Source organism: Sorex araneus, chromosome 3 (genome assembly GCF_027595985.1).
Source record: "Sorex araneus isolate mSorAra2 chromosome 3, mSorAra2.pri, whole genome shotgun sequence".
Lineage (NCBI taxonomy): Eukaryota > Metazoa > Chordata > Mammalia > Eulipotyphla > Soricidae > Sorex > Sorex araneus.
In genome coordinates, this window is record NC_073304.1 from 202668470 (window position 1) to 202737628 (window position 69159).

General features: G+C 52.6%; 3 protein-coding genes across 8 annotated transcripts; 1 reads left to right on the forward strand and 2 right to left on the reverse strand.

Moving 5' to 3' along the window:
- Positions 1-5749: 5749 nt before the first annotated feature.
- Positions 5750-8936, reverse strand: PIGW (phosphatidylinositol glycan anchor biosynthesis class W). 5 transcript variants are annotated; one of them, XM_055133186.1, is made up of 2 exons: positions 8886-8936; positions 5750-7669 (listed from the first exon to the last, which is right to left on the reverse strand). In XM_055133186.1, the coding sequence occupies exon 2, from the start codon at positions 7658-7660 to the stop codon at positions 6152-6154; it is 1509 nt and encodes a 502-aa protein (XP_054989161.1). In that variant the 5' UTR covers positions 7661-7669; positions 8886-8936; the 3' UTR covers positions 5750-6151. The 5 variants fall into 5 exon arrangements, with proteins under 5 accessions (XP_054989161.1, XP_054989159.1, XP_004608656.2 ...); XM_055133184.1 differs by having other exon boundaries at positions 8830-8911; XM_004608599.2 differs by lacking the exon at positions 8886-8936 and adding an exon at positions 8417-8559.
- Positions 8937-9056: 120 nt separating this feature from the next.
- MYO19 (myosin XIX) lies at positions 9057-37919 on the forward strand. 2 transcript variants are annotated; one of them, XM_004608863.2, is made up of 26 exons: positions 9057-9177; positions 9819-9964; positions 11421-11652; positions 15240-15378; positions 15711-15859; positions 17749-17862; positions 19774-19906; positions 20646-20715; positions 21152-21254; positions 21791-21887; positions 22034-22110; positions 23627-23717; positions 24030-24201; positions 26288-26361; positions 26990-27111; positions 27238-27351; positions 27910-28086; positions 28417-28569; positions 29244-29351; positions 30330-30400; positions 30696-30793; positions 32844-32992; positions 33092-33221; positions 34486-34571; positions 36256-36558; positions 37315-37919. In XM_004608863.2, the coding sequence occupies exons 3-26, from the start codon at positions 11641-11643 to the stop codon at positions 37441-37443; spliced, it is 2871 nt and encodes a 956-aa protein (XP_004608920.2). In that variant the 5' UTR covers positions 9057-9177; positions 9819-9964; positions 11421-11640; the 3' UTR covers positions 37444-37919. The 2 variants fall into 2 exon arrangements, with proteins under 2 accessions (XP_004608920.2, XP_054989157.1); XM_055133182.1 differs by lacking the exons at positions 34486-34571; positions 36256-36558; positions 37315-37919 and adding an exon at positions 32315-32418.
- A 146-nt stretch (positions 37920-38065) lies between these two features.
- On the reverse strand, positions 38066-43850 carry ZNHIT3 (zinc finger HIT-type containing 3). The gene is made up of 5 exons (XM_004608864.2): positions 43698-43850; positions 43573-43604; positions 42130-42216; positions 40977-41066; positions 38066-38568 (listed from the first exon to the last, which is right to left on the reverse strand). The coding sequence occupies exons 1-5, from the start codon at positions 43781-43783 to the stop codon at positions 38387-38389; spliced, it is 477 nt and encodes a 158-aa protein (XP_004608921.2). The 5' UTR covers positions 43784-43850; the 3' UTR covers positions 38066-38386.
- Between the last annotated feature and the right edge of the window lie 25309 nt (positions 43851-69159).

Below are 69159 nucleotides of genomic sequence, written 5' to 3' on the forward strand. Positions count from 1 at the left end.
GAAATGCCTATGGAGCAAAGGATGTGTTTGTGTGATTTACAAATTTATTGCACATATCAATGTGTTTATTAAAATCAAAGGTGGGGAGTCAGAGTACAGTGGTAAGTATCTTGTCTTGCACAAGCTGACCCACATTCAATCCCTAGCACCAGATTTGGTCTCCTAAATCTATCAGGGCCAGGAATGATTCCCTAAGCACACAGTCAGGGATAACCCCTGAGCACCACAGATGTGATCCAAAAAACAAAAGTGATTGCTAGTCACTATTTTCCCTGAGGAGGTTCACGTGGCCGATTAGTCTGCATAGCCTGAGATGCTCTGGCAGTGGTGCTCCAGAGTGTTTGCCTTGCACATTTGAGACCCTGGAGTTCACCCCCAACACTGCCAAAAAGTAAATAGATAATGAACACAGAGTTACCGATACATGTAATAGACCTGGTTTATAACTGCGTAAATTTATTAAAATTATGAGTCAAAACATCAAGGTCAAGATAAAAGATCCAGACCATATCATACTCTTCCCTCTTTCCTCCTCCTCTTTCTGCCCTCAAACTGATATGTGTGGACAAGAGACAGCGCAGTAGCCTGAGCATGTGTTTCGTGGCAGGATGTCTGGTTCCTTCCCTGGCACTGCATATGTTTCCAGAGCACCACCAGGAGTAACCCCTGAGTGTGGTAAGGCATGGCTCAAAAAACAAAAAAAATTATCACTGAGAGTCTGAGTTGATAGTACAGGGCTATCCCTTTCACTTGACTCAAGTTCAATCCTAGGCATCCCAAGCCCACAAGGAATGATCTCTAAATGTAAGTCAGGAGAGAAATGCCAGGTATAGCACCCCCAAAAAAGGAAAATTGATCACTGAAAAGAAAACTAATTAGAATACCTGCTTCACTGTAATGTTTTATGAGGTAATAAAGTCTGTAGCAGGATATTGCTAAGATTAGCACTGGAGTGGTGGAGAGATTGCTTAGGGGTCTGAGCTCATACTTTACATGCAGAAGGCCTGGGTTTGATCTCTGGCACCGCATTATCCCCCCACCATCCTTGGGTATGACCCAAAAAACAAAACAAAATTACCATGTTTTTCCAAGTCCCTACCTGCTGTGCTACCACTCTGGCCCTCTTAGTTATTTTTAAATCTATTTAAATGACACAATTTGTGAGAGCAATCTGGCTGCCACATCTGTCGCCCCATTGACTGCTAGAGCTGATTCAGCTAATCTGGCTGACTCAGCAGTGTCCCCTTCTTCCCAGTGTCTTCAAGGGACTGCTTGCTCCTTGAAGAGAACTGCCTTCCTCCAAACAAAAGAGACATTTTCCTCCCACTTAGGTTGCTTCGGAAGGGCCAGACCCAGCAGTGCTAAGGAACTACTCCACGCCCTCTGCTGGGAGATCGTGACACAGGGGACCATGCAGTGCACAAGCTCAAAGCCAAGGCCCCCACATGCAAAGCATACAGTCTAGCCCTCTGAGAGCTCTCTCCAGTCCTGAATTTAGATTTTTTTTTTTTTTGTTTTTGGGTCACACCTGGCGATGCACAGGGGCTACTCCTGGCTTTTGCACTCAGGAATTACCCTGGCGGTGCTCAGGGGACATGTGGGATGCTAGGAATTGAACCCAGGTCGGCCGAGTGCAAGGCAAATGCCCTACCCGCTGTGCTATTGCTCCAGCCCCAGAATTTAGATTTTAAATAAAACTATATTATGGAATACCTAGCCACCTCATTGGCCACCCTCCAGAACTCTTCTCCCAGAAATGAGGCCCCCATAACCATGCCAGGGTTGCCCCGGGGTGGGAGGGATGGGTGAGAGCCCTCCCTGCCCCAAGAGACCCAACCCTTACTTACCCACCTGAGTAAGGAGAGGCTGCTAAAATCTCAGGGCTGGGGTGAACAGAGACGTTATTGGTGCCCACTTGAGTAAATCGATGAACAACAGGATGACAGTGATACAGTGATACCTAACCACCATGAAATGTTTTATAACAATGCTGAGGCCAGCCAGATTGATAGTACAGCAGGTAAGGCATTTGCCTTGCATGTGGCCAACCTGGGTTCAATCCTCAGCATCCCATATGGTCCCACAAGCACCGAGTAATGGAATGCAGAGCCAGGAGTAACCCTGAGCATGGCTGGGTGTGACCCCCCCCCAAAAAAATAAAAGCTGAGACCAGAGAGAGAGAAGGTATAGCAGGTAAGGCACTTGCCTCACAGCTGACCCAGGTTCAATCTCCAGCACCACTCTGAGCAGAGCCAGGTATAGCCCAACCCTCTCCCACCCCCAAGAAGCAACCCCCAAAACTAATGCTAACAACATAAAATAATCACTAACAATATATTTTTTAAATTTTTGTAGGTCTTTTCAAAAATCTGTCACTGTTGGAGCTGGAGCAATAGCACAGCATTTGCCTTGCATGTGGCCAACCTAGGTTCGCTTCCCAGCATCCAAATGGTCCCCTAAGCACCACCAGGAATAATACCTGAGTGCAGAGCCAGGAGTAACCTCTGTGCATTGCTCTTTTTGGGTGTGACCCAAAAAGAAAAAAAAATCTGTCACTATTAATATTCAGGGTTTTTTTAGATGATATTTATTTTTTTTAAAGTTTTTATAACATATATTTATTTGGCAAAAGTTCACCTCACATTAGAAATTAACTGGGAAACATCTTTAAAATTCTTATTTCTTATTTCTAAGAAAAACAGATATAAAATATAACTCTAGAAACTCATGTTTTAAACTAAACCATTACTCTTTGAACCTGTTTTATGTACCTCAATTATTTCAACTCACAAGATTTTCTAGGTCAGATATTCTAATAATCCAATGCAGATACAAACAAATATGTACATTGGAATACCAGCATAAGAAAACCTTTGAACCATTAATTTTTTTAGAGCTAATTTTTTTTTAATTTTTATTTTTTTAAAAATTTTATCACCATGTGGAAAGTTACAGAGTTCTCAGGTTTATTTCTCAGTTATACTGTATTCAAACACCATCCCTTCACCAGTGCCCATATTCCACCACCAAAATCCCCGGTATACCCCCCGCCCCCCACCCCAACTGTATAACTGATGAATTTCACTTTATTTTCTCTTCACCTTGATTACGTTCCATATTTCAACACAAAACTCACTATTGTTGTGGGAGTTATATCCCCACACAAGATAACCCTAATAAGGAGGCATTTGATAATTAGTTTTCCATTAAAATATGGTATGTTTTCAGATTTTAGAAAAGGTCGCGCGGCCGCGTTAGCGGCCACTCGGCTCGGATGTGTCCCAGTCCCGAATCCTGGAGCCGTGTTAGTTGCTGCTCAGTGTCGCCAGGGTTCCATCTGGAGAAGGTGTAATATTCAGTTTTTAAATTTTTTAATTCTGGACCAAAGAGATGGTATTTGGGTTTAGGTGCTTGTCTTGCATCCTGTCAACCATGGTTTAAATCTCTGGTACTACTTATGATCCCCAAATAACACCAGAGGTCACTCCTGATCACTGAGCCAGAAGTAGGTCCTGAGCACCACTGGGTGTGACCCAAAATTCACAAACATTTCTTTGGGGGATATTTTCTTTGGGGGAGGTGGGGCCCATACCCAGCAGTGCTCAGGGCTGATTCCTGGCTCTGCGCTCAGGAATCACTCTTGACAATGTTCAGGGGATCCTATGTGCCCGGGATAGAAGCTGGGTCGGCCACAAGCAAGGCATGCACCCTACCCCCTGTACTATAGCTCCATCGCCTCGAGTAGTATTGTAATTTTGTTGAAAGTTAACATGAAGAGGGCCGTAGTGATAACACAGCAGGCAGGGTTCTTAACTCCCATGCAGCTAACCTGGGTTCGACCCTCATCTGATCTCCCATGCCTGCCAGGAGCTATCCCTGAGCACCACTATGTGTTTAGCCCCTCAAAACACACACACACACACACACACACACACACACACACACACACAACCTAAGGACAGAAAAGACTCGATAAACCAGAGTACATGCTTTCCATGCAAGTTCAATATACTGGCTTGGTCCTTCAAGAGCATGGTGTGGGAGGCCAGAGGGATAGTACAGCAGGTAGGGCATTTGCTTTGCATGCGGCTGACCTGGGTTCAATCCCTGACATCTCATATGGTCCCCTGAACACTGCCAGGAGTAATTTCTGAATTCCTGAGTGCAGAGCCCATAGTAGCCCCTGAGCATTAATGGATGTGACCCCCCCCCCAAAAAAAAAAAGCAGGTAGCCCAGAAAGAAAAGAAATACAAGTTTGAAAAAGCAGAATTTTTGGGGCTGGAGCGATAGCACAGCGGGTAGGGTGTTTGCCTTGCATGCGGCCGACCTGGGTTCGATTCCCAGCATCTCATATGGTCCCCTGAGCACCGCCAGGAGTAATTCCTGAGTGAAAAGCCAGGAGTAACCCCTGTGCATCGCCAGGCGTGACCCAAATAGCAAAAAGAAAAAGCAGATGATGAAACAAAAAAATATAACTATTGCATATTCTCATATAACCATAATCATAAGAGTACATGCATTTAATTGAAAGCTATCTGGGTTGTTTGGAAAGGTTATTCCCAACACTTTCATCCTATTAGCTATGTCATCATGTTTTCTCTCAGATTATAGAAAACTTTGAGCCAGGGAAATATATGGGGGTAAGACCCTTGCTTCCCATGCAGCTGACCCCAGTTTAAGCCCCAGTACCACATATGCTCCTCCTGCACCACCAGTAGTCCCTGAGTACAGCCAAGTGTGCTCAAAACTGCTCTCCCAGCAGCATCAGGTGTATGGGGGGAGAGGGGCAGGAGGAGGGGATATAGGTGCCAGGGATCAAAGCTCTCTGCACGCAAAGAATGTGCTCCATCTCATTGAACTCTCTCTGGCACCTTAGTGTAATGCTGTTTGGTGGTTATTTAATGTGTTTCCCAACTAAATTGCAAAATGCAAGAGTTCAGGAAACTTTGTGAAGTTTTTTTCCCTACCCTGTCTCTAGAACAGGGTAGGGAAAAATATCTATTCCCAGGATAGAGGAGCTAGCTCAAGGGACTGGAGCACTTGCTTTGAAAGCAGGAATTCAGGTTCAATCCCTGCTACCAGGTAGTGCCCCAACCATCACCAGGTATGATTCTCAAGCAGACAACACTGGATGTGGTCCAAACACTAAATTTAACTATTAAATTATGTCTGCTGCCAGGGACCTAGCTCAGTAGTAAAGCACTTGCCTTGCATATATGAGGCCCCGAGGCCCTGGGTTCAATCCCTGGAGCTGCAAGGGAGGGAGTGGAAAATCAAGCCTAAGTAAACCTAGTGTCTATCACTCGGATAGATAAAAACAATGGCATATAAATCAGGCCTATGCACTGATTGGAACATTCAATTTTTCTACCATTTTTAGGGATGTGACTCCAGTGCTAAAGCACATGCTGGGTTCAATTTCAGCACTATCTAGTTCATGAGTAGTGCTGAGTATATCACAACAAAGTTTACAGCAGATTTAGCAGTAAAGAAGTGCTGATGGGGTGGGGTGGGGGGGGGAGAAGTTAGGGAAATGACTCACTAGGACATGGGGGAAGGCAAAGTGCCTAACAGGCAGGCTGGAGGTGGGTGGGAGGGAAACAGGGTATCAGTGGAGGCGCTGGTGAAGGGATTGGTGTTAGAACAATATATGCCTGAAACTCAATCGTAAATATCTTTGTAATTTTGTTATTCACAGTGATTCAATATAAAAGAAAAGTGCTGACAATTGCATAATTACAACCAAGATATTTAATACAAACTTTATTATAAAAGTAAAAGAATAAAAAAGATACAGGTAAGTAATATAATTTAAAAATCCTCTTTCCCAACCTTTGGTTAAGTTTCAAGTCTCAAGCATCAAGCTGGGAGAATCCCTTTGTACCACTGGGTATAGGCCAAATTACTCGGCCCCAAATAAAAACTGAAATTCACAAATATTCTAGTAGGTTTTGTTTCTTTTCTTTTGATTTGATAGTATAGTGAAAGACATTCAAATCTCAAGCACAATGCTGTTACAAAAGGCCTAGGGCATAAATACTTAACTTTTATAATTCAATATAGTTAACACTGGTTTGCGAGACATACTTTCTTCACATTCATTCTTCCTCATTAAAACACTCTTCACAGATAACATTCTACTCATATTGATCACCAAAATTTGATAGTCTTATCTTGCAAGTGTAGCATATATATAATAAAGCAGTTTATAAACATATAGAGATTGAGCACAAACAAGGCACATAAAGTACTGCTGTGTAATGTATCTAGAGACAGGTTGATCAGGCCAGTTGTTACATTTGACAGCAAGAAAAAAACTAACTGGTTTCTGTTCAGGGCTGTGATTAAACAAAGACTGGGTTCTTTTCTTTCAGTCTTAGACTCCAGAGATTCTATATTGTTTTTATGGGCTGCAGGCAACTGGGTAAGTTTCCAAGAACAGGGAACCAGAGCTTCTTTAACTAGAAACTTGGCAAAACTCAAAATTATATCGCAGAATAGCAAAGTGCTAAGAATGATCAAGCAAGAAGCAACTATCCAAATACAAAAGGCTAGGTTAGCCATCCTTCGAGATACTGCTTCTACATTTACCTGGACTATGGAAAGAGATATGAAGAGGCCAATAGCTACTAACAGAATACAACATGCCACTTGTATCCAGTCTTTGACTTGTGCTCTTTTTCTAAATATATATGAACCGGTTTGCACGCCAGCCATGTGAATCGCCACATACCCCACAGAAGATATTATTCCTTCTCTGTTGGCATTTAGTAAACCGACCCTTGTACCACTGCCATCAGTGCCATGCAAAATTAACATTTTCAGTGGGGTAAAGTCAAGAGCTAGCTGGTAAAATATAGTAATGCCAATGGCCACAATCCAGGATTTATTTACAGGGAAAATAACCAAAAGCAGTGATGTTATCAATTTCACAGCTATTAAAGTAAAGAAAAAATTCCAGTGAACTCCATATTCAGTTACATGTTCCTGATAGTCTATAGATTTTATAACGGCTAATCGTCCTATACCAAGGAAAATTAATGGCCAAATAGAGTATAATAACCTTATAAGATAATTAAATCTAAACCCTTTTGTATATTTTTTCCTAATCTCTGGAGAAACAATTGCAGCTCCAAAAACAAAACCTCCTACTCCAAAATCCATTGCTCCTATCCCATAGAGCTCTGCCTTAGCAAATCTTCTGGGAAAAATTGGGAAATCCACAGCCAAAATGGCAATAGCAGTGAATACACTGTTAATTACACGGAAACAGGTAATGGCTGGAATATATTCTGATTCTAGACTGATTTTTAAGAATTTTTCCAGGACTTTTTTAAAAGGCAATCTGTCAAAGCAAGTCCTTCTGCTGTATATGTGATAGAACAGCCCTGCCCCAAAGAGAATTAAAAGGAGGTTCTCCAGGAGGACAAAGGAAGCCAAAATAGTCAAAATGGTCACCATGGGAACAATTAGGACAACAAAGTCCATCAAGAATCGAGTTCTCCAGCTATGCGAAGAACACAAGTGCTGGGAGAGAATAAGCAGGAGTCCTCTGAGCAGGATACACAGGACTGGCAAGCACAAGCCCTCGGTGACTTCCAGCACACTGGTTCCATTGAGGTTACTGACAAAAGCTTCCTTCATCTGTTTTTGAGACATTTTTCTTACCTGTAAAACAAGAGCAAAGGAAGGCATTTGTGGAAATCAACATTGTCATGAAGCAAACTTGATTTTACTCTTGGTTCTGTTGCGTTTGTTTGGGGGCCATACTCAGCGGTGCTCAAGGATTACTCCTGGCTGTGAGCTCAGGGATCACACCTGGTGGATTCAGGGGACCATATAGGATGCTAAAGAGCGGGCTAGCTGCCTGCAAGACAAGAAAGAGCCCTACCTGCTCTACCCACTCTGGCCCGATTTTGCGGATTCCTAGGTTTCAGGACATTAGATCCCAGTGATTTCCAACCAGAGCAGAACCTACGTCTTGTGCTCCCCTTGCAAGGGCAGTATGTATCGGTATTGGTTTCCCTTCTGATACCAATACAGTAAGAGAAATTTTTCATTGGTTTAGGGACCTGGGAGATTTTTTTGGATAAGGTTCTTGTTTGGCTAATGAAGGCTTTGCAAACACCACATGTGAGCCCTCAGGGAGTGACCCTTAGCAAGAGGCTGGGGTGTGGTCCCAAAACTAAAGATAAAATGCCAGTCCTTCAGTGATCGGCTGAGCCCCAGGCTGCTCCTTAATCTATTTACAGGCAGGTGCATTTTTCAGGTTAAGGTGTCGGTTTAGATGTTAGGGTGAGAGCGGGAAGGCCACGGGAAGACACACATTTGTTGGTCAATCAAAAAACCCTACGGGGAGGGGGATAAAATGCACGCATGCACGCACGATGGCCTGCCGGGGCTCAGCAACAATACCTCAATCTAATCCAAATTGGCTACCGTTTAAAATAAGAGTCCTTTTCCCGATAGAGACGCGCTCACACGCTCCGGCGGGGTCCAGGCGGCCTCTCTCCCACCAGATGCCCAGTTACACCGCCCGGCGCGAGCCACTTCCGCCTCCCAGTCGCGCTTCCGGCGCCGCAGCGTCTGCGCGTCCCTCGCCCGGGCCGGCCGCTGCCTCCGCGCCCTGCAGCTCGCCACGCCCGCCCGCAAGGGTGGACTCCTCCCTAGCCCAGGTCTTCGCAGGCCGCTCGGCCTCCTGGCAGCCGAAACGGCCCTAAGCGTAACAGCTGCACCCCACGTTTACCCCCCAACGCGAGATCCTGCCCGGGTGGTGGGGTCCGAGCTCGCGGTGCAAGATTAGGGCTCGGCCTCCCCTACGGACGTACCTCCCTCCCGGGTCCCCCGAGGCCGCCTTTTGAACCCCTCTCTGCCACGCTCTCACCGTGCCAGTCGCGGAGCCTCCGGCTCCCAAGCGCCCGGCAGGCCACGTGCGCCCCGGCCCGCGTGTGCACGCCCCGCCCCGGGGGAGGAGCCGCGGGGCTCCGAGCCACTTAGCCGAGCGGCTGCCCGCTGCACCGAGCCCGCGGTCCCCGCCGCGCTCGCCTCTTTGGATCGCTCCCGCCCCATCCTCTTCCCTCCCTCCCCGTCTCCTTCCTGCCGCCTCACCCGGCCCGCCCGTCCGCCTTTCCCGTCTGGGGCCGCACGCTGGGCGGCTCGGGCCGGCCGTGGGACCGGTGAGTGCCATCCCCCCTAGCCCGGACCCCGAAAGGACGGGGGACGCCGATCTGTCCCAGAGCGCCGAGAAAGGGGCCGTCTCTTCTCCTCTGCCCCCAAAGCGCCTTTCCCTGTTTTTTTCGGACGCTCCTGTGTTCCAAGAAGGGTTATCCCGTCTCGTGGCCCTTGCCCTGGTCATGCTCCATCTCTCTACCTTGCCGGCAGGGGGCGATCCAGGGGGGAGGGTAAAGTCCCGACCGAGGCTGGGTCCGGCCCCAGTATGCCCGCCCTAGGAGACGGGAAGGGGGCAGTCGGTCCCTGGAGGCGCATGGGCCCATGCCCTTGGTTACGGTCACGTCCACCTTCCCGAGAAGGACACACTTTCCCCGTGCCAGGTGCTTCCGGAGCGGCACTCAGCCCTGGGCGGGCACCTTGTCGGGCAGGGAGTCCCCGGTTCCCGCAGGGAGCGTGGGGGCGGGGCTGACTCCCTCCCCCCCTCCCCACCACCCACCACCACCCACCACCACCGATCCTTGCTCTCTGCTCTGTAGTCCCTGCCGAGAAAGAATCCGAGTCTAGGAAGGAGAGAGTTGTTGATCAGGTTCCCACTTGCCTTGCCTCGGTGTTTCTTCTATTCATTACGTCTCACTCCTACCCACAGTGATCACACCCTTTCCAGAAATTCTTGGCTGGTAACCGGGAAGCAAGAGCTGGGAGAACTGGAGAAAACCGCTTGAATCTGACTTGACGCTGGCTGGAAGCTGACGCTGCGTGGTAATAGCCAACTTTGGCAAAGCGCCTTCAGAGGTACTAGCCCGTCTGGTCCTAAATCAGAATTGTTAGGTGTGCATATTACTCCCTTTCTTTGCAAATGCGGAAACACAGAAAGGCTCTTGTGATATATGGCCTTTGGATTCTAAACCCACACTGGAGTGTGCCCGACCCCCCTCCCCTAACTTTGTTTTGTTTTGCGGAGGGCTTTATTGGGTAACACCTGGCTATGCTCAGGGGTTACTCCCGGCTCTGCACTTAGGAATTACTCCTGGAGGTGCTCGGGGGATCATATGGGATGCCAGGGATCGAACCTGGGTCAGCCGCATGCAAGGCAAACACTCTCGCTGCTGTACTATCGCTCAGGCCCCCACCTCCCCTAACTTAAAAATGAGGCTCCAGGTGAGGAACTTTTACTTCAGAGTCAGTTGGCTGCTTCTCGTCCAGGAGGAGCAGCTGCCGGGCAGCACCAGGCCCACTGTCCAGTTACTGTGGATGATCCCCTAAGTTTTTTCAAAGGTCCGACAGATTCAGAACCTCAGGAAAGTCTCCACCAGGATATCTCTGTGACAGACACCCTCGTCCTTAATCCTTGCTCCTGGTGCCATTGAGACCTGGGAAATTCCAACATCTTAGAGTCATTTTTTCCCCCAGAGCCACCTAAGCACAGCCTCACAACCTCTCCCTGTCATATTCCGCCCCTCCCACCCCCTGCCTCAACACCTCCCATTGGGTTTTTGAGTTTTGGGGGCCACATCTAGAGATGCTCAGGGCTTACTTTCGATTCTGTATACTCAGGCATCACACCTGGTACTCCTCGGGGTCGGGGTGGGGGTCCAAATATGGTGCTGGGTGTCACAGGGTCAGACATGTGCAAAGGGAGCTCCTTAATCTCTGTGCTACCTCTTTGCTGCCTCCCTGCCCCTTTTCTTTTAATGTTCACACAGGAGTGTCCCTCTTACGGGGTCCTGCCCATCCTTCAGAGCAGGACTCACCACATTGTCCCCTCTGCCCAAGTTCTCAGGCTTGCCCTTTGTTCTGCCAGGACCTCACTGACCTTCACAGCCACTCATGTGAGGTAGGTTTTTTTTTTTCCTGGTTTTTTTTTTTTACTATCAGCATTTTCAAGGTGAGGCAATCAAGGTGGGCCACGATGGTGACGTGACTACGGGGCAAATGACTGAGCTGTGATTTCCCTCCCACACTCCAGCTTGTCTGAATCTGCGGGTGGGCGTTGTCTTTGCCCTCCCCGCCCACCAGTTGCTGGCAATAGGGAAGTAAGATCACCCTTTCCACAGGAGAAGGTAGGACACGCAGCTCCTGTCTGCAAGTGTCCTGGTCTTCATGGCACACTGACCCAAAAGATTTGCAGCTTCCCCCCATCCTGGTAGTAAAACTGATCCTGAGGAACCTCTGCGCTGCAGGCCCTTGTAAAAGTTTCCCCTCTTCCCTAATTGGCTGGGGCCACGACTGACTCTCCCTCTCTGCTCAGGCTCGTCCAGCTTCTCGTTTGTGGGAGTCACTGGAGTGAGTCACCTGAAGACGCCATCCTCGTGTCATCCCGCTCATGCCTTAGGCTCTGGAGACACCGGTTCTAGATTCTACCAGAATTAAGGCTTTTCTTGGACCCATGCTCCAGCCTGGACCCCCATGAGTGGGTGGAAAGCACTCATGCCTACAACCCAGCGCCCAGCTGGCCACACTGACGCAGGATGCTCCAACAGGTAAGGCCTCGCCCTTCCTGAACGTGGGTCTCCCAGCGCTGAGGAAACTGCCCATCTTTGCTTGCTTGAATGAAATTCTGGCTGCTTTGCTCTTGAGATAGTTAGGCCAGAGCTTCTCCTTCATTATTAACAAGCTCTTCCCAATACCTAATTACAATCTTCCCCGTTGGATTTTACTCAGATGGGTAATGGTGCAGGTGATTCATGTGTTGATGAGGGAAATGGGGAGTGAGGGACATGATAGCCTCAGGAGATAGAGAGTTCGACCCACCTCCCTCTCCCTGGGAAATGTGTGTAGCTGGGGTTTGGTCAGGTCAGCCACGAGCACCTGACCGGCTTGAATGTCACATCCCACCAGTCCCACTGGGTAGCCATCAAGCTGCACTTGAAGTCCACCTGATCTCCAAGCACGATTACTGGTCCCAGCACCTGAGTTTTCAGGCAGCTGTGACCTGAAGACAAAAAAAAAAACAAACAAAAAACTACTCTTTGCAGGAAAAGGGAGGCTAGACCTAATATCTGCCCAGGTCCCCAAGTCCTTCATGTGTCCTCCTAGAATAGACTGTCAGGAGACAGCAGCAAAGTGAAATGGTTTTATTTAGGGAAATGTGAGGGGAGAGAGACAGACCAGGAGAAATTCCTTAGTGCAGAGCCAGGAGTCACCCATGAGCATTGCCAGGTGTGGCCCAAAAAAACAAAGTTGTTCTGTTACGAACACACCTTATGTTCTATTATGAAATCATAGAGTCTTAATAAATATTTTTGAAAAGGGAAAAAAGTATAATTAGGCCATGTCATAAGGGGAAGCACCTTGCATTGCTGGTGGTCCTCTCCTGTTCTTCTTGCAGCCAGTTTCTTTCCCTTAGAAATTCTCCTTTCTCTAGGGATCCACCTTCTGCAAGTGGTGCCTCAGTTTCTACATGTAGAAAGGGGTGCAGCCTTCATGCCTTGGGGCTACTTCAGGGTATGACAGTTTCTCTAGTTCTTCCTGAGAAAACTCATCGCTAGGGGCCAGTTTATTTGCCTTTGTGCTTCCGGTAAAATGGAGTGGATCAGGGAATCCTGAGGGCACTTTGGTGACCTCCCAAGCCTGAACCAGTGAGGGCACTCTCCGAGATTGAGAGCCAGCCCAAATTACTAAGGCACAGTGAAATCCTCCTGGACCTTCCAAAGGGAGATATTCATCAAACGAGTAGGAATGAGCTAAGTAGAGACAATCAGCAGGCAGGCAAAGAGATCAGCCTGGGCAAAAATGTGTGAGGTGACCTAAGTAAACACATAGGATTCTTATTTGTTGGTTTTGGGTTTTTCTGGCCACACCCAGTGGTGCTTGGGTTCTACCCAGCCCTGCGATGGTTCTTGATGAATGAATACTGAAGTGCTTGTGGACCAAGGGATCCTGAGGGGACTTAATTGCTCCTATAGAGTGGAGAGATCGTATAGCAGGGAAGGTGCTGACCTGGGTCTGATCCCTGAGCCCTGCGAGGAGTGATCCCTGAGCACAGGACCAAGAGTGAGCCCTGAGCACCACTGGGTGTAGCCTAAAAACAAATAACCAAATAAACAAAAACCTGCTCTCACTACTGGTCTCTACTTCTGAAAGGGCTACCGTGGTCCCTCCTTCGTAGGATTCCAACCACTCTTTTTTGGGCCACACCCAGTGGTATGGGGGGGAAGGGGGGCAGGGATTGCTACTCAGTGTTCAGGGGTCCCCAGCATTGTGGGGAGCCATGTCCACTCCTTGTGCTCATGGAATTGTGCGATGCTGCCATGGATTCAGCCTTAAATCACAGGCTCCTGCATCAAAGCATTGGCTCCAGCCCTTTGAGCCATCTCCCTGGCTTTCCAAAACACTTTACTGACAAACCTCCCTTCATACTCATTAAATTGGATCGATACTCCTGGGCTAGGGAATGCTAGTAGGTATTGGCTGAATTTTTAATTTTTAAGTTTTTGGGTGTTTTACTTTTTCTTTTTTGGGTCCCACCCAGTGATGCTCAGGGGTTACTCCTGGCTCTGCACTCTTGGTAGTGCTAGGGGAATCATGGGATACTAGGGATTGAATCCAGGCCAGCTGCATGAAGGCAAACACCCGACCGTTGTACTACGCTTTGGCCCCTGTTTCTGTTTTTTTCTTAGGGCTTATTCCTGGCTTTGCATTCAGGAGATCACTTTTTTTTTTTTTTTTTTGCTTTTTGGGTTATACCTGGCTATGCACAGGGGTTACTCCTGGCTCTGCACTCAGGAATTACCCCTGGTGGTGCTCAGGGGATGATATGGGATGTTGGGAATCAAACCCGGGTTGGCCCCCCCCCCGTGCAAGGCAAACGCTCTACCCGCTGTGCTATTGCTCTAGCCCCAGGAGATTACTCTTGGTGGGACTCGAGTCCCACCTGTATGGGACTTACCCCCTCACCCCCCCCACCACACACACACCCTCCCTGGAATCAAACCCATGTTGGTTTCATACAAGGCAAGTACCCTTTCCATTGTACTACTGCTCTGACCCTGGAATTTTAATTTTCTAAATGTTGATAGTCTAGTTAGCTGAGACAGATGTTTGGTACCGTGTCTGCTTCTAAAGAAGTGGCCAGAGAGATAATATAGCAGGTAGGGAGCATATGAGACAACACTCTCGGTGATACTCAGCTCAGCAGTGCTGCTCAGGGCTTATTCCTGGCCCTGTGCTCAGGGATTACTTCTAGCGGGGCTCAGGGGCACATAAGAAGTGCTAGGGATCAAACCTGGGTCAGCTGCACACAAGGCCAGTTCTCTATCCAGCTGTACTATCTCTCTAGCCCCTATTTTTCTTTGTTTACACATAAGGAAGTTTCCCCCAGAGAAGTAAGCTGATAGGACTAGGAAGTGACGGAACTGATATTTGAACCAACCAGACTTATACTAGAGCAGAGGTTTCCAGACTCAGTTGGTATTCCACTCCCTTTTCAAAAACAAACAAACAAACAAAACCACTCAGGCTTCCCCTGAAAATCTGCCTTCTCTAAGCAAGCACTTCCCCAGTTGGGGCTGGAGAGATAGATAGTACAACAGTTAGGGAACGTGCTTTGCACACAGCCGCAGCACCACATATGGTCCTCTGAGCATTGCCAGGAATGATCCCTGAGCATACTGATGTGCCACCCACCCAGCCCCCCCAAAAAAAATCAAGAAAAAGAAAGCACTTCACCAGTTACTCTCAAAGCTACTAATGCCTCCTGCGATTGTTTTAGCACCCTGGGAGGTGGGGGGCGGTATCACCCACTTTTGTTGGGTGTTTTTTGTTTTGTTTTGGGGCCACACCTAGTGGTGTTCAGAGCTTACTCCTGGCTCTGTGCATAGGGATCACTCCTGGCGGGGCCTAGGTGTCCATATGGGATGCCGGGGATCAACCCAGGTCCGCCGTGTACAAGGCAGGTACCTCACCCACTGTGTTATCTCTTTGGCCCCAGTATCACCCACTTTGGAAGCACTGTAAGAGGGGCCTGTTCTCTTTCTGCAGGAGAGCCCCCCTCCCCTGCCAGCTGGTCAGATGTCCAGCTTCAGGGCCCTACTCTTCCCTCTGTTCTTAACCTCCTTACTATTTCCAGGATTATTGCCACAGTTCAGGCTCTGCTGCCCGAGGCGGGGAGTCCCTCCGGGAAGACCTGCAGGAGTTCCTGGGTGGGGAGGCCCCACTGCACCAGCTCGATGACCTCACCAAGGTGAATCCTGTGACACTGGAGACAGGTACGGGCCTCCCTCTCCTGGAGTGTGCCATGTCCATGAGGCAGCAGGTGATGCGGGCATTCAGCTCAGCTTTGGCCAAACCAAAGCAGGCAGGACTCCTGGCCTAGGGCAGCCGCTGGGCTGCCCCAGACCTCTGCCTGCAGCTATAGTCAGACTCCCTGGCACAGGTTTTGCCCCAGATTTGGGGCTCATCTTAATTAGATCTTGTAACTATTCATCAGGGAGCTGCTGGCACTTGGCTAATTGCATAGGGAGCCCTATTAGGCAGATGCGTGTCTGTGTGCACTTGCGTCTGCATTTGAGCCAGTTTGCTAAAGGCCTCTCTGCCTCAGTCCTGAGGTGTCTGCAGGCCCGGTACACAGCTGACACATTCTACACCAATGCTGGCTGCACCCTGGTGGCTCTGAACCCCTTCAAGCCGGTCCCTCAGCTCTACTCTCCGGAACTGATGAGAGAGTACCACGCTGCTCCTCAGCCCCAGGTAAGCCTCCGCCACGTCCTGTGACCTCATGGTATCCTGTCTCCCCATCTGTCTCCTACACCAGCCCGAAGTGCATCATTCTAAGCTGCCAGGGCTGAGGTCCTCCACAGCCAGCGGTCACTGAATTTTGGGTATGTGGCAGTAGGTGCAAAGTGAGAGATAAATGTTTATATAACCATGGGGTATTTTGGGGAAGGAGCTTGGGGTTTGGTTTTTGGGCCACACATGAAGCTCGGGGGTTACTCCTGGCTCTACATGCAGGCATCACTCCTGGCAGTGCTCACAGGACCAAATGGGATGCCAGCAATTGAACTCGGGCCAGCTACATGCAAGGCAAATACCCTACCCACTGCCCTATGTCGCTCTGGCCCCATTTAACTGCATTTTAAATCTAGTAGGTCAAAAGATATTTTCCTTGCTTATGAATTTATTGCTTGGGCAAGAACAGACCACTTTGGGGAGGGCAAAGTAAAATTATATGCAAGAAGGAAATGCTCAAGAAAGTAAGCATGTATTCCTCTCTGCTCAGGGGTTTCAGCAGCGCAGGCAGGGAACTGACTGGTTGATGTTAAAGTGCTTGAGGTCCTCAAGGAAGTCAAGCTTGTTGGCAGGAGGGGGACTGCTGGGAGACAGGTGGGTGAGTCACCGGAGGGAGGCCGACTACCAGGCCATCTCAAAGCCGACCTCTCCCTCCAGTAATCTCTGGTGAGCATTGCTTGATGAATAGTGCTAGGCTGGTCAGGTATTCTACAGTGCCTCCTCAGAAGCACAGTTCATGCCATGGTCCCTTCTAGTTTCTCAGTTCCCAGAACACCCTGGACAATTCATGTTTATTGACAGAAAAGAGAACACGCCCAATGTCCTTGAAATTTTAGTCACGTGCAGCACTTTCCTGCTGAGTTGCCTTAGGAAGGTGATTTAACTTCTCTGAACCTCAGATTTCTCACGTATAATGTTGCTATCTAAAGAATGCATAGAAGGGGCTGGAGCGATAGCACAGCGGATAGGGTGTTTGCCTTGCATGCAGCCGATCTGGGTTTGATTCCCAGCATCCCATATGGTCCCCTGAACACCGCCAGGAGGAATTCCTGAGTGCAGAGCCAGGAGTAACCCCTGTGCATTGCCAGGTGTGACCCAAGAAGCCAAAAAGTAAAATAAAATAAAGAATGCACAGAGAGGGCTGGAGCAATAGCACAGCGGGTAGGGCGTTTGCCTTACACGCGGCTGACCCGGGTTTGATTCCCAGCACCCCATATGGCCCCCTGAGCACCACCAGGAGTGATTCCTGAGTGTAGAGCCAGGAGTAACCCCTGAACATCGGCCAGGTGTGACCCAAAAAGCAAAAAAAAAAGAATGCACAGAGAGTGTGGTAATGGATAAGGAAGTTCTTTGCAAAACACAATAATATGAAAGAGTAAACAGCAGAGTAAGGAGCTGGAGAGATAGTACAGTGGGTAGGGTACTTACCTTGCATGCAGTGAACCTGGAACTTACCTTCCCCGGATCCCATATGGTCCCCAGGAGCACCACCAGGTGTAATTCCTAAATGCAAAGCCTGGAGTAACCTCTGAGCATTACTGGGTATGGCCCCAAAATAACAACAACGAAAAGCAAAAACCCACACCCCCCAGCAGAATAAGATGGAGGGAAGATGGGAAGGTACAGTGTTATAGAAGGGATGGGTCAACACTGCTGCAGACTTAGTGGAGACTGAGAGGGTAACGCTGCCATGGGCCGTGTCCTAGTTGGCCTAATACTCTATCTAGGAATCTTTCCAGACAGAGCATCCTTCCACTGCAGTTGACAGCTCCCTCACTCAGCCAGCCCTGGACCAGCCATTCCTTGAAAACCAGCATTTCCTACTTGTTCTTCTGTCCTTTGTGTTTCAGAAACTGAAGCCTCACATCTTCACTGTGGGCGAACAGACCTACCGGAACGTGAAGAGCCTGATCGAGCCGGTCAACCAGTCTATCATCGTTAGTGGGGAGAGCGGTGCTGGAAAGGTGGGGAGGCCTCTCTCCCACTGCGTCCATCTCATCCCTGGCTGGGTGGGCAGAAAGGCAGAAGGGCATTCCTTAGGGAGTCATTGGCTGCCTTGTAATTTCCAGACAGGCTGGCCGAAACAGGGAGTCTGTATGTGGTGGTGGGCAGGCAGTTAAGAGGCAAGATTCTATGGGTCGGAGAGGTAGTAAAGGGCGCTTTCCTTGCATGCAGCTGACTTAGGTTTGATCCCCGGCACCCCATGTGGTCGCCAAAGCACCAGCAGGAGTGATTCCCAAGTGCAAAGCCAGGAGTAAGATCTGAGCATCACTGGGTGTTCCCTGCCCTCTCCTGCCAAAAAAAAGGGAGGAAAGACTCTAGTCGAAGTTCTTCCATCACCTCTGATATAACACTGAACCTTCATTTTTCTCATGGGAGACTATTGGGAACAAATTATCAGCTATTAGGGATTCCAGGATAGTTGTAAAGAGCTCATCAGAGGGTCTGGAGCTATAGGACAGTGGGTAAGGTGTTTGCCTTGCACACTCATATGGTTCCCTTAAGCCAGTCAGAAATAGTTCCTGAATGCAGAGCACAGAGCCAGAAGTAACCCCTGAGCACTGCTGGGAATGACCCAAAAACCTAAAAAAAAAAAAAAAAAAAAAAAGGGGGAAGCATATTGAAGAGATATTAAGCTAGTTCTTTCTTTTGTTTGGTGCGGCGGGGGGGGGGGGGGCGTTCATCCCTGGCTTGGCACCGCAGATGGTCTCCCAAGCCACACCAGGAGTGATCCCTGAACACAGAGCCAGGAGTAAGCCCTGAGCACTGCTGGGTGTGGCCCAAAATCTGACCTGCACATTAAAAAAAAAAAAAAGATTAAAAGATGATATGTTTCAGACCAGAGACTTTGACCAGCTGAGTATGCTCTGCGTGCTGGAGGCCCAGGTTCTAAATTTATCATGAAGTGAATTCTAGGGCTGGAGAGTACAAGACTTAAGACACTGTCTCTTATGTGGCTGTAGCAGCCACAGCCTCAAGGCAAATTCGCTGCACCACATATGGTCTCCTGATCACTAGTAGGGGTCAGTCCCGAGCCAAAAAACAACCCACAACCAAAACAAAACATATGATCGTGGCTAACACAAAGCCCAGGGCAATCTCAGCACTGCCCAGTGTTACCCCCAAACGCAAACCTAAAACCAGTCAGTGCTAATTCAAGTCTTGATAATAAACAATTTGAAGTTGAAATGAAGATGTACCTCACGTCAGCAAATTAAAAACAAGACAAAAATGAATTTCATAATTAGATTGTCGAGCTACATAAAAATTGGAGTCCTGTCATTTACTAGATCACTGATTATCAACAAAACATTGTATTTTCCTGTGCCTTGGTTTCATTGTTTTGAAAACAGGTACATAGTTTTCCTTGCAATTTGAAGGTAGTTTGAAAATTCATAGAGCTCTGTGCCTGAAACAGATAGCGGGTCTGTCAGCTATGAGACCACAAATCTTGAGTAGCCTGCCCTGGTCAGAGTGAATTAGCCCTTTTCTTCCTCATCCCCCTCATTTCTTTGCATTTTTTTTTTTTTTGGTGGGGGGCATACCTGGAGATACTCAGGGGTTATTTCTGGCAGTGCTCAGGGACCATTGCGGATGCCGGGAATTGAACTTGAGTCAGCTGCATGCAAAGCGAACACCCTACCCTCTGTACTATCACTCTGGGCTCCCACTTATTTCTTAAATGTAGCCGCTGGACCTCCCAGAAGCAGAGATGGGCACCACCCCTGAGTCCTGGGGGCCACTGTTGAATTTGACTTTCACAGTTTGGGTCAGCAAGGGCTGCACAGAGGGTTCCCGGGGGTCCCCATCTGCAGGCGGGCTCTGAGGCAAGCAGTAGCGTGTCCGCCGCTCCCATGGGGCCGTCTCTGTTGCAGACATGGACGTCCCGCTGCCTGATGAAGTTCTACACAGTGGTGGCCACCTCACCCACATCTCAGGAGAGCCACAGGATTGCCGAGAGGATCGAGCAGCGCATCCTGAACTCCAACCCTGTCATGGAAGCCTTTGGTAAGCTCAGTGCGTGGCACCTCGGTCCTAGGCCCCCAGGTCTGCGAGCTGTAGGGGACAGGAGCAGTGAGACCCTCTCTCTCTCGGGAGGATGGGGAGGAGTGGAAGAATAAACATGTTATTCACTCCCTTGAACCTCTAACTCCCCAGAAAGGGGTGATGTTATCTGGGTGCCCCCTCCCTCCAGCTCGGGCGCAGGTAAGCGTGGTGCTCGAGAGGACCTTCATGGCCTCATTCAGTTTCCTGACGTGTCTCAGAGGGGCTTGTTGAGGGGTGCACAGTAGTTGGTACTTATGCTGGGACTCCAGCCCAAGTGATCATTAACTGTCTGCAGCCTTCAGAAGCCATCCCTGACCCCCTGCTCCTTCAAATTAATTGCTGAGAAGTTCTAACTCCCCTGAATTGTACCTGCTAAACCCCAGGTGTCCCTTTCTTAGTAACACGGAAACCAGCGAAGGGGCCTTTTGGGTGATGTGAGGCTAGAAAGGGCCCCTGTTAAGGGGCTGGAGATAGTTCAGCGGGGAGGGCGTTTGCCTAGTACATGGCCAGCCCGGGTTTGATATCAGCTTCCTACCTGGTGACCCCAACACCACCAGGAGTAATTCCTGAGCACAAAGGCAGGAGCAAGTCCTGAGCATTGCTGGGTGTGGCCCCAAAACAAAAGAAAGCAAAAGGGTGTTTGTCGACTTGCTGTCGCCCAAGAACGCGCTAAGGATATCAATTGTACCGGTGTGTGCAGGGAACGCGTGCACCCTGAGGAATAACAACAGCAGCCGCTTTGGGAAGTTCATCCAGCTCCAGCTGAACAGGTATACTCTCTGCTGCCACCCTGGTAAAGGAACGCTGAAGGGGGGCATCGGTAAGCAGGACCACTCCTCTGGACAACACCCCCCTCCCGCTGCTGCATGGGTATGGGATTCTTGAAGACCAGACAGGGGGCTGGAGAGATAGGACAGTGGGTAAGGTGCTTGCCTTGCATGCACCCAATCTGGATTCGATCCCCAGCATCCCTTGCAGTCCCTCAAGCACCTCCAGGTATGAATCCTGAGTGCAGAGCCAGGAGTAACCGCTGAGCATTGCTGGGTGTGATCCCAAAACAGAACAAAACCAAAAAACTTAAAAGGATCAGGCAGGCCTGTGGGTGATCACAAGCTAAGTGGAGAGCTTGTGGGGGGCTGCCAGGTTGTGGTCTGGCACAGAATGCCTGACGAAAGGCTGAGCACTGAACGGGCACCCCACGCCCAGGGCCCACCAGATGACCGGAGCGGCCGTCCAGACCTACCTCCTAGAGAAAACCCGAGTGGCCTGCCAGGCCTCTAGCGAGAGAAACTTCCACATCTTCTACCAGGTCAGTGCCCAGGGTGGGGTGGGGGCAGCCCTACCGCTGTCTGGATGGATGCTTGGTGGGGGTGGGGGAAGGGGCGGCGTCTGCCCTGCATTCACCCGCAGACCCTGGCCACTCTCTGCCCTGCAGAGGGCCGTGCTCCCAGGGGCTGTGGCAAGCGTCTGACTTGCCTTTCTGTCACACCAGCTGGTCACTGGACCAGAAACTGTCCCCCTTAGCCAACATGGCTCTCCTTGCGAGAGTGGCACCATCTCCTCCAGGGGGGTGAGGAGCTGGCTCTCCTCCTGGGGCATCCCGCGGTCACGGGGCAGGCTCTCCCCACCACCCGGCCCGCTGGCCTCCCGGGCCCTCTGGGGCTTTCTGAGGCCTTTTCCCTCCTGAGAGTGGAGACACCTAGACATGCACAATGGTGGTTTTACAACAGCCGAGCTGCTCTTGCCACCGGCTCCACCGGGGCTCCGCAGAGGGCCGCCTACCCTGTCATGTTGCTGCCGTGCCTCACGCCTCTCAGGCCTGCACAGACCTGCCTCCCCCCACAGATGTGCAAAGGAGCCAGCGCCAGGGAGAGGCTCCAGTGGCACCTCCCCGAGGGAGCGGCCTTCTCGTGGCTGCCCAACTCTGAGTGGAACCTGGAAGGTAGGGGGGCCCCTGGCCCAGTTCCCCCCACCCCTGCCCCCCGGCAGTTCCCACTTCCCCCCGTGGCCAGGGCCTGTGTCCCCTGCCCTGCCTCAGGCCTGACCGCTGGCCTCACTGACCTGGGCCTGACTGGAATTCCTTTTCAGAGGACTCCTTCGAGGTGACAAGAGAGGCCATGCTTCATCTGGGCATTGATGTCCCCACCCAGGAAAACATCTTTAAGGTCAGAGGAACAAGCCCCCACCCCACCCCCTGCCTCCACCTGCCAGTGCTGGGGGCTGCCCCGTTCCTCGGCCCCTTCGCCAGACCCGAGAGTCCGTTTCTAGAGCATCTAGGATCTTAGGCCCCACCTGGCGGCATCGCAGAGTTAGGCCACCACTTTGTGCTCTGAGCCTGGCCTCGGGACATCAGGGTTGGGGCACAGAGGGCCGTGAGGGGCACGTCCTGCTGCAGGCCCAGATGCCCAGGGGGGTGTTACAGGGGTTGGAAGAGAGAAAGGCGCCACAGCGCACTTATGTGGCCCCTTAAAACTGAAGTCATGGGCCAGAGAGTACAGTGGGTGAGGCGCTTGCCTTGCACCAGCCTGACCAGGGTTCGATCCCCAGCACCACATATGGTCCCCTGAATGCAGAGCCAGGAGTGAGCTCTGTGACCACCACCAGGTGTGGCCCCCCAAAAAAACAAACCAAAAAATAAAGTGGGCGGGAGGGAAGGAAGAGAGGATGGGGTGGGACAGAGGAGATGGGTCAAGGGAGATGTGTCCGCGGGCTAGAGCACATGCTTTGTATGTGGGAGCCCTGGGTTCCATCCCCAGCACCACATGATCCTCCAAGCACCTCCAGGAGTGGCCCTGAGCACCACTGGGTCTGGGCCTAAAAGGAAAAGATACGAAATACGTAAGAGGCCACTAAGTGATGAGGATAGAGTTCGCAGCAGACACCTGCTTCTGCATGACGGACAGACAGGCCTCGGGGGACAGCAGGGTGCCTCCGAGGGGGATGGGGTGCATATAGAGCTCTCTCCCTCCAAGATGGGGAGGGCAGCAGGAAGGGGATTGTAGCCAGCTTTGAGCACCAGCAGACAGGAACTTGGCCAGAGAGCCCGCCCATGGGCCTAGTGAGTGGGCCACACCAGGAGCCTCTCCCCACAACCCAGCCCCACCCTGCCCCACTGCTCCTGGAACTCAGCTGAGTGCAGATACCCCTGCCCAGAAGCAGGAAGGGGCTACGGGTGGCTCTCCTATTGCAAGCCCCAGAGTTTCCCAGGGGCTGGGCTGAGGACCTGGACCCCTGGGGGCTCATCCACGTGCAACCTCTATGAGACAGCAAGGTGATCGCTCCTTTCCAGGGCGGCGCCCTCCATAGCTGATGGAGATGAGAAGCCAGACCTCAGCCCCCTCAGACACAGGGAACGCACAGGGGCCAGGAGTGGTGTTCCCAGCTACACCGCTCCTCCTGCAGCCAAAGGCAGGAAGTACCCGTGCTCAGATAGGAGGCCCCCTGCCCTCGCCCTCAACAGCCGTGTGTTCGTAGGCCTGGGATTTTCTCAGGCAGAATAACACATCTGTCCTAGATCAGTGCTTTCCAGCCTTCTCCCACCTGCAGACAGACGGGCACCGTCCAAGCTGGCGGAAAGGAGGAAGCAAAGCATTGTACCCAAGGGGCTTGCACGATGCCGTCAGCCCGAACAGCCCTGTCCAGAAGACGCCACTCATGTCTGTTCCCGTCTGCTCTCCCCAGATCCTCGCTGGACTGCTGCACCTCGGCAACGTGCTCTTTGCTGACTCAGACGACGAAGCCCAGCCCTGCCCGCTGAGGCCCGATGCCCAGTGTAAGGGCCGAGATCTGCTCTCAGCCGGCCCATAGCAGAGCCAGCATGGGGGCGGGGGAGGGAAGGGGGCACCCAAGGTGAAAAGCTGGGAGCTGACGCTCTCAGGTACAGCACCAGCCGTGGGGGGCCCCAGTGGGGAGGTGGACAGGCCGTTTGCCAGGGAAAAGACTCGGGGTTTTGACAGCGATGGGTCCCACACATGGCGGTGCAGGCTGGTCACGGGTTCCAGGCCTGCCTGTGCCTCTGGCAAGCCCCTCCCGCTGCAGACCCCAGGGAGGACTGTTGGGATGGAGGCTGCTTTGTCCCTCTCAGGCTCCCTCGGCACCTCAGCCTCCCTGCTGCTGCTCCCGGAAGAGCCCCTGCTGGACACTCTGCGGATCCGACCCATTCGGGCCGGCCGGCAGCAGCAGGTGGTCCGGAAGCCCTGCTCCCAGGCCGAGTGTGACACCCGCAGGGACTGTCTGGCGAAGCTGGTCTACGCAAGGTGAGCAGTCACTCAGGGCCCACCCGCCCCCAGGGGCTCTGCCCCTGTGGGGCCCTGCAGGCGCCCCCACCCCCACCTGGGCAGTGGGCCCAGAGGGAAGGCTGCCAGGTAAAGCCGCCCCTGGGGAACACAGTCAGGTGCCCTGGGCTTCCCCCGAGACTCCTGAGGAGCTCCAGCGAGAAAGCGGCCACACTCCCGGCCCAGACTTTTCTCATTCTCATTCTGACCTTGGCCAGAGGTGCGGGTAAGCGGCTCTGCTCCCTGCTGCCAAGCCAGGCCCCAGAGGTGCTCCAGGTTCCGACCTTGGGTAAATAGGCTCCTGTCTCCGGGTGCCCTTGTCCTTTGTTCTGTGATCACTGGGGTATTTGCTAGGTGGTGCAGGAGCCAGAAACAGAGGCTGCAGTCTGGAACCACAGTGCTCAAGAGGGCCGGTGGGAGCCCAGAGCAGGGTGAGAGTGGCGAGTCCTCTCTGGAAGTGGGGGCATCATGTGTGCATCTCCACCCGCAGCCCAGGCCATTAGGGAGAGTTTCTCACCCTCAGTTCAGAGCTCTGTGAGGGTGTCCAGGGGCCCCGGAACCTCTAAAACTAGAATGGAAGGACTGTGTGTTTGTGTATATGTGTGCACATATGTTTGTGTATGTGCACACATGTACGTGTGTGGGTGTTTGTGCACATATGTACGCATGTGTGTACGTGGGGCATGTGTGGTCATGTATGTGTACATGTGGGAACTTCTATGCATGCATGCATACACACGTTTACACATGGGGGGTGTTTATGTACACGTCTATGTGTACACTTGGTAACTTGCGGGGGCACCCTTGCAGGGACAAAGTCTGCTTTCTGCCATGCACTCAAGAACCCATAAGCCTGAGATAACAGTGCTGAGACTTTATTCACGTTGAAAATGGGCTGAGATGGCTGGGCCCAGACTGGACCCAATTTGGTAACAGGCATCATTTTCTCTGCCTCAAAGATAATTTCAGGTCAGAATTTCAGGCCAAGGGATTCTCTAGATTTGATTTGGTTTTAGGGCCACCCCCTGCAGTTCTCAGGGGCTTTTCTTGGTCCTGTGCTTGGGGGTCATTCCCAACAGTGCTCAGTGCTCAGGGGGACCATATGGTGCTGGGGATTGAACCCAGTCTCTTGCATGAAAAGCGTGCACACAGGCTGTTGACTCCCAGAGATATCCCTGGCCCTTCAGGCTGAAGCGTTGAAAGCTTTGGGATCAGGAGTCTCCAAATGAGCAGGTGCAGTGTGACCGTCCCAGAGGATGTTTTTCACAGGTAAACGTCAGCTGATGGGATCACTAGGTCAGCTGGTTTTAGTACCTTGAGTGGGTAATTGATACCCTGCTGCAAAAATAGAAGGTAATTGCTGAAGTGAAAAAAATTGCAGAGCAATTACTTTAAGAAAAATTGTAGGCCAGGGAGATAGTACAGGGGTTACGGTGCTTGCCTTGCATTGCAAACCCACCCCACCTTGATCCCCGTCACACATATGGTCCACTGGGCCCCACCAGGAGTGATCCCTAAGCGCAGAACCAGGAGTAATTACTGAGCCATGTTAGTATGGCCAGAAGACCCTCACACAAACAAACAAACAAACAAACCTGTATTGAGGAAACCCATTCATAACCTCAGTGCTGGTGGTTCCACAGTGAGGTGTGCCAGTACTGGCTCAGGTGGCCCGGGGGACATGGCAGGACCTTGGACTCAACTTTGCATGGGAGACCAGTGGGTTCATTGTCTCCATCCCCCACCTAGACCTGCCCATCACCCTCCTGAAGTCAAGAAGCTGGCAGTCAGGCCCCGTGCCCCGGCCGGACACTTTCTTACTAGTCCTGAGTCGAGTTGGTTCTGTACTGGGAGGCCGGGCCGGGGTTGGGGGGTGGTGAGGGTGGTGGGGTGCACCTGGGAAGGTGCATGGCAGCTCCAGCCTGCATCGGGAGCAGGACAGACTGGGCAGAACAGGAGTTGGGGCTTCCCCCTGGGCCCCTCAGGCCCTCCATCCGGGCTGGCAGCAGCTGGCAGTCCTGGGACCCAGCCTGGCCCACCGCTGAGCTGCACCTCCTGGTCTCCACAGGCTCTTCGACTGGCTGGTGTCGGTGATCAACAGCAGCATCTGCGCAGACCCCGGCTCCTGGACCTCGTTCATAGGTAGCAGGGCTCACCTGGCGGGGGCAGGGCCCTGAAATAAGAGCAAAGCCCCAGCCCCGCTTCACGACCCCTCACGACCCTCACAGGGTGCAGAGAGCACCCTGCCTCGTCCACTCCCCACTGTTTGGGGGTGTCTGTGCCCACCGCTCTCCGGGTACCTTGTCTCGCAGGCCCCCTCTCCCGGGAGACCCCACTCTAGTCTCGGGGAGCAGAGGGATGGGGTTTTGAGAGAACTCGGTGATGTAGCACAGATGAAGCTTGGGCGGGGCCGTCAGTAGGGGTGGGCTCTCCAGGGGACGGGCAAGGGCTCAGAGAAGAGTGGTCTTCTTGATACCAGCTCAGCTCGTGAGACCAAGGCCAGGACTGGGCGCAGGAAATGTGCCTAGGACCTGTGCCCTCCCGGGCTGACCCCTCCTCACTTGGCCTTTCTGAGTTCTGTTGGGGCACAGGGTGGAGACCGAACCCACCATGAGGTGAGTGGGCCGGGCTGGGGGCCCTACTGGCCCCCTACCGCCCCCATGCTCACGCCATCTCACCCGCCCAGCGAGGGGCCTTCACCCAGGCTGGCATCAGCTCCTGGCCCTCCCCTGCTCCGTGCAGTGGCCCTGTGCGCTGTCCCCTCCCCCAGGCCTGCTGGATGTGTACGGCTTCGAGTCTTTTCCTGACAACAGCCTGGAGCAGCTGTGCATCAACTACGCGAACGAGAAGCTGCAGCAGCATTTCGTGGGGCACTACCTGAGGGCGCAGCAGGTGAGGGCAGCCGGGAGGGCACTGCCTGAGGTGAGGGCTGCTGGGACGGCGCGGAGGACCATGAAGGGGCTGTGAGATAGCCCCTCTCTGCCTCCTCCCACCTCCTGCCACCTGCTTCGCCCCTAGGAGGAGTACGCAGTAGAGGGCCTGGAGTGGACCTTTGTCGACTACCAGGACAACCAGACCTGCTTGGACCTCATCGAGGGGGCCCCCATCAGTATCTGCTCCCTCATAAATGAGGTGGGGAGCGGTGTTGGGGCTTCTCTGGGTCCTTGAAGACTGCCCCTGCCATCTCTGTGCCTCTGTTTCCCTGTAATGGCCTTGCTAGTGTCCCATTCCTTCCATATCAGTGCCACCATGGTGCCTGGGTGGGCCGAGGGTGGGGACTCTAAGGGTTCATGGGGGGACATTCTCTTAGGTGGGTTTTTTTTTGGGGAGGTTGGGGGGGTGGGGGCTTGGGGCCACCCAGTGTTGCTTGGGGCTACTCCCAACCCTGCACTGAGGGAATTCCCAGCAGTCCTCTGGAGACCATATGTGGCGCCGGGGATCACACCAGGCTTGGCCGCATGCCAGTGCCTCACTTGGGTGCTGTCTCCCCAGCCTGACCTCCTCTGTTACTGCTCTTAAGGGGCACTCTGGGGCCACCAGGGACACAGCAGGCAGTGCTCGGGGGGATGCTCAGCTCCAGCACTGAGCCCAGAGCCTGGCGCATGCCAGGTGTGTGCTCTGCCACCTGAGCCATGCCCTCGGTCCGAGGCGTGCTGACACTCCTGGCTGCCTGCCCTCCCGTCCCCGCAGGAATGCCGCCTGAACCGGCCGAGCAGCGCGGCCCAGCTGCAGACACGCATCGAGAGCACCCTGGCGGGCAGCCCGTGCCTGGGCCACAACAAGCTGAGCCCGGAGCCCAGCTTCATCGTGGTGCACTACGCAGGGCCCGTGCAGTACCACACGGCCGGCCTGGTGGAGAAGAACAAGGTGAGGGCCGGGCATGGCCTGCAGGTGCGGGGGACCCTGTATCAATGAGTCTCGGGCCCAGGACTGCCCCATCCTCTATCCTGTCTCTCCCAACATCTCTGTGAATCCAGAGGCCCCGAGTGTTACTCCTTGGATGCAGTCTGCCCAAAACCGCCAGGTCATGGGGTCGCGGGGTCCCTAGTTTCAAAGACCCCGTGGGCCAGCTCCTGTCTTGGCCCAGTACTCCCCCAGAAGCCCTTTGGGGGCCGGGCAGTCAGGCCTACAAGCTCAGGGACAGCCCTGGGTGTGCTGCACCTGTGCACACGCCCTGCCCTTCGCCTTTCCCCACAGGACCCTGTCCCCCCAGAGCTGATGGGGCTCCTGAAGCAGTCCCAGGACCCTCTGTTCCAAGTGCTGTTTCCTGCTGACCTGGAAGAGAAGCCCCAGGAGGTGTCCTCTGGCCAGAGCAGGGCACCTGTGTTAACGGTGGTGTCCAAGTTCAAGGTGGGTCTGGCGGAGCCAGCTCCGCAGCCTCATGACAATGGGGCCGCTTCTCAGGACCACTGGAACCTGGGAGTGCCGAAGAGTCAAGAGGGCACAGTTTCAGCACGCAGAGAGCTGGGTGGGGATGGAGATGCTTGTGGAACTGACAGGCCGGGAAGCCCAGGGCCTGCAGGGGTCACTGCCCTCGGCATTATGAGGAGCACTTGCTACAGGCGCCCCCATGACCGCCAGCCCCGCTTCTCAGCTGCCTGCTCAGACTCGGGTCCTCCTCCCGTCGGACCTACAGCTGCTCAGGCCCTGCGCTTCCCTCCTGGGCACTCAGCCCCTCCAGCACCCCACAGGCACCCAGAAGGGCCTGGGCTTTTGGTTGTTTGGGTCCCACCGGCCGGCTCCGGGGACTTTCCCGGCAGTGCTAGTCTCAGCCTGGGTTTCCTACGTACAGGGTTGTGGCCTACTGAGCTAGCTTTCTGGCTCCAGGGCCTGGGTCTGCTGAGCGTCCCCTGCCCAGCCTCAGCCGTCCCTCTCAGTGTGTGGGTGGGCGCCCAGGAGTCCTCCCCACAGCCTGGCCTCGGGCTGCTGAGGTAGGGGAAGCAGTAGGGAGCTCAGCCCCCGCTGATGTCCCTGGGCAGCCGTAGGCCCCGCCTGCCTGACCAGACGCCCTCTCCCTCCTGCAGGCCTCCCTGGAGCAGCTGCTGCAGGTCCTGCAAAGCACCACCCCTCACTACATTCGCTGCATCAAGCCCAACAGCCAGGGCCGGGCAGAGACCTTCCTGCGGGAGGAGGTAAGTCCCGCGGGGCCAGAGCTGCTCGCAGGGCAGACGAGGAGGAAAGCACCGCTCAGAAATCGGGTCCAGGGAACGTCAGGTTTGGGAGAGGACAGCCAGGGGAAAGCCGAGAGCGAGCTCTGCGGGGGCACAGGGTTGCCCGCTGCCCATCCCAGAGCCGTGTGAAACAGAAGCCAGGCCCGGAAGGAGGCACAGGTGTTGCCTGGTGCGACGGGCGTGGAGGAGTCTGGGACAGGGCCTGACATCGCCCAGGCTTGTCTCCCCGACTCTGACGGCAGCTGTGGACAGTGTTGTGTACAGGGCGCGGGAAGGGGAGTGGTCCAGCACATCTTGCCATGTGCTGAGGCTACCCAGAGGAAGGGGTGTCTTGTGACTAGCTAGAGGCCATGATGATGCTGGAGTGTTTGGGGGCTCTGGGGGTGCCCACAGTCAGCTGGTCAGTATGGCCTTGGGGTTGAGCGTCTGTACCACCCTGCTCTATGGGAAAGACCTTGGCTTGGGTTCCAGAAGCGTCTTCATATCCCTTTCCCTGCCCCTCACCCATGACTCACTGCCTGCAAAGTAGGAACTAACGCTCAGGGAACAGGAAGGCTGGGTTGTTTGGGGTCACACCCGGTGGTGCTCAGGATAACTCCTGGCTCTGTACTCCGGGATCACTCCTGGCGGTGCTCAGGGGACCATGTGAGATGCTGGGGATCGAACCTGCGTTGACCTCCCAACTGTGCTGTCACTCAGGCCCACAAAGGCTGAGTTGTCTTCACCGTGAGGCACTGTGCACTGCAGACCAGAGCCTGTGGGGGAGCCCCTGTCTCGGTGGCACTGGAAGCCCGTGTCCAGTAAAGACCCTTTCCAACAGGAGGGGTCCTGAGATCCCTCAGTTGCTCACTGCCCAGTGTTTGCCAGCCAGGCCACCGAGGAAGGGGGTCGGGACGGCAGGCAGCCTGCAGGGGCCCACCCGCCTCCCCACACTTGCAGGTCCTGGGCCAGCTGAAGGCCTGTGGCCTGGTGGAGACCATCCACATCAGCGCTGCCGGCTTCCCCATCCGGTGAGTGGACCGTCTGCTCACTTCAGCTGCCCAGGCCGGCAGAGAACAGGGGGCTTGGAGGTTATGGGTCAGCCACATGTCCAGCAGGACGGAGCCTGAGGAGTGCCCTCTTGTAAGGCGGCCAGCTGCCAGCCCTGCGGAGCCCTGGGTGTGGGGAGATCCGCAGCAGAGCGGAGAAGGACAGTCCCTGCTGGCCTCCTGTCCCTATCAGTGGCACAGCAGGCAGCACCCCACTGACTGGAGAGAGGGGCTGTGCCCAGCTCCTGAATAAGCCCCCTCATACTTTGGCCTCCAGGGTCTCACACCGGAACTTTGTGGAGCGGTACAAACTGCTGAGAAGGCTCCGTCCTCGACCCCCCCTCGGCCCCCGGAACCCCTCTGAAGGGCTTACAGGTGAGTGCAGCCCAAGAGCCCCTTGTTCAGCCAGCCGTGTCCCCCGAGGCCAACTCTGGGCAAGCAAGCAGGGGCCCCACCGTGAGTCAAGCGCAGCCCTGCACTTCTGGTTCTTGGCTCAGTGAGACAGACCACAGGAAGACCAACAAGGAAAACAGAAAGGCAGAGCAGGGAACAGGACACGGGGTGGACTCCCGGGAAGAGTGAATCAGGGAAGTCTTTCTGGAAGAGGTGTCTGAGGCTGAATGAGATTAGCCAGGTAAAGGACCTTCCACAACACAGAAGTGATGGATCAGCAGCCTGCAAGGCAGAGACGTATTGTATAAGGAACATGCGGGGGCAGAGTGGTAGTATAACCAGTAGGGCGTTTGCCTTGCACATGGCCGACCCGGGTTTGATCCCCAGCATCCCATATGGTCCCCTGAGCACCGCCAGGAGTGATTCCCTAGTGCAGAGCCAGGAGTGACCTCTGAGCATTGCTGGGTGTGACACAAAAATTTAAAAAATGAAAAGGGACATGCTGCTGGCTTGCAGGGGTGGAGGATGCTGGGAGCAGTCACGCCCTGGCCAAGGAGTAGAGGGGATTTAGAGGTAATCTTTCCAGCCCCATACTTTCTCCAGACCACTGTGGGGGCCTTGTGGCAGATCGCAGGAGCAGAGAAGTATAGAGATGTGGGGCCAGCCAGGAAACATCTGAAAGAAGTTTGTGAAACTCAACACACACTTGATTGAACTCCTCTTGGCCAGGGGCTGGAGAGATAATACAGAGGGTACAGTGCCTGCCTTGATTTGAGAAGGCTGGAGAACCACTTCTAACACTCAAATCCAGCTGACCCAGATTTGATTCTGGCACCACATCTGACCCCTGAGCCCCACCAGGAGTGATCCCTGAGTGCAGAGCCAGGAGTAAGCCCTGAGCACTGCTGGGTGTGGCCCCAAAACAAAAAACAAAGAAACTTGGACTGGCCTGTGGGGAGAGATGGGGGTAAACTGTTCGGTGCTGCCAGGGCTAACTTGAACTCCAGACCCCTGCTGTCATCTGATGGAAACCTTTGCAAAGCACTGGGCAAGTATATTTATTTTTATTTCTGTTTTTGCACCACACACAACAATGCTCAGGGGTTACTCCTAGCTCTGCACTCAGGAATTACTCCTGGCAATTCTCAGGGGACTGTATGGGATGCCGGGGATCGAACCCAGATTGCCACATGCAAAGGCAAGCGCCCTTCTCACTGTACCATCTCTCTGGCCCCAGCTCTGGGCAAGTTGAATGTCCAGGTCAGGGTCTGGCCTGTGACTCACGTGAAGGTTCTCGGCTCTAGAGGTCAGCGGCTGGGGACTGAGTGTAAGACAGGAGTCAAGGGTGAATGCACATGCTTGCTTGGTAGCCCCCTCCCCTCCACCTGGCAGCTCCGCTGTTTTTCCTTGCTCTTAGCCGTTGTATCACTTTGTCATCCTTTCTTCCCACTTCTTTTCTCCTCTCTCTCCATGGTTTGCTGTATTGCTCTGTCTTGCCCAAAGTGCCCCTGGTGCTTTGGCTGCTGTTTCTCGTCTGTGGCGTCACCTTTCACAGCCTCTGTTTCCCAAGAGGCCAGTGGGCGGCTAAAGGTGCCCGGCGCCGGCAGGTAAATGCTCCCTGCCCAGGAGGCAGCCCTGGGGGTGCAGGCCAGGGCCCTGTTAGGTGCCTGTGGAACTGGGAACTGGGATCACTTTTCCCTTTTCCTCGCAGAGGGCGTGGGGGAAGTCCAGCTGCGTGCTGGGCTCCGGTGTGATTGGGGCCATGGAATCAAATGTTGACTAGGCAGCCTGGGGTCCAGGCAGGAGGGCAGCCACCAGGCATTCTGAGCCACCCTGCCCAGAGAGAGCCACAACGGTGGAGACTGCATGAGGGACAACTGACTGGCCGCCTCTGGCCTCCCCTGCGGAGAGGGAAGAAGTTAGAAAGGGTCGGAGCCGGACAGCAGGGGAGCGGCCTTTTCTGTGTTGGGGTGACCAGACCGGGTTCTTAAAGGCACAGGCACTGAAGGGGCCCCTCGTCCCCACCCCCCAGAGCCCTCTCCACAGGTTGAGGACGCCATGCTGCAGCCTCTTCTCCACGACATCCTGTCAGCCCTGCCAGCTCTGGCTCGAGACGCAGCTGAGGGCCCCCAAGTCCCCGTGCGCTGTGGCAGGACCAAGGTGTTCATGACCGACTCCCTGGTAAGGCTGTGGGGGCGAGGAGCAGGGATCACGGAGGGCACACGGAGCCGGCAGGCCGAGGGGCGGCTGGAGCTCAGAGGATGCTTCTCCGCATTTCAGTTGGAGCTTCTGGAACACTGGCGGGCCCGTGTGCTGGAGCAGTGCGCCCGCTGCATCCAGGGTGGCTGGAGGCGGTACCGGCGCCGGCAGCGGGAGCGGCAGAGGCGGGCAGCCACGCTCATCCAGGCAGGTAGGGAGAGCAGGCCCCCGCCCCCTCCCAGGCACACACCAGCTCCGTTACAGCTGCGGCAACCGCGCAGACCCACCTGTGTCCCAGCCTCAGCACGGATGGCCCGTGCCAACGGTGCCCACATGACAGTCAGTAGGTGGCACCCCTGTTGGTGATAGAGGCGGACCTGTGCCCGGCCGGAAACTGCCCATTCCACCTTTTCCCCTTTGTCACAACTCAGACCATTAACCTGCTTGCCCAGCGTCAGGGCTTACAGGGAGTTTGCAAAAGTGAAAACTGGCGGGAAGAGACACGGGGGCATGTTCGCAGCAAGAGCCGCTGCACGGCCACCTGACTGGGTGGCGGCCGGAGTAGGGGGAACCCAGCTGCAGCGAGCAAAGCCTCTGGAGGAATACTTCTAAGTTGAAGGGAAAACCTCTGTAGGGGGCGGGGGAAGCTGGGCCACACCCACTGGCATTTAACGGGTTAATCCCAGCCCCCTGTTTGGGCTCTTGGTGGTACTTGGGGAATCAGGTTTGTCAAAGCCAGAACTGGGGACCCCTGGCGCAAAGCAGGCACTCAGCCTGTTGAGTCTCTCTCCAGGCTGGAGAACCACTTCTAACACTCAAACCTGCACGTCTGAGGTGCAAATCCAGGCGGGCCGACTTTATAGTTTTAGTTTTCTAGGACGCAAGCATATTAGTATTTAACGGAAACACCCTTTTTTGGAAAAAAGAATCCCAAAGTGCCGAAAACAGCGAGAGAGGAAGAATGCCACACGGCCAGCAGCCGCCCCTCTGTAGCCTCCCTTCATGGGGACGTAAGGCCGGCAGGGACTCTGTGCAGGGCGTCCCAGGAAAGCCCAGGAAAGTGGCCATCCTGAAGATCAGCACCCTCATTTCTGGGGTGCTGCAGTGTGTCCCCCCCCCACCCGGGTGGCCTCAGGGATGCTTCTCAGAGCAGTTCTGTGCTTGTGTTGACTTTTTTTTTCCTGAGGTGAGGCCATATTTGGCAATGCTCATGGCTTACTCCTGGCTCTGCACTCAGGGATGGCGGGCCAGGGTTCTGGGTTCTGGGTTGGCCGCATGTGGAAGCCTAGTACCCTACCTCCTAAGTACCCTATCGCTCCAGTCTCGTGTGTTGACTTTTGCATCATGGCACAAGGTACCCAGCCCTGGGAAAAGTGCCATTTCCAACACAGGGCTGGCTGCAGAGCCAGGCACAGGCCAGCCTGTGAACGCTTTCCTCTCCCTCTCTCTTTCCTGCTTCTGGGCACACCCCTCAGCCTTCCGTTCCTGGCGAACTCGGAAACACATCCAGAGACTGCACGAGGCCGCCACGGTCATCAAGCGTGCCTGGCGGAGGCAGAGAGTGAGTACGGGACTCAGAGTCATGGGGGGTGGGCAGTGAACCATGTCTGCAGGACCTCCCCGTGGTCCCAGGCTGGGCTGCTGGTCCTGCTGCTGCGTGATGGGAGGTCGATGGCTCCTCCGGGCTTGCTAGGTAGGTGCACTGCAGCGTGGCTGTGAAGGGACAGGAAGCTGCAGGCGGCGGGGAGAGGGCTCAAAGGCTTAGAGTAGGGGCTGAAGCTATAGCACCGCGGGTAGGGCATTTGCCTTGCACGCGGCCGACCCGGGTTCGATTCCCAGCATCACATATGCTCCCCTGAGCACCGCCAGGGGTAATTCCTGAGTGCAGAGCCAAGAGTAACCCCTGTGCATCACTGGGTATGACACAAAAAGTCCCCCCCCCCAAAAAAAAAAAAGGCCTAGAGCACATGTGTGAACATGGGAGCTCTGGACTCTGCCCCCAGGCATAGCTCCGGGCACCACTAAATTTCTTGTGGGCACCCCCAGAAGAAAAAACTGCCATAAGCAACACTGGGAGTTAACTCAAAATTGTAGTATGCTTTGGGAAGGTCAATTTTGTTTTGGGGCCACACCCGGTGGTGCTCAGGGGACCATCTGGGAGCAAGGGATGGAACCTGGTCTGCCACATGTAAGGCAAGTGACTTCTCCACTGTACTGTCTCTTTTTTTTTTTTTTTTTTTTTTTGCTTTTTGGGTCACACCCGGCGATGCACAGGGGTTGCTCCTGGCTCTGCACTCAGGAATTACCCCTGGCGGTGCTCAGGGGACCATATGGGATGCTGGGAATCGAACCCGGGTCGGCCGCGTGCAAGGCAAACGCCCTACCCGCTGTGCTATTGCTCCAGCCCCTGTACTGTCTCTCTTGCCCCAAATTTTTTGATGTTAGGTCTGAGTGAAGCTACTGAGCATATAGGTGCAGCCCAGGCAGCTTCCTTGGTTTTTATTTTGGTCGTGGGGCCATACCCAGCAGTGCCTGAAGTTCCCTAAGATGCATAGGCTGGGGGGACATGGATGCTCCGGATTGAACTCATGTCTGACGAGTAAGCCCTGGTGATGCCCAGGGAACCATACCTGGTGCGAGGGACTGAATGAACCAGGGTCAGCTGCATGTAAGGCAAATGTCTTAAAGCCCCACACTACCTGCTCCCCCTTGCCTTGGTTTCTGTATAAAGTTTCTGCCACAGGAAGACAGTCTGGTGGAGGTCATCCATTCACCTATTCACCACCAGCTGTTCTTTGGGTTCACCTTATTCATATGTGATTATAGCTTTTGCTTCATTCGCCACTGAAAGCTCAGAGCTGGAAAGGCAGTCCAAGCCCTGAGCTCGGGCCGAGCCCAGCACGTGCTCCCGGCAGCCCAGGCCCCAAGCAGAGCAGCACTGCATCCTTGGGTGTTGGCATTAAAACATCATCCCCTTGCCTCACACCTGGGTGCCCTGAGCAACACTTGGAAGTCTCCCCAAAGATGGAGCTAATAAGCTAGGCAGTTTCTTGACTGGTTGTTTTTGGTCACTCGGCGATGCTCAGGGCTTACTCCTGGCTCTGCACTCAGGAATCACTCTTGGCAGTGCTTGGGGGATCAAACCTGGGTTGGCCGTGGGCAAGGCAAGCACCTTCCCTGCTGCAGCAACGCTCCGCCTCAAGGGTAGTTAAGGTGGAAGTAGCTAAGGTGCTTCTCTTTTAAAGGTCCAGATGGCCTCCCTGGCTTCTGAGCTGGATGGTGTGGAAGAAAAGCACGCCCCTCCCACAGCTACCGGCTCCCAGGACTCCTTCCCGCTGCCCAAGATGCACCCCAAGCACTGGAGGGCGATCATTCGCCTCTGGCCCATGGGACTGGTCCTGGTCAATGCCACCGGCGGCATCCTCGGCTTTCAGAGGGAGCTGGTGGTCTGGGCCTGCCTCCAGCTCCCCCTGCCCGACACCACAAGCTGCACCCCCCGCAGAGCGCAAGAACAGGGAGGCATCACGTCCATCCGCGCACTGCCGCAGGTGAGTGGGGGGCGGGCAGCAGGCCTGAGGCTGGACGGGAAACCTGCCCGCTCTCCCCGGGTGGCCACAGGTTCGTGTCCCATCAGCATGGCTAGCATTTTCTGGGGGGGGGGAGGAGGTGGATGGAGGGCTGGGCCACCCACTGCCGTGCTCAGGGCCTACTGTGGCTTCCCTTTCACTTTTTTTAAAACCATCTCAAGAATTCTGGCATCTTCTGTGTCTCCTTAAATTAGTCCTAATTTCAAACACTTTGGGCTGTGACTACGGCCCCAATGGAGCACCATGTTTTTCAGCTTAATAATGCCAGCCCGGTGGGTGAAAGGTCCAGGTGCGAGGCTGTATGTTCACCTGGGCGGCGTCCAAGTGGGCTCAACAGTGAGGGAGTGAGCTAAACGCACGAGGCAGGGGGGAGGACACGGTTCCCTCGCATGAGGCTGTCCTGTCTGCCCTAAGCTGAATCAATCTCCTGTGACAACACACACAGGCTGGGCCAGCAGCTTATAAACAAGAGAGTCATTGTTGGAGCTCCTGGCTCGAACACTGCAGGAATGCCACAGGTGGCACTCCTGTATGGCGGTGACCGGGAGCATTCCCTCGCGTTTCCTCGTCCCCCCACAATGTGAAAGTCCATAAAAAAAAAAAAAAAACAAAGAGCCGGCTCGCTTCTGCTTCTGCCGCGCCGCATGCCTGCATCATTGCCCGCCATCTCCCGCCGCCGCTGCGGGCCGCGGCTGACCTGCTCCCCTCTCCTCCCAGGGCTCCGTCAAGTTCCACTGCCGCCGGTCTCCGCTGCACTACGCCGACATCTGCCCTGCGCCTCCGCCCGACAGTGTTACTGGTTTTAATCAGATCCTGCTGGAAAGACAGGGACTGGGCCACGTGTGAGCGCTTCTCACCTTCCACCCTCCTCTGGCTGGGCGATCCTTGGGGCCTTTGTTCCTGAGGCCCCTCCTGCCAGCGGCCTTGCCAAAAACACCGAGCTGCCAGCGACTCCCAGGCACTCCCAGGGTGGCTGAGGCACGGGGAGAGCAGCAGCGCCTGTCTGCGGGGGCTCCAGCCTACACCTTCTGCACTGACGGGTCAGCAAAAAGAACTCAAGGGGCTGGCGTGCGCTTCCGTGGGGTGCTGGAAGCTCAGGCTGGGAAACCCAGGACCATACGGTCCCCTGAGTGCGGCCAAGAGTGACTCACCCCCAACACTAAGCCAGAAGTAGCCCCTGGGCACTGCCAGGTGAGGCAGGCCCCCAACAATACCTCAGGGTAACTTAAAACTTCCGCATTTTCCTGCCTTCAGAGGTGGCACTCAAACAGGACCGAGTTTGTCCATCACCGGTGGCCTGTCCACCCCACCAAGAGCACAGGCAGAGTCGGTTCTACTCCACTTTGGGGGCTGGAGGAATGTTGCATCTAGTTCCTTCAAAAGGAGCCTTACTATTTAATATGTTGTTGATTTATTTAATGTGATTTCAAGCAATTATTAAATCCGAGGCCAAGGATGAGACAAGGCATGGTATCACAGAACCACCACATCCTGATTTTATTTAGTGACACTAAGTTTTAATTCAAACGGAGTGAAAACACTTGTATCATGTCTACCTTAGCACAACTATCTGAACAATTACCAAAAATAAAACATTTATAAGCAACTGTTCCCCTTCAGAAGGCTTTGTCCGCTCCGGTGCCCCACCTCTGACAGCCCAAGCCAGAGCACTGGGTGAAGCCTGACTTCCCCGGCTCAGCCGAGGTATGCCCTGGGCCGCCCCAGACTCGCCCAGGGACCCTGTAGCAGGTGTGTGTGTGTGTCTGGCATGTGCCTGCATGAACAGCTCTCACTCGTCCTCCTCCGGGGCAGGCTCCACGACCCGCAGGCAGCAGTCGGCGAACTCCACAAACAAGGGCTCCTGCATGCAGGCTCTCATGAGCTTTGCCTTGTCGTCCGCCTGGTCCAGGCTCACCAGGAGCTGTCGGAGGTGCGGATTCTGTAGCAAGTTCTTTAAATCTGCAGACTCCCCTGACAAAGCAACAACAGAGAGAGAGAGAGGGTCTGAATTAAAGTGGCAACTGCACAGAGCAGAGCGTTGCTGCTTCCAATAGAAGACAGCAAAGACCTTTGCGTCTCCTTCACCTTCGCCTTGTGTGCCGGAAATCTCACCTATGAGAAGCACGCACTACTTTGCCACTGAGCTGCATTGCCAGCCCTACTGATCGATCTTTGCTGCTGGCTTTTTTGTGTGTGTGAGGAGGGGGTTGCTGTGTCATATCCAGTGGTGCTGAGGGGCTGTCCTGGCAGTGGTGCCAGAGATCAAACTGAGGCTTCCCACACGCAAAGCATGTGTCTGTCAAGTGCTCTCTGCCCCCACCCCTTGCCACTGGCTCTTTCACCCCCCGGTTTTACCTAAGCCAGGAGAGATCAGCATAGTAAATTATTTCTAATCAATGCTTTATGCCACTGTATCTTACTGGCACAGACACAGAAATCAAAGGCATTAAGACGGTGGAGTGTCTCCTTCCTGCACACGCCTGAAGGTTCTCCATTGTGAGGACTATTACTCTAAAGGATGTTTAAGCAGGCACCGGATCCAGTCAGTAGTGACTTGGCGCGAGCATCTGTGTGACGCTTTGCAGTTTCTATGCCTGTCCACACCCATCCCCAGATTGACTCTAACCTCAGTCTAATTGCTACCATGGGGCCAGACAAAGCAGCACCTGTGAAACGGGACTGGCAATAATACCCTTTCCCTGACTAGAGAACTGCAGTAAAGGCTGACGAAGCAAAAATGCTGGGCACTAGAACCCTGTCTGTCTAAAATGCTAACTCTGGATTACCCAGCCTGCAGGAGGGGCTGGGAGGAGACAGCTCTGGGGATAGGGGAATAAATGCATCTTCGGGGCTGGAGAGAGAGTGCAGCGGGGAGGGCAATTGCCTTGCATGTGTCTGACCCAGGTTTGATCTCCGGCATCCCACATGGTCCCCAAGGCCCACCTGAAGCAATCCCTGAGCACAGAGGTAGGAGTAAGGCCTGAGCACAACTGGGGGTGGCCCCAAAACACAATTTTTTATTTTTTTAATTTATTTATTTATTTATTTATTTGCTTTTTGGGTCACACCTGGCGATGCACAGGGGTTACTCCTGGCTCTGCACTCAGGAATTACCCCTGGCCGTGCTCAGGGGACCATATGGGACGCTGGGATTTGAACCCAGGTCGGCCGCGTGCAAGGCAAACGCCCTACCCGCTGTGCTATCGCTCCAGCCCCAAAACACAATTTTTTAGTAAAATAAATTCATATCCCTGCCCTAGGGTTGGCATAAGAATGAATTACATTTAAAAAGTAGTGAGGTATAAATTAGAAGCTGAAAATGGCCCTAATTCTGAAAGACAAAAAAGGTCAAGAAAAGTTTAGCTGAGGAAAGGAAACTTGAGCCCACCTTGAAAGAGGAAATTATTCCCAACCCACAAACAAGCAGGATTCCAGGGCTTGGTGGCAGGCTGAGAGGCAAGGACATCTGTGAGTGTACAGAGTCCCGTGGCTGGAGGGAAGAACTCCAGATGACACTAAAGAGAGCCACGCCGAAGTGCTCGCTCACCTACAGAAGCCAGGGGCAGGAGAGAGAACCTGCTGAAGCACATTTTGTTTTGTTTTGTTTTTTTAGGCCACATCCAGTGGTACTCAAGACTTACTCCTGGCTCTGTGCTCTGGGATCGTTCCAGCCATGACTCAGGGGACCATAAGGGGTGCTGGTATGGAACCCAGGCCAGCTGCATGCAAGGCAAGCCGGGCCTGTCTCTCTGGGCCTATCCTATCTCTCTGGGCCCAAGAGAGCATATACTTTATATGCTGGAGGCACAGATTTGATTCCCGGCACCATATGGTCCCCTGAACACTGAGCAGGAGTATCCTCTGAACCCCAAAAGTGTGGGCTGAAACCTAAAACAAAAACTGGGGGCCAGGAAGTAGTTCAGTGGCAGCACACAGACTTTGCATGTATAAGGTCCTGGGTTCACCGGCTAGCACCTATCACTCCCCCACTCCCCAAACAAAAAATCTCAATGGATGACAAACAAGCACAACAGAAACTTCTGTAACTGTAACTGTCATCCCGGGGCTGGAGCAATAGCACAGCAGGTAGGGCGTTTGCCTTGCACGCAGCTGACCCAGGTTCAATTCCCAGCATCCCGTATGGTCCCCTGAGCACCACCAGGGATGATTCCTGAGTGCAGAGCCAGGAGTAACCCCTGAGCATTGCCAGGTGTGACCCCAAAAAGCAAAAATAAATAAATAAATAAATAAATGTAACTGTCATCCCCGTTGCTCATAGATTTGCTCGAGCAGGCACCAGAAACATCTCCATTGTGAGACTTGTTACCCGTGGCGTATTTGATATGTCAGAAATAGTAACAGTAACAACAGAAACTTACCTAATTTATTTAAATTCTGCAAAGAAACTCTGTCCTCCTCCTCATCACTATTGAGAAAATCAGCTATAGCATCGTCGTCATCATCATCGTCTAAGAAACAGCAAACCAACCAATTACTGATTAGAGAGCATGCTTAGGCCACAGACTACTCCAGTAAACAAGCAAAAATGTACATGAACACGCCAGACAGCAACAGGGATATACAAATAGGTAAAGACAAAACTAAACCACTCTCCTCTTGGAATCTGAGACTATACTAACACTGTGAAGAAAGGAGAGAAATGTAAAAGACAGAAAAATGTGACTTTGGGGGCTGGAGCAATAGCACAGCAGGTAGGGCATTTGCCTTGCACTCTTCGGCTTTGTTCCCCAGCATCCCACATGGTCCCCCAAGCAACACCAGGAGTAATTCCTGAGTGCAGAGCCAGGAATAATCCCTGAGCATCGCTGAGTGTGACCCAAAAAGCCAAAAAAAAAAAAAAAGTGTGACTGTGATGGTACAAAGGCATCCTCATGTGCATGCCAATTACCCGGCTTCACTGTGGTCTCTGGGCTTGAGGGCTGACAGTTCCAATTACCATTTCTCCTCCCCGGCCCTTGGCCCTAGTCATGGGCCGGTCAAAAACAAAAAACAAAAAAACAACCGCCTTGGGGTCTGTAAATCCATGAAGGCAAATCTATATTTTTAGCAAGGGCAGGAGTTGCTGACTACTGCATCTGCTGGAACACAAACAAACGCTTCTCAAAGAGTGGACACAGCCATCCCTCTGCAGTGAGCCCAGCACCTGTGACAGCACCTGGCCTGGCGCAGGACACCAGCGGGTATCTCAGGTTAGCTGGCAGCTGACACGGCACACTCCCACTGCACACAGGGAGCTGAGGCCAGAGCCAGCCCTGACCAGGCCAGCCAAGGGAGACTCAAAGCCCTGACCAAGAGAGAGCCACTAGCAGGATCCATCTCTCATCCCCAAGCCACAGTGGTGGCCTTTGCCGCCTCTGCCACCTGCCTCCATGCCTCTCTTCCCCAAGGCTCTGGGGCCAGGGAAGCACTGTGTCCCTGAAGCCACCTTCCTCTCGCCCAGCTCGGCCCTCTCCTTCACACTCAGCCCTCCCGTCCTCCTTTCCTGGCTTCATCCAAAGTCAATCTACCCACCTTCACTTCCCACGGATTTTGTCATTATTGCAGGAACAGCTGATCTTGTGTTCCTCTCCGCAAGACTGGCTTTCGGACTGCACTTCTCTGAAAGAGACACAAACATCAGAGGTACAACAGCCCCATCTGAAGGACAAGGCTGCAGCTCCTTGTCCAGCCAGGTCCAGGAGGAGGGCAAGGGACAACGTGCTACGGAGATAAAAATGAGAGAGCATCAGAGCCAGAGCAATATTACAGCAGATAAGGCACTTGACATGTACGTGGCCGTCCGGGTTTGATCCCCCTTTCCCCCCGGCACTACAAACGGTCTCCTGAGCCCCGCCAGGAATGATCCCTGAGCAGAGTCAGGAATAAGCTGTGCGCACCACTGAGTGTGGCCCCCAAACAAAAATCAAACCACAGGCGAAAGGTCTAGGAAAGAGTCCCTGAGGATGCAGAGAAGGGCCCTCGTTAAAGAAAGACTTAAGCTGGAAACAAGGTTTAAAATTAAAAGCCCAAATGCCAGGGAGCAGAGAGATAGTAGAGCAAGTACTGTGCTTTCCTTGCATCCGACCAAACCCGGCTTTATCCCAGGTACCCCATATGGTTCCTGAGCCTGCCTGGAGTGCTTGAGTCCTCACAAAAACGAAAACAAGAGGCCAAAGGCGCTGCTGTGGAAGTATAGGGATCTATCTGCTTTAATATTTGGTGACTATGTCCAAAGAAGCATGGTAGGTCCTTAAAGAAGCACATGGGGCTAGAGAGATAGTACAGGGGGCAGGGCTTTTGCACGCAGCAGACCTGGGTTCAGACCTGGGTCCCCTGAGCACCACCAGGAGTAATTTCTGGGTGCAGAGCCAGGAGTAACCCGAGCATCGCCAGGTGTGACCCAAAAAGCAAAAAGAAAAAAGACACTTTTAAAAAAGGGGAGAGGGGAGGGGACCAGCACTTTACTCCCATCCACCAGCCCGACCAACACTGTCAACTTCACCACAGCACAAGTGATCCTCAGCAAGCCAGAATCCTGAGACGGCTGGAACTAGGTGGAGCTGGGGAAGACCGTCCCAAGCCTCTCCCCAGCTTTGAAAGGGGGGCGGAGCAGCCCGCGTAAACTCCCTTTCTGCCCCAGGGGCGCGCACACCTGGCTACGCTAAACGGATTCCAACGGGCCAAACTCTTTAAGGATCTCCGCCTGTATCCATTTGCAGATTCAAAAAAAAAAAAACTCTGACTCCGGGCCGAGTAATCCCGTAAGAGCAGCCTGGCATAACTCCAAAGAGAATGTGCTGCCGAACCTCACCCAGCGCGTCTGCCCTCGGAAGGAGGCGGCGGCGTCGGAAGGCGAGATGCCCAAGTTACCGAGGGCGCCTTTACGCGGAGCGGGCAGGCGGCAGGACCCGGGGGAAGAGCGGCCGGGGTGCTCGAAAGCCAGAGTCCCGCAGGCGCCAAGACGGGGGGTCTTACCTTTGTGCTTCCCGAAGCAGGCCACGGAGCAGCTGAAAGCAGAGAGCACAGGCCGCGTGAGTGCCCGGGGCGCGCGGACCCGCCCCGCCGCCCGCCCTCCCCCGGCCGCGGCCTCCAGCACTCACTAGGGCAGGCGACAGCTCGGGCAGCGGTACTTGGGCTTCTCCAGGCAGACCACGCAGACGGCGCCGCTGCTCCGAAGGGATGCCATGGCCCCTCGCCCCGCAGCAGCCCCGCAGCAGCCCCGCAGCCCTGCGCGCACGCCGCCCGTCCCACCCCCGCCGCACGCGCACGCGCGCTTCCGCTTCCCGGACCGGGAAGGCGCAGAGCTGCGCCGCGCCTGCTCAGGCATGCAGGCTCGACGAGCAGACAGCCGATGCCCTCGATGGGCACGCCCCGGGCCGAGCACTTTGTAACCCTCTTGCAGTTCCTGCGCGAGTTTACGACTCGGATCAAGGCAGCGCCGCTCCCCAAGCCTGCTGCCCCGTCTACTCAAAAGAATATGGGCAACTTATCTTGCAGCTGGGACTTGCCAAACCTTGCAAGAGAACTGTGTTCTCTCAGTCTAGCGCGAAGTCCTTCCTTCTAGCCAATGAGCAGTCCAGATACTGGCTTTGCAGAAAGGACTAGATCAGGTCACACACAGGGAACTTGTTCTTCACAGCTTCTACCATGTTGTTGGGGGTGGGGGGCTTTGGGACCACCAAGAGGTGCTCAGGGCTCGCTTCTGGCTCTGCGCTCCGAAATCACACCTGGCGTTGCTCTGCAGCCAGATGAGTTACAGGGAGCCAAACCGGAGTCAGCAGGGTGCAAGGCTAGTGCCTTAATCCCGTCCCCGTGCCTCCAACCCCAGCCTCAGCCTTGTCTCTCCAAAGGGGAAAGAAAGATGACGCTTTGCCACGACAGGTTCATGGACTTCCAACGGTGGGCCTTGCAGTATCCCATGCTGGAGACACCGGACAGTGATGAGGTCTCTGCCTTCTGGGAATTTTGAATTAGAGCTGGTCAGGGGAGAAGGAGGGAAACCTCAGACATAGTCTCCCACCACCACCACTAACTGACACTTGCAGGACCCCGGGATTGTGCCTCCTTCAGTTTTCACCCCCCGACTCTTCTCTCAGCGTCATCCTGGCCCTGGCCCTGGTGGAATCACAGGAGAACAGACTGGTTAGCTCTGGCCGAAGGCAGTGGTCCACACCTTGTGAGAGCAGATAGGTGCACCATGATGGACTTCCAGCGCCCCCTCCTGCTTGGGAACAGAAAAACTGGAAGTCTTTATTGGAAGCCCTGCCCCTCCACCCATCCTTGAACTTCATCCAGCCTAACAACGGCCCTCCTGGGAGCAGGAGTCACCCGCAGTCCGGAGATCCTCCCCCTCTGTTGTTTTTTTGTTTTCATTTTTTGGCTTTTTAGGTCACACCCAGCAATGCTCGGGGCTACTCCTGAATTACTCCTGCCAGTGCTCAGGAGTTACTCGGGGCGGTGCTCAGGGATGCCAAGGATTAAATCTGGGTCGGCCGTGTGCAAGGCATATGCCCTGCCCGCTGTACTATTGCTCCAGCTCCAATCCTCCTCTGAACTGTCCATCAGCCCCCCGGGATCCCACTTCCATAAAAGCCCTCACCAACTGTCACCATCTCCTGGGGATGAATCTGCTACAACCAAGACAGCAGGGTCTTGGCTCTCTCCTGCCTGGCTGTGTGCCAGGGCAATCAATCAGGCTCTCTGAGCTCACGCCCCTGCCTGCCTTCCTGCACTGTGGGGAGACCAGGTATAAACAGGAGCCCCAAAGGGTTATTTATATGATGCCTGACATCCATAAATCTCCCAGAGCACCAGCTCCCATCCCCCCACCCCCGCTCCAGCACAATCCAGGGCTCCAAACCCCTAGCTTGGATCCTCAAAAACTAGTTCTTCCCTCAGGCTCTGGGGGTGCCCTCAGAAGCTTTGCCAGGCTGTGCCAAAGATACTACCCATAGCTCTGGCTGCCTACCTGGCCCTAGTCCTGCCTCCAGCTACCAACTAGTGACCAGCCAGAATTCGAGGTGCATCCACACTCACCCAGGGACTCACAATGTGCAGCATCTCCCTTGTTAGGGCCCCTGCTGGTTTGAAATAGAAGTGATCCAGAGGGGCTGGAGTGATAGGACAGCGGGTAGGGCATTTGCCTTGCACACGGCCAACCAGTGTTTGATTCCCAGCATCCCATATGGTCCCCCAAGCACCACCAGGAGTAATTCCGAGGGTATGAGCCAGGACTAACCCCTGTGCATCGCCAGGTGTGACCCCCCCCCAAAAAAAAAGTGGCCCAGAAAGTCCCAAATCACCTGGAAAGGTCCAAAGATGTTAATGACTTGTCCGGCATATAATGGTAATCCACCCACATCCAGGCTGGAGAGAGCATTTAAAGGGCTGGAGCACATGCTTAGCAAGCAGGGGGCCCTTGTTTGATTCCAAGTTCCACTGAGCACAGAGCCAGGAGTAGCTCTCTAGCACCTCTTCATCCCTAAAAAAAGAAAGGAATTCACCCACTTTTCCTTTTACCACACCCAGCGGTGCTCAGGGCTTACTCCTAGCTCTGCAATCAGGGACCACTCCAGGCAGGGCTCAGGGGACCATCAGCAGTGCCGGTGATGTAGGTAGGTAGGTAGGTATGGAAAGGTCATGGACAATGAAACAGGTCAGCAAAAGTTCTGGGAGGAAAATTTCAAGGCTGATCCACTTTGTGTATATGGATAAGACCTTGAGCAGTGGACCCTGAGGAGATTGGACCCCTCCCCATGAAGGAAATTCCTTGAATTCCCTCAGACCTCTCCCTCAATCTGATTAGTTCAGCCCAAAGAAGACCATCACCACTCCCAACCTCCCTGGTAACCTCCTTAGCATCTGACTTTTACCTGGGAAGAAGCCCCATGAGGGGGCAGGTTGGAGAAACCCTATAAAGGCCACCTTGAACAAAGGAAGTGCGCACATATTCTGCCGGAGCCCATGTGCTGCTTGTGCCCATGTAGCCGAGCACATGTGGCACCTGAGTACATGTGTCACCCGCATCTCCCCTCTTGAGACGTGTACTTTCATGCTTTCCTGTCTAATGCTAAGAAGTGTGTAGGGGTTCTCTCCGCCCTTGGAGAAGCCTGTGTTCTCTCTTAAGTGTGTTATTCTCTCTCTCTCTTTCTCTTTCTCTCTCTCTCTCTCTCTCTCTCTCTCTCTCTCTCTCTCTCTCTCTCTCTCACCTCCACACCTTAAAAAACTCCAAATAAAATCTGTTTACTTCACTGCTTGTCTACTCCTGAAATTCCTTTCTGCGAGGCAAGACAAGAACCCAGTAACCCTGAGTCCCGGGTGGCAGAGGCGTTTGGGGAGAAAGTGACCATCTTTCTCCTCCCCTGCTTCATATAAGTCACCCGTGGGGCCCACCGATGACTCCCTGATAGGTCACAGGCAATGTACACATGATAGTACACACTATCATCCTGGCCCTAGAATTCAGCCACTTTGGACGTCACCACTGCCCAGCCCAGACTGTTGCTCTGAGTCCTGTTCAGAGACAGAAGCAAGGAAGAGTCTACATGATGATCAGGGTTTCAACCCCATCCTACCCACATCTGGACCACCCTGAATCCAGGCCCAGAGAGGGTGACTCCAGCAAGATGCGTCCTGTCAGTGTCCTTGGCACACATTTCACATAGTAAAGATACCCTGCTCTACTCTAGGAGACAGCGACCCCCACCCCAGCTTCCATGGACAGCCACAATTGTCCAGCTCATTGCGGGCAGGCAACTGGTGGGGGCGCACCTCGAAGAGGAGGGTCAGGGCTTTTTCCGAAACGCCTTCAACTAGACAGCCTCAGAGCTAAGACGACCGCACCTGCCCCTCAGGAGCCCCTCTGCTCGTTCGCCCCAGCAGCTCCTTGAGGTGGCCTACAGCCTGATGCGAGAGAAGAGAGGCACCGTGGAGGTCCAGTTTCCAGAGCTGTACCCACAGTGAAGGCGCTGAGACGCGAAGCTCCCGAGCGTGGCTCCCATCACCGCCAGAGGGCGCTCCAGGCTGAGATTGGGCCGTGTAGCTGCCGCTTAAGCGGAATTAGAACACCCAGTGCCCACACCGGCCCAGGAGACCAGGCTGTCTCATGTGGGCAGGTAAAAAATAAATCCCAGGCTGGAGAGATCGCTCAAAGGGCTGGGTGCGTGCACTGCGTGCAGGAGACCTGCGTGTGATCCGCAGATTGCATGGCCCCTCAGCCTTGCCCATCTCCAGTGCCACCTTCCTACCTAGATACTGGGTAGGCAGATCCTTCAAATAGAGCTGCCGTGCCTCTGAGATTTTGCCTTTCAGAGAAATGCAACCGTAAAGCCTGTCCTATGGTGGGGCGGGGGGGGGGGGAGGACAAAATCAGCTGTTTCTGTAACAGTGATGAAGCCAGTGGGAAGTGAAATGGGTGGGATGACTCCAAGAGAAACCAGGAAAGGATGGCAGGAGGGTTGAGTGTGAAAGAGAGGAGGCAAGGGCTGAGCTGGGAATGAAGAAGTTGGCTTCACCTGCCTCAGGTGCTGGGGGAGAAGGCAGTCGGGATAGAGCAATGACAGTTGGGAATGATCACTCTGGATAAGAACTGTATACTTTAAGAGTAGGTAAAGGAACAAACATGATAACCTCTCAACATCTGTACCGCAAACCATAACACCCAAAATGGGAAAGAAAGTAAGTGAGAGAGAGAGGGAGGGAGGGGGAAGGAGAGAGAGAGAGAGAGAGAGAGAGAGAGAGAGAGAGAGAGAGAGATTGAGAGAGAGAGAGAGAGAGAGAAGGAAAGTGTCTGCCAGAGAGGCAGGCTGAAGATGGGGGTGGTGGCTGGAAGGAAACTGGGGACATTGGTGGTGGGAAATAATACACTGGTGGAGGGACGGGTGTTGGGGCATTGTATAACTGAAACCCAACCATAAACAGCTTTGTAACTGTGTACCTCAATAAAAATAAATAAATTTTGAAAAGAAGCTGGCTCAGGGGGTGGTGCTTCCTTTGCCTGGAGCCCCAGGAGTGGGCTGGGTATGCTGAGGGTGGGAGCCTTTGGGAGGAGGCACCTGGAGATGGTGGTAGTGTTGGGAAAGGCACTTGCTAGGGTTTAAGAGTGAGGGGCTCATCAACTGCGGCAGCTTAGGGGTGATGAGAGTTAGTAATGCTCAACACCAGCCCAGCACATCTGACCTTCCTAGCAGCTCTTCTCCACCTGCATCAGCGGGCTGAGGTCATTTAACAATGGGAAAGGGGCCTGGAACGTTAGTGTATTGGGTAGGAATACAAACGCCTTGTATGCGGCTTCCAGGGTTCGATCCCTGGCATCCCATATGATCCCCTGAGTACTTTCAGGAGTAATTCCTGAGTGCAGAGCCAGGCCCTGAGCATCACTAAGTGTGATCCAAAAAGCAAATAAATAAATAAGTAAATGAATAAATAAATAAAAATGGGAAGGGGGCTTTCCCCTTCTGCCCATTTCTTGAACATTTCCGTTCTGCCCATTTCTCGCTCATTTCTTGGGTGTTGCTTGGCCCCAGTCTCTGACATTCTTAGATTGAAGTTGGAGTTGGGCTGCAGTTTTTCATGTGAGAAATACAGTGCATGCAGAAACTTCTGTGGCTCAGTGGCAGACTGCATTCCTTGCAGGCACCAGCCCTGCAAATAAACAAAAAGAGGGGCCAGAGAGATACTGAGTGAACGCTTTGCACATGCTGAGCACATGCTTTGCACACAGGAGGCCCCAGCACTGCACATCAATTCCTAGTGGTATTGCATAAGGTCCCCTGAGCACTGCCAGGAATGAATCCTGAGCAAAGAGCCAGGAGGAGCTTTTGAGTAGTACCAGGGGTGGCCCCCCCTAACAAATGAAGAAAAAAGAAAAAAAGAAATGTTTATAAACTGTTAATCACTATACAGTACTATAGATATTAATCCTACACAAAACTTGATTATTTTTTGTTTGTTTTATTTTGTGGTGCTGGGGATTAAAATCAGGTTCATTCATACATACAAAGCATGCTCTACCACTGAAACACATCCACAGCCAAGAAATTATTATTAGTTTGTTTTTTTTTTTAGGGTGGGTATACCTGGTGGTGCTCAGGGCTTACTCCTGGCTCTGGGCTCAGAGATCATTCCTGGCAGAGTTCAGGAGACCATATAAGTTGGCCACATGCCAGAACAGTGGGTAGGGTAGAACACCGACCCCAGAACTGATTACTCCTTACAGCAATATCTACCCTTTTGAGAGGGTGGGGGGAGAGACTTTGGTACTCAAGAGTGGCACCTGGTGATCCTGCAGGACAACATGCGGTTCCAAGAATTGAACTGGGCGTGGCTGCCTGCAGGCAAACACCATACGACCTGCACTGTCTCCCTGCTCCCTACAGCTTTCTATACATTTTTTTTAAGCATTCAAACTTTTCAGTTATACTGTCCCCAATATGAAAGTCCAGAGAAATTTCCTTTCTATAAAGAAAAAAATACAGCATACCAACAATCAAATACTCTTTGTCTCCATGTATTTATAGTGGCTGAATACAATTAAATATTTGTCTTCATCTGCAGTGACATAATGAGATAATAATTAGAAGAATTTATAAGCAGGGGCTGTAACCTCATTTAGCATGGAAATTGCTTTGTGTTAATGTGGAATGTGAGATGAGAAATGTGTTTAACTATTGAGGTGCAGTACAGACAATAGAGCAGAGAGGTGTCTGTTATTGCTGATTTTTTATCCCATTACCTCACCCAGCCATGCTCAAGGCCACTGCAGTGCCACATGGTGCTGGGGGACCATGTGGCACCAGGAATTGAACCCAGGCCCTTACTCTTGCAAGGCAAGCGCTCTACCATTGAGCCATATCCTTAAGTGTGAAATATTTCAAGAAAGTCAATCATTTCAAAATGAATAAATAATTTTTTTTGCTTGGGGGCCACACCCAGCTGTGCTCAGAGTTTATTCCTGGCTTTGAGCTCAGGGATCACCCCGGGTGGGACTCAGGGTAACCTATGGGGTGCCAGGGATATAATCCAGATCAGCTGTGTGCAAGACAACTGTCTAACTGGCTGTACCCTTTCTCTGCTCCTAATGTGAATAAACAAATATTAAAAGGCCTTAGTCATCTGAGAAACTGTTGAGTTGTTTACCCTGGAAGCACTACTCACCCTCTCTTCCACTGACTTGCCATGAAAAGCTGACATCTGTGAAGCCATCTTGAAGAACAGAGCTGGGGGCGCCAGGAAGCTAGTTCAGTGGTTAGAGCACAACCTTGACATTCCCGAGTTCTGCTGGGTACAGCCTCCAGGGGCCTGAGTGTCACCAGGTGTGGTCCTGGGGGTCGCCAAGCACTACAGGGGCAGTACTGGGGGTCCCTAGCACATCAAGCAGCACCTCTCCCTCAGCTCCCAGCCCTGAACTATTGGCCTGGTGCCTGAGGATCTCCAGGTGAGACCCTTGGGCCCCTGGAGTACCACTTGGAAGCTCCTCCCTCAAATAAATAAACAGGAACTGTGGATCCATTGCAGAGAAGCTGTATTACCTACCTCCTGGAACGGGGCCAGGGACCTCTGAACTGGGCCAAAAGCAATTGTTTTAAGAAATCATCAAGCAATTGTCTGAGAAGTTATCTGGATCCAAGAACCGATAACTGGGGATTTTTAGTAGGTACTTTTAAATTATTGTTATTTTCGACCACGCCCAGCTGTTCTCAGGGCTTACTCCTGGCTCTGGACTTGGGGATCACTCCTGGTCAGGTTCAGGGGACCATAATTGGTGCTGGGGGTCAAACCTGGGTCAGCCTTGTGCAAGGCAAATGCTTGACTGGCTCTATTATCTTTCCAGACCCTCAAAACTTGGGATTTTTAGCTGAAGGATAGAATTGATTTATTGTTTATCCTTTCTTTAAAAAAAAGAAAAACAACCAGTTAAACATAGTCAAAAGCAGCTGAAACTTAGGATGAATGACCTCGTTGGCTACTTTATTTTCTACTTTCCTCCCATAATACCCCTGACTCTGAGGACAGGGCACATTTTAAGTTTTCTGTGTATCCCAAAATACAATTATTTTAGGCCCACTAAATGTGCTTTCCCTTTTTTTGCCTTCTAAGCTATTAAGGTTAACAAAGTTAACTCAGATGCATTATATGCTATTGAGTGTGTGCATGTTTGTGCATGTATGTGTGTGCATGTGTGTGTATGCATGCATGCATGTGTGTGTATGTGTGTGTGTGTTTTCACATGTTCGCATGCATGCGTGCTCTCAGCTTACCCCTGGTTCTGTGCTCAGGGATCACTCCTGGCAGTGCTTTGTTAATCATATGTAGTGCCAGGGATTGAAATAGGACTAGCCCTGTGAAACACTAGAACTTAACCCCAAACATTTCTATGGTGCCTGTTTTTATCTTTATTCCATTATTATTATTTTGTTTTGTTTTGGGCTCATGCCTGACAATGCTCAGGGCTTACTCCTGGATCTGCACTCAAGAATTACTCCTGATGGTGCTCAGCAGTTCTAGGATGGAGCCCGGGTTGGCCGCATGCAAGGCAAGCACCTTGCTTGCTATACTATCTAGGCAGTCTGGTTTTTTGTTGTTGTTTTTTTGCTTTTTTGGGGGGGGGTCACACCTGGCGATGCACAGGGGTTACTCCTGGCTCTCTACTCAGGAATTACCCCTGGCGGTGATCAGGGGACCATATGGGCGTGTGGAGAGGGCGTGTGGAGAGGGGCCTGCCTGGAGCCCCACATAAGGAAGGTTATTTCCAGCTGACATGAGTAATTCAAGTTTTCACAGTTATGTATGTATCAGATGTGGGTGAGTGCTCAAGGTGGCAGATTCCTTGTGGAAAGAAAATTTGGCATTCAGCTGCTGCCAGACGTTTGTGTGTATTTTTGATTCTTTGGGGGTTACCTCTAAAGCATTGCTCAGGGACCAAGGCAGCCATTCCTGGAGAAACTCGGTCAGACAAGCTGACAATCTAGTGCCTGGGGTCTGGTGATGCAGTGCTGCTCTGGCCCAGTGGTGCTGGGGGCCACCAGGGCCACCAGAGAGATACTTGGCCACACCCGACAGTGCTCGAGGGGACCGTGTGTGGTGCCAGAGATTGAACTATGGTCCACCCCAAGAAAGGCAAGTGCATTACCCCTGTGTTCTCTCTGGCCTTCTTTCCTGCGTACTTGACCTCTTATGGGAAAATGAGCATTTGCACCCAGGTCTCTTGTCTGGCTATTTTCACTGCTTTCCTTGGGACTTCTGACATTGCTCTGAAGGAGTGAGGTTTTTTTTTCTTTTCTTTCTTTCTTTCTTTTTTTTTTTTTTTTTTGCTTTTTGGGTCGCACCGGCAATGCACAGGGGTTACTTCCTGGCTTTGCACTCAGGAATTACTCCTGGTGGCACTCAGGGGACCATATGGGATGCTGAGAATCAAATCTGGGTCGGCCACATGCAAGGCAAACGCCCTACCCGCTGTGCTATTGCTCCAGCCCCAGGAGTGAGGTTTTCACTGGCTGATTTTTGCTTGGTTTTAGTCTGAGGGGCTATTACCTGGCTGTGCTCAGGGATTCTTCTGGCTGTGTGCTCAGCGATCACTCCTGGTGGGACTCAGGAGACTGGGCTGCTGGAAATTCAAACTGGGCCAATTATGTATACAAGGCGAGGGCCTTAATCACTGAACTGTCTCTTTGGCCCCTCCCAGGCTGCTTTTTAGGTAAATCTGAAATGGGATCCATCATCTCACACCATGTGTCAACAGAACTCATTTTCTGTATCCAAGTCTATGCCTCAGTCTCCCCAAGATTTCAGTGGAATTCTGAAGTTCTGATGGGAAACCACATAGCTGAATGGAATTGAGGGCCAGGAAATGGCATGGGAAAAACTAAGTCCCCCTCTGAAACTCAAACCTCTGAAAGCAATCTGTACAGTGATTTAGAGACCAGAACCTCTCCCTCCCCCCACCACTGCCCTGCTGTCCCCTGGATGAATACTGTCCCTGGCACATGTTTTTTTTTAAAAATGTAGAAACCTGCCCAACAGGCTCAGGAAAATGAGAAGATAAGAACCGGGGATGGAGGCTCCCAGTAGTAATTCCCATTAAGTTTCAACCCTTACCTGCTGCATCTTAAATCTCCTTACCCACACTACAGGGAGCGAGCTGATTCCCTGCTTGTTCCTTCCAATGACCACCTGTTTGAGTTATGCAACTTCTCTGCAAATGGTTTGAAAACAATGATGACGCCCTAACTTCTATCCCAGTAACACAGAAATGTGTGTTAGGCCACTAGGTTCATCAGAGAGCCATTTTTTTTTTTTTGGTTTTTGGGTCACACCCGGCGATGCACAGGGGTTACTCCTGGCTCTGCACTCAGGAATTACCACTGGCGGTGCTCAGGGGACCATATGGGATGCTGGGATTAGAACCCGGGTTGGCTGTGTGCAAGGCAAACGCTCTACCCGTTGTGCTACCGCTCCAGCCCCCAGAGAGCCATTTATAAGCAAGTAATTTACAAACAGCTATTTACAGAATCTAGAAACAGCCCAAATGTCCCACAACAGATGTGTGGATAAAGAGACTGTGCTACAGGGCGAGAGACAGCACCTGGGTGAAGGCACTTGCCTTACATTCTGCTGACCCTGTTTCAAATCCCAGCACCACCAATGGTCCCCTGTACACCATCAGGGGTCACTCCTGGGCGCAGAGCCAGCAATAGCCCCTCAGCACCACCGGGCGTGGCTGAAAACCTAAAATAAATAAAAAGAAAAGAAATTGTGGTATAAATATACAATGGAATGCTATTCTGTTTTAAGAAAAGATAAAATCTTGCCTTTTGCTACAACTTGGATGGGACTAGAGGGGTTCATGTCAAGTGAAATAGATCAGGGAGAAGGACAGATGCCAGATGATCTCACTCATATGGTATATAGAGAAACAAAGCAAGAGAGTTGACAATGGCGAACAAAAACAAATCCATGTGGGACAAAAACAAACTCCTGAACTCTGACAATAAAACTGAGGTTATCACACCGGGCGGGTGGTGAGCAGGGAAGGAAGGAGCGGGGAGCAATAGGGTAGACTAGCACTAGCACAAGGGACGGTGTTCAGCACATTGGCGGTGATGGAGGTGTAGTAACTTTGTACACAAAAAGCATTAATATTAGCCATTGTAAACCATGTGATCTCAATAATACAAATAAACATAACAGTGAGGAATCAGAGCAATAGTATAGCAGTCAGGGCACTTGCCTTGCATGCTGCCAACTTGGGTTCGATGTCCGGCACCCCAAATGGTCCCCCGAACCTGCCAGGAGTGATCCCTGAGCACAGAGCCAGGAGTAAGTTCTGAACAAGGCTGGGTGTGGCCAAACAAATTAAAAAATTAAAATCTGCAGAATCCTTCACAATAGGGAACACTTGCTCTCCCGTGTCTGCCGGGATGTTGGAGGGGGAGGTCGTGGACCAGCCAGGGGAGTTGGGAGGTAGCATCCAGAGCAGAGGGACCAGGAACTTTGATTTGGGGGTTGGGGGGAGGTTGTTGTTTCTTTTTGTTTGACCCAGCAGTGCTCATGAGGTCACAACTGGCCTGGCTCAGTGCTGAGGGGCTATGCCTGGTGGACTATATACAGTGCTGGGACTCACCTAATGCCATGACACGGTCACTTCCTGTTGGGAGCCTGTGCTAGTTAAATATTAAGACAGTTCTTGTCCTGGGGACGTGTTGTCTAAAGGCTGGTTTATAGAAACCATTGTCTTGGGGTTAAACATTCTAAGGGCTCACTTTCTTATTTTTCTAGCGGGCTCTTTCCTCTTTCTGGTGACAGAACATGTTGCTAAGGTGTATCAACATATAACCAAGGAAAACATCATTGAAACGATGTAACTAGAAACCCAGTATATTCTAAACTTATGTATCCTGAACATTCCTGAGTAGTTTTCCAATGTATGCTTCCTCCTAGATACCTATAAAAGTCTGTTGCTTGTTCAATAAAGATACTGCATGAGCACTACTGGTCAGCCCTCCTTACCCCGTTGCCCTTCGCCTCGAGGACCCTGTTCGACTTAGCTGTGCAGGACACGGCAGCTTCCTAGACAGACACCTCAACATTTGTACTATTTGACCCAATTCTGAATATATTTGTGGGTGATTTCCAGTATTATCTAACTCCCTTGATCTCCATACCACTGGGTGTGGCCAAAAAGTAATAAAAATCTGCAAAATCCTTCAGCATAGAGGATACCCAATTTCCTGCATCTGCCAGATGTTAGAGGGGGGACTGTGGAAGACTCACAAAAGTTGGGTGGGTGCATCCAGAGTAGAGGGGCAGGAATCTTTGGTTCTGGGGGGTTCTGTTGCTGCTGTTTGTTTGGCACACTGGGCAGTGCGCACAGGGCCAGCCTGGCCTGGCTCTGTCAGGCCCGCTGGCTCTGTTTTTTTTTTCTTTTTGGGTCACACCTGGCACTGCACAGGGGTTACTCCTGGCTCTGCACTCAGGAATTACCTCCTGGCAGTGCTCAGGGGACCATATGGGATGCTGGGAATTGAACCCAGGTCGGCTACGTGCAAGGCAAATGCCCTACCCGCTGTGCTATTTCTCCAGCCCCCAGGCCTGCTGGCTCTGGATGCAGGTAGGAAGCATGGACCAAATTCCTGGAAAATGATTGAGCTCCGAGGCCAGCTCCAACCTCAAGTCAGCACAAGAGGAGCAGCTGGTGCAGAAGCTGATGTACACAGACTCCTGCGGGCTCCAGGCTGGGGCTCAGGCTTCAAGTCCCAGCCACCCTTTCCTCTTAATTGGGGCCAGCAATATTAAACTGCCCACCAGTGTTAGGCATCAGGGCCTCTCCTAGTGACATCCAACAGTAAAGTGCCTGGGTGCCACCAGAGCCACATCTGAAGGTGCTCAGGCCACTGAGGTGATATCTGGCAGTGCTGGGCACGATGTGTGGGAGAAGAAATTCAGGATGTCACACATGCCAGGCATGTGTTCTACCCTGGTCCCCATCTACTCTTTTTTTGAGGGTGTGGCCACACTCAGTGATGCTCAGGGGTTACTCCTGGCTCTGCACTCAAAAATCACTCTTGGCAGTGCCAGCAGGACCATATAGGATGCCGGAGACTGAATCCAGGTCTGCTGTGTGTCAGGAAAATGCCCTATGTGCTGTACTATCATTCCAGACCCCTCCCCATATGCTCTTTTTCATTCATTATTTGTATAGCTGAGCCACATCCAGTGGTGCTTGGAGGATACTCCTGGATCAGTGCTCAGAGATTGCTCCGCAGAGTACTCAAGAGGACCCTTTGGTGCTCTCCAGCCCTCCAAGCCATCTCTCTGCTCCCACCCCCCATCCATTGGGCCACGTGGCCCCTGAACATGCATTGGCCCTCCCTGGGCCTTCTCGGGGCACTGCAGACCTCTGAACGATTCCAGTTTAAATCTGGGGAAGCATACAAGCCTCCTGTGGGTTACTGGGCCTGTGGATGTGGCCTGGAGTTTGCGACTTGAGAACAACCGCTGCTGGCGGGGGAAGCAGTTTGTGCTTGGGCTGAAGGACTCATGATGCTTCAGCACTGGACAGCGCCAGGGTGGCAGCAGGCTGAGTCCTAGTCTACTGTCCCTGCCAGTGTTTCAGCAGCGTGGGCAAAGTGGGCAAGATTTCAGGAAGCCAGGAGCCTGGGGGTGCCAGTGTGACCCTGTCCCTGCTAGAGACCTGGGGCTTCCCAAAGAAGGGGATTGCAGAGATTGCAGAGTTTGCAGATGCTCGAACTGGGAAGGCAAGAGAGCCTCCATCACGGCTAGGGCTGGACTGAGGCTCAGAGCACCAGCAAAGAAGCAGTTTTGAGGGGCTGGGAATGCAAAGCACCTGCCTTGCATTCGTGAGACCTAGATCCCATCCCTGACACCTGGAAAAAAACAAAAGGAGTGGCTGCCTATAGGTGACCCTGATCCCTCGAGACCAGTCATAACGTGCCCCTCCATCTTTGGCTCTGAGCATCCCTGGGATCCTGGACCCACTCCTGGGATGGGTCCTGCCAGCTCTGGACCTAGTTGTGACCCCATGGCCTGGGTGTAGGGCACACTTGGCATTTCAGTGATCTTCCCTCCCCACCTTCAAAAAGGCCCCAGAAACTGCCTCGTGTTGCTCACACAGTAACAAGCAGCTTCACCATCGTTTAGATGACGAGGAAAGGTAATGAACCTTGCTTCTCCTTCCTGGAGAGGTTGATCCAGCTGGAAGTTCAGGGTCTGAGAGCATGTTCATGCACCAGCCCGGCTGGCAGCATCAGGACCAGTCACAATCTGTCTGGGCAGTGCCCGGACTAGCAGAGTCAGACTGATGTGAGGTGCCTCTGAGGGATGCTGATAGTCAGCTGGGAGGCCTCCTGCTTCTCTACTGGTTGATGTTATTGTTAGGTCTGGGAGGGGCAGAGGGTCACTGTAAGCCACACTTCATGGCTGGAGGAACCAAGACTGGGTAGGCACTGAGGCACTGGGCTGTGCTGGTACCTACACTGGACCTTCTAGGCCCTGCCATTCTCCAGGACCCTTCTGAGCATCAGTTGGGGCTCAGGACAGAAGACATGTGAAATACCTCATTGAGCAACTAATGGGGCTCCCTAAGGTTTTTACTGAGAGGACACCAGACAAGAATGGAATCTGTGTCCAGCTTTCTGTGTCTATCCCTGTTTCTCTTGTGTATCTCTCTATCTCCTTTTCTTTCTTTCTTTCTTTTTTTATTTTTTGAGGGGGACAGGTATTCACATGCCTGTCAGTGCTTAGGTTCTTTCTTCTTCTTCTTCTTCTTCTTCTTCTTCTTCTTCTTCTTCTTCTTCTTTTTTTTTTTTTGGTGACACCTGGCAATATACAGGGGATACTCCTGGCTCTGCACTCAGGAATTACTTCTGGTGGTGCCCAGGGGACCATATGGGATGCTGGGGGTCGAACCCGTGTTGGCTACGTGCAAGGCAAACACCCTACCCGCTGTGCTATCGCTCCAGCCCCTTAGGGCTGGTTCTGATCTCAAGGATCACTCCTGGCTGGGCTCAGGAGACGGCATGTGATGCCTGGGATCAAATGTGAATCGGAAAAAAAAAAATGTGGATCGGCTGTGTGCAAGGCAAGTGCCTTGCCAGCTGCTCTATCTCTCCTGCTCTTCTCTTTCTTTTTTTCTCTCTCTCTTCCAGAAGACTCAACTTTCTGCTGCAGGAATCAACCCAGAGTCTCACAGATGTGATACCAGTGCTCTACCACTGAGCTATATACCTCAGTTGGCCGTCATGTTTTTGAGGGTGGTGTTAGGCCACACCTGGCAGTACTCAGGGGCTACTCCTGACTCTATACTTGGGGATCACTCCTGGAGGTGCTCTGGGGATTGGATATGGTCCTGCAAATCAAACCAAGGTCAGATGCATGCAAGGCAAGCAAGCGCCTTACCTGCTGCACTCTCTGCCCCTCCTGGCCAGCTTGTGTTAAGGGGGAGATATCAGTTCATCCGAGATGCAAAAGAGAAGCCAGGTCCAGTGCTCATATTCTTCTTCATGCGATGGCAGGATGTCCCATGGCAGTTAGGGGTTCGTGCCAGGCCAGGAGCAGGTGGTAGACAGCATCAGAACTGTTGAACCATCCAAACAAGGATTTGTTGTAGTTTAGTCTGGTTAAGTTTGGGTCCATCCTTGCTGGGCTCAGGGGCTTGATGCTAGGGAAGCTGCTCCTAGCAATACTTGGGAACTCTGCAGTGCCAGGACTAAACCCGACATCCTATATAAATCCTATATACATCCTATATACAAAGCATGCACACTAGCATCTCCCTGGTCCAGAATAAGGATTCTTTTTTGGGGGGGTTGGGGGCAGGGGGTAGGGGCTAACACCCAGCTATGCACAAAAACTACTCCTGACTCTGTGCTCGGGGTGAACACTGGCAGGACAGAGGAACCATATGTGGTACTGGGGGTTGAACCCGGGTTGGCTGTCAGAATAAGGATTTTTTTTTATTTTTGGTCACACCTGGCGATGCACAGGGGTTACTCCTGGCTCTTCACTCAGGAATTACCCCTGGCGGTGCTCAGGGGACCATATGGAATGCTGGGATTAGAACCCGGGTCGGCCGCGTGCAAGGCAAACGCCCTACCCGCTGTGCTATCGCTCCAGCCCCAGAATAAGGATTTTAAAAACTGATTATTGGTTCATATGAATCAAATTACTTGGCTTGAAACCCATGTTGGGTCCTCTGTTAAGGACTCCATGAAAACAGACTAATCACAATTAATCTATCAGTTGCAGGGATCCCAAGAAGCATAGCAGATGTTGGCAACCCTAGCAGGCATAGAAAGGATATGAACTACCAAAGCCTTAAGGAAAGCCCCAAGACCAACTTCTGTTCAGCCCCCTGAAACAGTCCCCTGGGACCCCTGCCCTCCACTTTACCAACCAATGCTGATGGAGACCCTTAGTCAAAGCTAAGCATTACTGAAGGGATCCAGAGGGACAGCACAGTGACTTGGGACATTTGCATTGCAAGCAAAGAGTCATGAGTCCAAATCCCCTGTGTCCCTCACACGCCAAGCATGATTTTGGCAGTCCTGCTGTCTGTGCCCCTGAGATGATTTTTGGTTGTACCATCTCAGCACCTTATATGGTGTCAGCACCATGAAATAGGTATGATCCTAGCAGGTACTGAAACTAAGAAGATGTCTGAGAGTCAGAGCAGGAAGAAGAACTGGTGGTGAGCACTGTGTGAGCACCACAGCCATAACCTGTTAAGAGTGGGCGTGTCTGGGGGCTGGAGCGATAGCACAGAGGGTAGGGCGTTTGCCTTGCACTCGGTCGACCCGGGTTTGAATCCCAGCATCCCATATGGTCCCCTGAGCACCGCCAGGAGTAATTCCTGAGTGTAGAACCAGGAGTAACCCCTGTGCATCGCCGGGTGTGACACACACACACAAAAAAAGAGTGGGCGTGTCAGGGGCTGGCTCCAGGGCAATTGTCACTGCGGGATGAAGCCTGCAGTCCTCATCCTCTACCCGAGATATCAGGGCGACTCTGCGGGGGAATGGACGTGCAGTGAGGCTGCTGGAGGGAGGAGGCAGAGCGGTCTGGTTACAGCAAAGGAATTTGGGCTGCTTTTAGGAATCACGTAAACAACCTTCGATGGGGTTCAGATTACATGTGTGGCAGAAGCCACGGTCCCCTGCAGCGAGGCTTTGGTTGGGGGTGGGGTCCTCCCGGCTGAGTGGAGGGGCTGCACAGGACAAGGGTTGGGAGAGGGGTGTTTGTTTGGGGGCCACACCCAGCTGTGCTCAGGGCTTAATTCCTGCTTACTCCTGGCTGTGCTCAGGAATCACTCCTGGAGGACTGGGAGGAGAGTGGGGGGCGTGGCATATGAGATGCCGAGGATCGAACCCGCATTGGCTGCGTGCAAAACAAGCCGCCTACCCGCTGGTCTAGGGCTCTGGTCCGGGAAAGGGGGTCCAGGGGTGAGCAGCCCTGGCTCTGGGAAGAGAAGTTCAGGAGGCTGAGAGCCAGGCCATGGTGCCCCACTCTGCCTACCCACAAGGACCCCGCAGCGAAGGCGCGTCACACTGTAGGGCTGTTGGTCGTGTCCACAAGCAGGCATCCCTGGGGGCCGGTCCGGGTCCCGCCTCTGCCCAGCTTGATTCCTCTTACCTGGACGTCCCGCACACTTCCGGGAACGCTGCACTGGCCCTCGGCCCTTGGACTGCAGCGCTCAGTTCTGGGGGCGTCTCTCCTGCTTTGGGGAAGAGTGGAGTGGGTGGGTGCTTTGGCTGCCAGTCATTTGGCTGCCGGTTTCACCCTCCCTCACCTTGACCTTGGCTCCAGACTCCCTCTCTCCTTTAGGCCCCCGCGTGTCCACATCCTCATTCTTTCCCCCTTGGTGTCAGAGCAGTAGCGCAGGGGGGCAGGGGGGCAGGGGGGCAGGAGGGCAGGAAGGCACCAGGCGTAGGGTGCCTGTCTCCAAGACGCTGCTCCCCCACATTTCTGCCCACTTTTCCCACCCTCACTAGCTCTGGGCTTCTGCCTCCAGTCACACTCCTGTGGAATTTTGCTTGTTTGAAATTCACCCCAGGGTGCTCAGGGCTTACTTCAGAGGGTGGTTGGGAGACTGGACATGGTGCCTGGTATCCAACTCTGGTCTGCAGCTCGCAATGCAAATGCTGTACTATCCCAGCAGGCCCATCCCCCCGCGTTGCCCCTAATACACAAACACAGGAACAGGAAACATTCATTCCCCTGATCTGTCTTCAGCTGGAAAGGGAGAAGCATTCTAGTAAAATAAATAAATAAATTAAAAGCTGGGGAAAAAATAACCAAATCTCAACAAGAAAAAGCACGTTACTAAATGCAGTATCATTTGAGAGGACAAGCTGTCATCAAAAATAATTCTCTGGAAAGGAAATTAAAAATGCAGAGCAGATGCCAGAACAGTGAGCTTGCAGATTTAAAGGAGTACAATTCCTAGTTGCGTGTGCAAGCTAGAATCTCGAAGAGCAGGTTAGGGGCGTGCCCGTCCCAGCTCCCACCCTGCTCTCTCTGCGGTGCGCAGAGGCCTGAGCACCGCCTGGTTGCTGGGGCTTCAGGCCCGTGTCACCCTGGCTGCCCCCCGGGGATGAAGTTGGGTCACATCCCCTAGTGCTCAAGGTCTTTACCACCTGGGTCAGGGATTAAGATTGACCCCAAGCAAGGCCAGGCCTCAGCCACTGTACTGAAGCTGGCAGGTAGATGGGCACCAGAAGTAGGAGTAGGGAGGGGGGGGGGACGTGGGGTAGGGGACTCCCAGGCAGTGAGTTCTAGGGATGTAATCAAACCAAGAAGGGGTTTGAAGGTTACTCTGTCACTAGCTCTAAGGCAGTTAAAAGCATCATTGCTGGACCCCCTTTGTGGACATACTGAGGACTGATAAGACTCTAAGTGGTACGAGTGTTGGCTCACGATACACCTGGGACCCCTCTGTTCCCCATCCCAGAAACCCCATCAGGAGCAAAATGTCGTGATGAAAATATGAAGTTTCCAGTCCTTGACAGTACCAGAGCAAGGAACTCTTATCTAGTGGAAAGCTCCACATGGGGGCAGCTTTGGGGAGAACCCATGAGATCAACTTTGCAAAGGCAAGCAGGGTGCTGCCTCATTGTGAGGACTGGCCGCATCTAGGGCATCTCCACTGAGATGTGTACTCTCAGCTCTCTCTTTCCTTCCTCATTATCTCTTGTCTCCTCCTGAAATTCTTTTCTTTTCTGCGAGGCAAGGACAATGGACCTGAAAAACCTGGGTGAAATTTAGGACTTTCTTTTCCTGCAAAGAGCAATTCTTTGCTCCAGCCTGAGTCCATGACTCCCAATAAATCAGTAGCAGGGATTATTTTCCACGCCACATAGAGCAAGTGGATTTCAGGGGCAGCAAGAAAGGGCAATGGCTGCCTTGCAGGCCTGTGAGACGGAAGGTCTGGACCATAAGGGAGTTCATCTCAGACTTTCATCTGTCTAGATTTCTCCAGTCACTTCCTGGGTGACTCAGGTGGGTAGAGACGGAAGTGGTAGCTTCCCTTCTCCCCACTTCACATAAGTCACCAGCAACATTACCAACTCTCTGCCCATCCCCCGCAAAGGACACATCCTTGGGGTCAGGGAGATGGCTCAAAGGACTGAAGCACATGCATATGCTGTGTTGCTGTGTTCGTGCTAAACTAGGACATTAGGACGAGCCTCTGGACGTTGCCCTGCAAGCAGGAAGCAGAACTGAGGCCCTACTTCACGCTAAGTGGGCAAGCTAAAAACTTGTGAGTCCGATGACCTGGAGAAGTACAGCATGCTCTCATACACCCGCCTAGTCATATATTATCTTGGCAGTACAAGGCAGCAGTTTCCCCCTCTTACACATCCTTAATCTGGATTGACCTTCAAGTATCAGAATGAGCCTTCTCTCTGCCCTATGTGTAACCAACCACAAGGATGTGGGGGACATAATCTGCAGAGCCTATGTGTCCAGTTCCATATCTTCCTCTGACATTTTAAAAAATGATTTATTTATTTATTTGTTTGTTTATTTATTTATTTTCTTTTGGGGTCACACCCGGCATTGCACAGGGGTTAGTCCTGGCTCATGCACCCAGGAATTACTCCTGGTGGTGCTTGGGGGACCATATGGGATGCTGGGAATCGAACCCAGGTCAACCACATACAAGGCAAATGCCCTACCCACTGTGCTATCGCTCCAGCCCCCCTTCCTCTGACATTTTTAATCATGTCAACATAGCTTTGACAACATAGCTTTGACAAGACAATGTATACCCTGATGTTCTTTTAACAAATGCTCAACCTGTAACTGTTTGTACTCTCACTTGTGAGTCTTTCACTGTGATGAAGTCATGATGATGTAATTGATAAAAAATAGAATAAAAGGAGGCCTCGGGACTGGAGTGATAGCACAGCGGGTAGGGCGTTTGCCTTGCATGCGGTCGACCCAGGTTAGAATCCCAGCACCCCATATGGTCCCCTGAGCACCGCCAGGAGTAATTCCTGAGTGCATGAGCCAGGAGTAACCCCTGTGCATTGCTGGGCGTGACCCAAAAAGCAAAACAAAACAAAACAAAAAAGAATAAAAGGAGGCCTCTGGCAGTTGCCCTTTGCCTCGAGCCAGAATGAGCCTTGGCCCTCCATGCTCTTTATAATCCTCTCATGTGTCTTGTCTCCATGCCTCTCACCAATTGATCGATCACTTCATGCAACACAGGAGGCCCAGATTAAATACTCAGCACCCCACGGTCTCTTGAACAATGCCAGGAATGACAACCCTTTCCCCCAAACAATTCACAGAGTAATCCTTGAGTAGTCCTTTTTGGTGTGGTCGAAAAGTAAATCAAACAGAAAAATATGTAAGAAGAAAACATTCTTTAGAACTAGATTTCTTTGGTCCTCTATCCAGAGGGTCTTCATCTGTATCATCGGGCAGCAAAACTGAATTTTGGGGTAACAGGGTGTGGGGGATGGAATTCAGAACCTCAGACATTCAAGACATATGTTCTGCCACTCAAGCCACGTCCTGGGCCCCCAAAACTGAGTCAATACATTTTTACAGTATCTGTCTAGAAAGTGTGGGTGTCCTTTAACTGGGCTGGCTGTGTCATAGCACTGGTTTGTATTATCAATGTCAGAGTCTTGCTCTTCAGATCTTGCCCTGCGGATGGTGTAGCCCCATTTATACATGAAAAATGAAGGCTCAGAGAGGCTGACTGACTTGCCTGAAGCCCCCCCAGATGACAAGGGCACAGCTGCATCTTGGTTCTGATCCCTCTGGTGCTTTTGTCTTTTCCCACTGTCCTTCATGCCTCCATAGGCCAGACTATCTGAATACTCACTTCCAGCATGCAGCGTCTCCACATTCTTTCCAAGTTAATCAGGAATAACCACACCTAATAATTTTCTCCTGAAACATAAAAGTATGTTTAGAACAATTAGAACCTTAAGCTGGAGAGACAGTACAATGGATAGGGCACTTGCCTGTTATGTGACTGACCCGGGTTCGATTTCCAGCACCACAGATTGCCTACTGAACTGCCAGGAGGGATCTCTGAGCCCACAGCCAGGAGTAAGCCCTGAGTACCGCTGGGTGGGGCTCAAAAATCAATAACCAAACCAAACCCAAAACAATAAAGCAAACCAAAATCCCAAACCCAAACAATTAGATTATATTCAAGTGGTGGAATCAGTTTTGCTGAAGTGTTTGGAGTGGGGACTGGGATGTGGCTCAGTAGCAGAGCAGAAGCCTCACGTGTGTGAGGTCCTGGGTGCAATGCCTGGCAGAATAAAAAACCGAACAAATAAAAGTAAATAAAGTTTGAGCTGCATTTCCCCCCCAGGGACATTATAGTGTGCTTCTTTGAAAGGTTCAGTTCTACACTCAGCAAAAACAATGGAGGTTAACTTTAAAAGAACCTTAAGTATATGTTCATACGTTGAGAAATACCTGCGCTTTGCTTGTTTCTTTGTGTTTTGGGCTTTGGGTCACCTGGTGGTGTTCTAGTGCTATTTCCATCTCTGTGCTGGAAATCACTCTCCGTGGGGCTCAGAGCACCATTTGGTGCTGGGGAATGGAACCAGGCCTCATGCATGCAGGGCACATGCTTTACCGTTGAGCCACAACCCTGTTGTCTCAATCTTCCAAAGGATGTTATCTTGCAGTCCCCAGTCAGTTTCTATAAACCTCAAAGGAAGATTTCTGATTAGTGGGTTTCTTCATTTCCTCAATTCCTCCTTAAAAAAAAAAAAACCAGACAGTTACTTGTTACTGTTGTCTACACGCTATTTTTCTTCTGCAGCTAGCTGGAAAGACAAGGCAAGAAATAAAACCCACATTGAAAACATTTTGTTAAGTCAGAATTTGCTTGCTTAACTCATCTTCTCATACCACACAACCTGAGGAGTTTTCTGTTAAGTCACTTCCCCCCCCCCACCCCAAACACACACACACCCCAGGCTCAATGCCTAGAACCCTGGCATGCAAAATACTTTGTACTCAAGCATGTTGCACTATCTCTTTCTAGCTCTTAAATCCACTTATTTTCTGTTTGTTTGGTTTCGACTATACTCAGCTGTGCTCCGGCTCTATTCTCAGGGATCACTCCTGGTGGGCTAAAGGGACCATATGCCTTGCTGGGGAGAGAACCCAGGTCAGCCACATGCAAGGCAAACACGCTACCCTCTGTACTATCTTTCTAACCCTACCGTCCCAGTCTTCTTTTTTTTTTTAGGGTCTACTCCCAACTGTTGGAGTCCACCAGGGTCACCCTGGTAATTCTAGAAGGGATCATATGGTGCTAGGATTATACATACTAGACATGTGCTCTACTAATTTAGCTAATTACCTAGTCCTGTTAAGTTTTGTTTTGTTTTGTTTTGCTTTTTGGGTCACACCCAGCAGTGCTCAGGGGTTACTCCTGGCTCTGCATTCATGAATTACTCCTGGCAGTGCTTGGGGGACCATATGGGATGCTGGGAATCGAACCCGGGTCAGCCATGTGCAAGGCAAATGCCCTACCCACTGTACTATCACTCCAGCCCCAAGTTTTGTTTCTTGAGTTTAAATTGAGGCATCACATTTATAAAAACTGTCAATGATGGGGGCTGGAGCGATAGCACAGCGGGTAGGGTATTTGCCTTGCATGTGGCCGACCTGGGTTCAAATCCTAGCATCCCATATGGTCCCCTGAGCACCAGCAGTAGTAATTCCTGAGTGAAGAGCCAGGAGTAACCCCTGTGCACCGCCGGGTGTGGCCCAAAAAGAAAAAAAAAACTGTCAATGATGGAGGGTTTTACTTTGTGTGTGTGTGTGTGTGTGTGTGTGTGTGTGTGTATTTGGGTGATACCCTATGATGCTCAGGGGTTAGTCCTGGTTCTGCACTCAGGAATTACTTCTGGTGGCGATCAGGGGACCATGTGGGATGCTGAGGATCAAACCCGGGTCAGCCGCAGGCAAGGCAAATGCCCTCCCCACTGTGCTATTGTTCTGGCCCAATGATGGAGTTTTATGAGTCCAACTCTAACATCACAACTACCATCAGAGTGTCTCCTTCCCTCCACAATGTTCCCAAACCCCCTTTCATCCATGCCACCTCCAAGTTTTTTAAATCACAAATGAGTATAAAATCTTGTCCAAAGCTTTCTCTAAGCAGCTCTTCTCTCCCTTTGGATGCTGTTTGTCCTTGCTGTGATCAACAAGGTGTGACACATCAACCCTCAGAGATGTTTGCTTTTATTTATTTACTAATTTTGGTGTGGTGAAGGGCAGACCCAGTGCATTGCACGTGTAAGGCAAGAGCTCTGCTACTGAACTGCATTCCTAGTATCAATGTATATATTTTGGCTTTGATGCCATAACTGGGTGTGCTCAGGGCTACTTTTGGCTCATGCTTGAGGGTCACTCCTGGCAGTGCTTCGGGGCCCATGCAGTATTGAGAGTCAAACTCAGGCCTCCTGCATGCAAAACAGGTGCTCTAGTCTATTGAATCCTCTCTCCTGCCCACATTTATTAATTTTTCATCCCCTCCTCTCCTCTCATTATTGATGCTGCTGTTAAATCACCAGGACTTAACACACACATTTGTTTACAATTTTTGTACACTTAGCTGTGGCATTCACCGGTGCTCATATGCTTTTTCGTGGCAGAGATGTCTCCCAGGCTGTGCTTAGAAGGCCTAGGGGTCTCCCTTTCAGTGATTTTCATCCAAATGATCAGAGCTTCGATGCAGGAGGAGTAAGATGCAGTGCTGCTTGGACCCTGCAGGTTCAAAGGGTTCCTGGGCCACCCCCGTGGTACCCAGAGGCTCTCCAGAGCAGCACCTGTCATGCTTGGAGACCATGTGGTGCCACAACAAAAATCAATCTCAGGCATGACCTGGCAAACCAGAGGAAGGTTAAAGTGGTAGGACCAGGATTGCCCCGTCAGCCTCCTGGAACACCCTTCCAGGGTAGTTCAGCTACCCCAGCTCTCCAGTGCTCCCTCTCCCTCATCTGTGACCCCATCGCAACCACCTGAGCACCCCCACCCCCATATCGCACAGAGGCATCAAGGGGTCTAGAGGTCCAGGCGTAGGAATGGAGTCCCAGTCTCCTTCATGTTTCCCCAGGGAAAGCTGGCAGTGGGCAGTGGGGACGGGCGCGGGTACCAACAGGGCGCTGTCCACCTCCTGGTGCTGAAGAGCCCTACTGGCTCTGCCCTCTGTGGGGATCGGTGACCCCCAATGCAGCCTTCACTTGGGATTTGGACCCTGATCCCAGGACTATTCCCAATGGTTCTGTTCAAGAACCTGCACCCATCCTGGTCTGCCTCACCATCTCAGAGCCCTGCTGGTTTGAACCAGAAACAAGCAGGTGGTTCCAGCCAGGACCTGCCCCGGATCTCTTTAGCAGCAAAGTCCAAAATCCAGTCTCTGTCCTGGTTCTGGCAGGCTCTATGGCACAGCGCACCCAGACCTGTCCTGTGAACCACTGGAGACACCGAGTTCGGGCACCAACCGGCCAGGCTGTGCAGTCAGGGGGAGAAAATGCCCCGGAATTTCTTCCATAGTCACTCTGTGACCGGGTACACTTTGCCGAGCACCTCCCCACTCTACACTTCCCAGTATACTTGCAAGGCGCAGGGTGCCAGCTCTCCCCCGTGTAGGAACTGCCGCTCGAGGTCCACCTTCTCCCGCTGAGGATGTAGAGAAAAGAGATGTGGGCTAGTGAATTGAAAGTGATGGCAACGGTGGTGGCGCGGGGAAACAGGAGGAAGCCAGGTGGCGCTCCTCGGAGCAGGGATTAGTTGGGAGACGTTGGCGGAGAAGGCTGCGCTCCACCAAGCCTTGAAGCTTCGGGACCGCGGTGCGGTGCGTGCGGCAGCTCTGCCTCCCGGAACAAGACTCAGCGCGACCAGGAGCCTCTTTCCCATCATCAGCGGGGGCGCAGGAGGGAGAGTGGGCCCAGGAAAGCAGAAGCGTGAATGGGCACCGCTGAGCAAGCGCCACTGGAGGAGCGTGGGATAGAGCAGGGGCCCTTGGGGGAGGGGGATGCCCAGGCACCCCGTGAGCTT

Coding starts and splice junctions, on each gene's coding strand:
- PIGW (XM_055133186.1), bottom strand. CDS start 7,660: ATGTCTCAAAAACAGATGAAGGAAGCTTTTGTCAGTAACCTCAATGGA.
- MYO19 (XM_004608863.2), top strand. Junction 17,863..19,773: donor GGGAGAGCGGTGCTGGAAAG/GTGGGGAGGCCT, acceptor TCTCTGTTGCAG/ACATGGACGTCCCGCTGCCT. Junction 21,888..22,033: donor CTCTGAGTGGAACCTGGAAG/GTAGGGGGGCCC, acceptor ATTCCTTTTCAG/AGGACTCCTTCGAGGTGACA.
- ZNHIT3 (XM_004608864.2), bottom strand. CDS start 43,783: ATGGCATCCCTTCGGAGCAGCGGCGCCGTCTGCGTGGTCTGCCTGGAG. Junction 42,217..43,572: donor CTGCTTCGGGAAGCACAAAG/GTAAGACCCCCC, acceptor TGTCTCTTTCAG/AGAAGTGCAGTCCGAAAGCC. Junction 38,569..40,976: donor GCAGAATTTAAATAAATTAG/GTAAGTTTCTGT, acceptor TTGCTTTGTCAG/GGGAGTCTGCAGATTTAAAG.